At 34.9% G+C, this 72,089-nt stretch overlaps 1 pseudogene; it reads left to right on the top strand.

Annotated features, from left to right (window-relative positions):
* The first annotated feature begins 19,754 nt into the window (after positions 1–19,754).
* LOC149235849 (suppressor of mec-8 and unc-52 protein homolog 2 pseudogene) lies at positions 19,755–71,209 on the top strand (annotated as a pseudogene).
* The last annotated feature ends 880 nt before the right edge of the window (positions 71,210–72,089 follow it).

The following is a 72,089-nucleotide window of genomic DNA, read 5'->3' as shown; positions in this document are numbered from 1 at the left end:
GATACTACTCAGGTTCTTTTTGTTTCTTCAGATTCCAATGAGCTTGGAGGCAACCCTCCTCTTCCATCAAGATAGGAGGAAAATGCTCCCATTCTCATAACTCAAATGGATAATTCTCCCATTCTTACAGTACCCCCTCCAAGCAGTCTAGTCACTTCCTTTGATTGGAATCAATTGACAAGATGTCATCTTCCTTCTCATGTGCCTTTCCAAATCATAGTACAAGTTTATAATATGATTGTATCCGGCGCTATTATAGATGAAGGTGCATCTGTGACTATTCTTTCCTCCACTTCTTGGCAAGCGCTCGGTTCACCGCCACTTGTGCCTATTACCCAGAATCTGTTGGATTTTAATAGAGGAACCAGTCAACCTTTAGGCATCCATTCTCAATTGCATATTACTTTGGGAGGAGAAATTGTTTATCTCAATTTGATGGTATTCCCAGGCCCTTTAGATTACAATTTACTTCTTGAGCATGACTATGTTTATGACATGGGAGCTATTGTTTCAACACTCTTTTCAGTGATGTGTTTCCCGCATGAAGGAAGAATTATCACCGTTGACCAAATTTCATTTCCTGGTCCATATATGGCCTCCATAAAACCATCTTCCCTAAATAGTAATTTTGTCCCAATGGTATCTTCCTTGCCACAGGTTAATTATGTGGCAACCCGTTCCATTCCTCCATCAACTGACGATCAATTCCATGATGTTGTGCATTATGTACTGGGGGCATTGGAACTAGATCTCTCTAATGGATTCCTTACTACATATCCCTTCCAGAGAATTGTTCTTCCATCTGATTGGAATCTCTTGGAAGTCATGACCTCTTATGGGTCATGATCAAGGAATATGAGGATAGTTCCTGACCTTGTGTCAACCTCATTAAAAAATGAAACAAAGGGTATGAGCATAGTTCCTTATCTTGTGTCAAGCTTGTTAAAAAATGAAACAAGGAATATGAGCAAAGTTCATTGTCTTGTTTCAAGCTCATTAAAAAATGAAACAAGGTCCCCTAGAGCAAAGTTCCAACTCAAGTTTTTGACTAGATCTCGTAAAATCCCAGTTGAGTCTTTCACTTGATCTCGTAAGTGAACCTTCATTCCATCCACTTGATAGTCACGGGTAGTCTACTTGGGTGAATGTAATGAAACTTGGGGGGCATTCACCTAGAATCGAGTCATCATGCTGGGGGCATGTAAGCCAATCTCAAGCATAGTTTTTTCTTGTTTCAAGCTTGTGTAAAAATGAAACTGAATCCAAGCATAGTTTTTCATTTCAAGCTTGTGTAAACATGAAACTGAACCCAATCATAGTTCCCAATGGTTCAATCTTGTGCAAAAATGAACCCATCTCCATTTTAACCCTCGTGATTTCCATTCTATCATCCTCTTCCACTAGATGAGCCTTGGTTTTTGTCCTTCCATCATCACTATCTACTTGGCTGATCATACACTTTCACTTGGTTTTTTTACCCTTTTTGAGGAATGGTTGCAATGAATGGTCTTATTAGCCAGCCTCTTCACATAAATCAACATGTTTTAAGAAGTTCCAACATCACCTAAACTAGTTGCTATCCTAGACACCACTCGTTCTTGTAAGTGGAGTCCTCTTCAAGCTCTTTTTAGACTCTTGAAACATGAAAAGAACACCGAGTATTTTCCTTTTTTGACTCGTTAAAAGAAAATAAAAACAGGAGGTCTTCTTTCAAGCTCTTTTCCAACTTTTTAAACACAAAAATATTGTGGGGTGCTTGTCCTTTTCAACTCGTAAATGGATTGGAAACAACATCTACTCAGTATAAGTTTAACCATTTTCTAAACTAGATAGATTACTTATGAAAAAGGAATGCATTGATCAAACATGGTCAATAGGTTCTCTCTTTTATTATTTTGTACTTTTTCAGACTTGAGAGAAAAATTTATGAAAAAGAACTTCTGGAGTTTTCTTTTTGTCCCTTTTCAAACTCTCTAAACATGAAAAAGACTGAGTTCTCATTGTCGTTAAACTTGTTAAAACATCAAATAGATACAAACTTGTCCATCATGACAAGACCAAGTTTCACCTTCACTAGACTCGCTAAAAAATAACGCATGATTACAAGAATGTACCAGTTTCGCATGCAGGAGATTGATAGTGTGGATTGATAGTCTGCTAATGCTTTTGGAGGACCAAAAGCTCCTCAGTGGGTAGGATTGATCCAAGAGGATCTCGAGACACTAAGGGGATGGATAAGGCTCGAAATTCAAAATGGAAGAAAGGAGAATTTGGTGGCATCAGTTGAAAGGGCTTGTCTTCCTGATCGCAATGGTGTGAACGGTTTGTCAATCCGAGCTCATATGCAAAATATAGAGCTCTTCAAAGATTGTATGGTAAGAGAAAAATGGGGCCCACAGTGCGCCACATGGCAACTTGACACTTGGCGTCCCTCCAGTGAACTCCTAAACTTGCATAAGCAACAAATGACATTTTGGTTATAACAATAATTTTTATATAGTTATTAAGCTAACTATATAACAAAACCCAAATTTTAATATACCCCAAAATCCAAATATATATATAATCCAAAACCCCATGGCATGGATATAATGGGTAACGAATATATTTGGTGGAGTATGGTTTAAACAAACTTCAAACAACCCACGTGGAAGGTTGTTAGGATTAACATATGTATATATATATATATATATATATATATATATATATATATATATATATATATATATATTACCAAAATGTATATAACAACCAAAGCACAACTTCAAACCGTCGTATATGCCATAAAGTTAAAGTTATAACCGCGTTACCGTCAACGATGGGTACGTTGGAGGCTTGGGTAGGCGGCCACGTGGTGGTCCCGCCACCCAAAGCCACCCAAAACCATGTACAGCGCCAACCTTCAAGATTTCATGTGGATTTCATTGGGATGGGGAAGGGTGTGGGTCCCGTGAAGTACGGGCCCACCCCCCAACGACAAGATTTTAATATATATTAATACACATAAGGGTTATATATGGTTGCGGTTGGGGTAAATTTATATGGTGTAAAAATAAACCATAACAACCAATGGTAAGTCTGCCATATTATTATTTAAACATCAGATTTTTTTCAGCATGAGGAGGAGAGCAGAGGTACAACAGCCCAGGCATGGAAACCGAGATAGAGGCAGTGGAACCCTGAGCATTCAGAAACCACTGGTGGAACCATGCTTGGCTAAATTTTTGCAGGACGGTGATTTTGGTCCAGTCTCAGAATTGGGCAGGTTTTATATTGATTTTTCACCTCTCGGTGACAGGAATCCAAAGGTGGTGTTAGTTCTGCAACAAAGCTCTCCAATTTTCGGGCATTTTTCAGTATGGAGGTATAATGCTCCATTTTTGTAATTGATGAATGTAACTTCTTTTGATGCCATTTTTAATGAGTGAAGGCCTCCCCATTGATCGAGTAGGGCTCGGAGATGTAGTCCAAGAGGGATGAACTCTGTTATCATGTTCTTGTCTTCTTGTCTTGTCTTCTTCTTCTTTCTCTCACATGTGCACATTTAAAGTTTCTCTTTGGTTAAGCTACAAACTCTATATGTAATTCTTTAAATGCATCTATAAACAAAAGATAACCTGGATCGCTCGACATTATCATTTTCAACTTCATGCTTTAGGGGGCAACTGTTACAGGCCTATTTGGGCACATCACTTCTGACATTCAGATCAGTACAATTAGGGCTCATCAAATGCTAATTCAATTGTTACATGCCCTAGAAAAGTCATCTCATTGAATGCTTCCATCCATGAAAGATTCTTGGCCTGAAGCCTTGCTGAAATTCCTACTTGGGACACCAGTGCAGCCTTGGTTAGGGGTAACTACGCTGCAGAGTGGGCAGGGCCATTCTAGCCTGTAATGCATTGCACTTATGCCATCTTTGACCTGTGTTGGGCGAGATTAAGAAAAATTTGAATAGGGTTCTGGAAATATTCCTTGATTCTAGATCATTCTAGAAGGATATCATCTCTTATCTTCTCCTATGAGCTCGAAATTGGATATGTTAAGTATCCATTAACCTCCTATCCTCTCATCCCTTGCTCCATGGAAACTAACTCCAAGTTTGGAAGGCCATTCAATACCCACATTTATGACAAAACCACCTCCATTTCCTATAAATTGACCAATCATTTAAGAATTAAGTTCATGTCAAGCAATGTTATGCTACCAGATTGGTGTGCTTTTGATGTGGTGAGGGTTGGACTAAAGTGGAAGGAGTGGCACAGGATCAAACTATATTGGATGAAACTCTTCCTTCTACATTAATAAAGAGTTTATTCCTTTTCTCATATTATTGTTCATAACTATGATGATTATGTGTTTCAATGTATTTAATTCCATTGGTTTATAGTAGATAGATAATGTAGGCTTTGATCATTTGTTGTTTCTATTTTTGTTGACACAGGTACCTATTGAGCGGATTTAGTTCAAGTGGGAGTGATGGGAGCGATTCAAAGGGGATCAAGGAAGCGAAAGACTACAAGTAAGTTCCTTCATCTCATCTATCTATTATAGGAAAAGGTTAAACTACTTTCTTTTTGTTGTTCTAGGTGTAGCTACCCACCTAGGGAAAATGTGTTTATCCGTAGATGCAAATTCCATATAACAAGAAGGGTCTACAATCCATCATTCACCAAGGAGGTCTACAAACCTAGAATAAGAGCCTTACATAAAGGCACCTACAAAGAATAGTAGATTGGAGCAAGATACAAGTCATCAAGCAAATCTCATCATGAAGCAAGAAGGTGACTTGGAGAGCATCAAGATCTAGGGAAGACAAGCCACCGAGCCTTCAAGGAGGAAGCAATTCCATTACATATCAAAATATATCAAGTAAGTACATGTCCCCTTCTGAATATAAATGACGTATTTTTGCAAGGAAAGAAATAAATTGGTAGGGACCAGTAACTTTCTTGCATGGAAGAAGAGGACTCATTTACTACTCAAGGAGATTGAACTCCTAAAGCATGTTAAAGGGAATATCACTATACCTACTAAGGAACAGACTCAAGCCTTAGCCAAGTACAATAAGGATGGTACAAGAGCTCAAAGGATTCAGATAGAATGAATGAAAGACTCTCTCATTCCTTATGTTTCCAAGTTTGAGACATCCAAAGAAATTTATGATAAGCTAGTAGATCTATTCTCGGTATCCACAACTAGAGAAGTATTATCTTTGAGGAATGAATTATACAATTTGAAGATAACAAAGGAAGGAATAGCTCCCTACTTCATGAAAATTTCTTAAATGAGAGATCAACTTCAAGAGCTTGGGGAAGTCATGTCTGAGAGAGTGATGACAATTTTAGTACTCAATGCTCTACCTGAGGAGCGGGGAAACTTCACATCTAGCATTTATGCCAAGAAGGAAGTAACCACTCTTAGTGAAATATGGTCTCTATGCAGAACAAAGGAAACCAGACTTAAGGAAAAAGAAGATGTGGGATCAAAGTAGCAAGCATTTACTACCATGGCTAAAAGAAAGGGTAAATTTGGCAAGTTTAGTCCACGAAGAACAAACAAAAAAGACATGTCCAAGATGCAATGTTTTGGATGCCAAGAATACGAACACTATAAAAGGAATTTCCCTAAGCTTAAGAAGGACAACAAAAAAAAAAAGGAAGAGCGAAGAATCTCACTTGACTCAAGAGGTGAAAGAAGAAGGAAAGAAGCAAAAGAAGGAAGATCCTCCAGATCTCTACTATGACTAGGTCAAAACTCTTTACTTCTAGACTTCTTTCTATGTTTTGATTAGAATAGGAACATGTAGGAATAAATTACATTGCATGGCTAGAATCACCCTCTAGAATCTAGCAGCATGATGTACATGGATTTTTAGACAATCATGTAGATGTAGCATTTATGATAAGAAAAAAAATACATAAATAGAAATATCTTCTAGAATATGGGAGCATGGCAGATATAGCTCAAGATATTCATATAGAAGAATCGTACCTAGTATAGGACCTTATTCATGATGAAATAAAAATTGATCATGATAAGAATCATAGAAGACCTACATCATCAAAAGAAAGGAAACATTTGCAAGACAAGGATCTTTAAGATCCTATGATGTCTCATTGGGAATCACATTTATGGGTTTCAAGCAAAGAATGATATGCACGTAAACTAAGATGAAGCAAGGAGGGCCACACCAAAGGATGATCAAAGTAGAATCAAGATGAGGTATGTATGCATCAAAGTTTAAATCACATTTTCAGTTGTATATTATTAAGTCATGGGTATAATTCTATAACATGATCAAGCATGAAAGAATATCTTTCACCAAGAACATGCTCAGAGGAATATACCACAATGCAATGAAGGGCAACAAAAGAGCATGCTCACATAAGGAGCATAAGATTGCTGACAAGAAGCAAGAAGAAATGTTGACAAGTCCAGAAGGCAAGCAATGAAGGAATGCTTCCAAAAGAAGCATTATATGGTTGACCTATCTATCTAAGAAGAAGCAAATGAATAAAGAGATCAAGCATGTGAAGAATACCATGATCACCAAGAATCACTATCTAACAAAATTCCTTGAAAGATATCTTCTGAAAGAAGGCCGGACAACTACAATAAAGGAAGAAAGGACCCTTGACGCCTATGAAGACCTTACAAATATAAAAGGTGTAGATAACTGATTCTACTCTATGAATATGTTGTGATGAAGAAGCCATCCAACAAAAGAAAAATCAATTTTGAAGCAATAAGAGGATGAAGTCATGATGGGCTACTAGTTCAAAGCATATAACTGAGCAAGTATGATAAATCATCCATGAGGAGAGTGATGAGCCTCATAAATGAGTAATTATATGGGCTAATTTTACCTCCTAATCTATTCAAATCAACCATTCTCTTAGCTTATTACATGATTTTCTGATTATATTTATGCTTATAGAGTGAGTTGAGTTAGTTATGATGCCATGAGGTCTAATATGTGTTTAATGCAGCTTATTGATGATTTTTGTGGTCAAATTCAAGGATACATTGGACAAATGGAAACAATAAATTGAAGTGGAAAAAGGAGAGGAATTATACGAGGGAATACCCCTCATTTATTACTCCCCACTTCGAATTCCCCTTCATTCAGCTCATAGTACAAGTAGCCAAGTCATGCATTAGCAGGCAGTCGAGCAAGTGGAGGACAGCTGATGTTTATCTCAAGTTTTGGGAGCCAATCCTCCCTAATTTTGAGGAAGCTATTGGGAGCTTCATTTGTATAAGTAGAGAGGACTAGGGCCTCACTAGGGTTGAACTTTTGTTGAATTTTTTTTGTACTTTTGTTATTGTAAAACTCTGCTCAACTTCGAGCTTAATTTTGGTGATAGTTTCATATAATCTTATTACTATTTTGATAATGAATATGAGATCTTTCTTGAGCTAGCACTGAGTTACCTAAGAGGGATGAAGCTCTTGGGTTAGGGCCCAATCCAAGCAGCCAAGCTCCTCTTGTTTGTATTTATATGCTTTTTTTCAGTTTATGGATTAGTTGTTGTTAGATGAATTTCTTTCTTGGTTAAGAATAGGTTGATTTTGGTGATTTAGAAGCTTGTTTCCATTTATGTTTCACATAGTAGGTTAAACAGTGATATAAAGAATATTCAAAAGGCTAGCAATAGTGCCTTGGCATCTTTTCCTCCCTTTGGGACTATGAATTGAGGCAAAGACCCTCTTGCTACCCCAAAAACACAGATTTTCCTTCTCCATAGGATTTCTAGTGTTTGCAGTTTGTTAGAAGGTTAATTCTTTGCTTTATATCTCTTCCAATATGCTCATTTCTTTATTCGCAATAAGTCTTCTTCCATGCTTTCTTTTCTTGTAGCATTGCTCAACATTCACTTCTATAGATCATAGTTTAGACTAGCTTGATGCAAAATTTTGTTTTTTAGATGTGTTCACTTCCTTGCTTGCTTGATCTTATTGGTTAACTGTTAGTTCTTTTGTAGTAGATCTCTTCTCACAGTAGGTCAGCCTATCAGCCAGCACATTCTCTCCCTAATCTATGCCCTACCGGTTGCTGAAAGTTCACCTCAAATCTGCCTTAGTTTTCTGCATTCTCCCATAGGATTTCTCTCTCTCTCGATCATCGTTCCCTCTCCTAGTGATCCTTGGTGGACCCTAGGCACCCTAACACATCACGCCAACCTTCGTAAACCCTTTCCACCCACTCTCACACCTTAAAAACCTTCAAAACTTCTCTCGGCATCCTCTTATAAACCTCTTGTAGATCCCCTGTGTCCTCCTGTAGATTTTCTTGTAGGATTTCTTTCAAAAGTCGAGTGTGGGAAAATCCTTTAGAAGGCCACCCAAGACCTCGTAGGACCTATCCACACCATCCTACATCTCCTAAAACCCCTAAATCTCCCTTCAACGCCACCTATTCACTTCCACCTTCACACACAATAAAATACATGCATGTCAATTTCACATAAAAAATATATAAAAATCCAAAAAGATTTTTTTTGCTCATTTACTTCTAGAAATAGCTTGAGTAGATGTTGTTTACTTCCATCAGTAGGTAATGTCCTTGATTTCATGGTTTTCATAGTGCTTTCTGCAAAAGTAGGATTAGCTGGTTAAGTAGGGTTTGCTAGGTTTACTTTACAATTCTGTCTTTTTCCTTTCTGCAATTAGAGTAGCCTCTGTACGGTAAGGTTTCCTTTCTTTCATCACATATAGAGCTTCTTATGAATCCATAGAAGTTGGCTTCAGATGCTAGCGATCTTGCGCTAGCTGACCAAGTGATATCTTGCAGTAAGAACTAGTACTTGTGCATACAGCACCATTGCTTCCAAGTTTGTTACGAACTATCAGCTTGATAAGAGTAAAGTAGGTAGCCCAGGATTTGCAGAATTATTGCTGCAATACTGGTGCTCACCAGAGAGCATTCCAAAGCATGGAAAAGATGAAAAATTTGTAGCCAAAGATGACAAGAAGAACCTAATAGTCACTTTCCACAAAGAAATGATATGACAAACCAAGAAGGAAAGTGATTGATGGATGGTGACCTACTAAGAAGAAGCTCGATCGAAGACTTCATGACATCAAGAAAGGAAGAAGATCAAGCAAGCTAAAGGACCCACGAAGAAGAAATTGTTGATGAAGGAAAGAGTCCCCAGTTAAGAGGGAGCTTTGACAGGGTCCTGATCAAGAGGTTGTTTTTGTATCACCGCTAATTACAAAGGAGTGACAATTGTGTATTCCATTTCATGGGTCATGCAATATACCAAGACTAGCAACCGTAAGTCTAGATGAAGGCCATGAATGGAAATGTAGACAGAAGATAGACACAACATTATTGTCTTCACTTAGGAAGAAAGGATGGGAGCATTAGGTAATCATCTGGCATCCGATACTCTTTGGGGATGTGTAGGGAATCCAAGACAAGAGTAGGAAAGAGGACCGATATTCTTTTAGGGCTGGGAAACCAAGGCAAGAATAGTCCTAGAACGTCATACTTGAGAACACCGAGGTGGGTATGTACCTTGAGAGACAATGATGAAGGTTTCTATAAATGATTGGTCTCGCCAACATTATAGCTCATGGTCTCGTAAAGAGATGAATTTGTTAGTCAATGCCTTGCACTATGACAATGCTGATGAATATGATGTTATAACAGATGGATTGCAAATCTGGTTTCTCTTATGTGAATTCTTCATGATTGAAAATTTCCAAACACCTTGTAATGTTGTATGAATACCTCCCTATTTAAGAGGAAGTGTTGAAGGAAATGTAACTAGGCTAGGCCTTCATAAATGTAATTTTTCTATTTGTACTTATTCAAGAAAAGAGCAATTATTTTTGTATTATTTTTCAATGAGTTTCTTTCTCATTGAAAATAGGTCAAGCACATTTTGAAGTGCTTAAAGAGAGTCAAAGTCAAAGTGTAATTATCATAAGATCCTTTGAGGGAATGATACATCATGTACGTCATACAAGGTCATGGGAACACCTCCAAGCATGATCAAATCCTCTCCTAACACCAATGAAGTCTACAAGTAGCAAAATAGTGAATAAAAATGATTTATGAAGCAAATTGTAAGTTGGCCGAAAGGAAATTAGTCAAGTAAGCTTAATATGAAGGAAAATCCTCTATTTATAAAGGTTATCGACTCCAAAATATAACACGCATCAATATTTGAAATTAGTGAAGAAGGGTATCCAAGTAAGGGTGAAAAAAATACAAGTTTGAGGAGCCTCTAGTGCAGAGAAGGAAAAGAGGTTAAAGTCGTAGTCAAAGGGATTGTTTCTAAGGATAAAACTAGTCACACATGTGAGGAACAGATCCATCTCTACGGTCACAATAGCAGTAATATAATAGTCTCAGATATATCATTGTTTGGGTTACAAACTAGGCTTACTAAGCCTCCTATCCAAGTATATAGAGAAGGACCTCAAGCAAAGTTATAAGAAGCCATATACCTACAGCTAGGATGATGCCACATGTGAAGACTAGGGATGCAGTGTTGTCACACTCAACCTACTACCATGCATCAAAATGGAACTCGAATGATCTAGAGAAGGAATGAGTATCCTTCGGTGAAGGATCTCACCAAGTTGAAATATATCTCCTAGAAGATCTACTTACTATAAAAGGAAGAAGAAGCAGAAGTGCTAGAAGACAGAGGTCCATGTGTCAGAATTTATAATGTAGGAAGAGGAATGATTTGAATTATGATTGGAGGATATCCTAGCCAAGGTTATAGGGTTTGGCAGTTGTTCAAATAAGAATCTTCAATAAGAGAAATCTTACAAAGGGTTTTCCTCTCAAGAGTGGAGAGGGTTTGTCCCTGGCAGAGAGCCTAATTCTATGTTCTTTTTATTTTGTTTTGGTAGCAATTTGATGAAACACAAACATATGCATTGATAAGAAGAAGAAGAAGAAGAAGAATTTAACAAGAAAAATAAAAATACTTCACAAATTTTTATCAAGTCTCAGAGAATCATAGCAACACTACTTTTCCCTAGATTCTCTAAGAGTTATGACGTCAGAAGAAATGCCTTAGCACGATTTTCATCATTGTTCTTCCTTTCTTACCAACCTAGACACTGTTGAGATTAACTTTTCTGATCTATTTTCACCTGATATTGTGGATAAAAATTGAATTCTGTATACTAATTTACGAATCTACATCTAAAAATAATTTAGGGAACATATTTACTACTGTTGCAATTGCTATCTTAGTGAAACTAGGAATTATTGAGAATGTTCACATAGGAGCCTCTTGTTTTATTGAAGAAATTCAAACTTACAGGGCCCTATTTGAGGAATTCCAAGATATATTTGCTTAGACATATGAGGAAATGACTGGAATCGACCCAAGTGTTATTGATCATGAAATTAAAACTTATCTGAATTCCAAGCCTATTTGAAAAATATTTTATTTGGTATATTTGTAGAAAGCTACTTCTATCAAGGCTTAAGTTGAAAAAAGTCTAAAACATGGTTTTATATATCCTATTCTATTAACTGGCTGGGTGTCAAATATCGTATTGGTTACAAAGAAACAAGGTACCATTGTTGATTATAGAGATATTAATAGAGCTTGTCCAAAAGAAACCTATCCAACTCCATTCATCAACCAGATCATCGATGATTGTGCTGAGATTGAAATATTTCCGTTTATGGATGGTTTTTATGGATATAATTAAATAAAAATATTCCCTTCTTAGCAAAATAAAACTGCTTTTATCTTCCTGTGGGGAACTTTTTCCTATCAAAAGCTTCATTTTGGTCTTAAAAACACTAGCACAACTTTCCAAATAGAAATGTCCTATGCCTTCCTTTCATGACATCAAACATATTTTTCAACCTTATCTTGATGACTTTCCTACTCACTCTAAGAAATGTAATGGTCATCTTATGCATATGCAAGCCATATTTATACGATGCATGCATTACAATATCTACTTGAACCCACACAAATGTGTTTTTTGTGTGAAATATGGTCGACTCTTAGGCTTGAATGAATCCAAGGAAGGGATCTGCATTGATCTGTACAAGGTTCAGGCCATACTTAATTTACCTGCTCCTTCTAACATACATCAACTCCAAAGTTTGCAAGGGAAGGAAACTTTTTTATATTGCTTTTTTCCTAATTATGTTGAACTTACTAAAGGATTTACCCCAATCGTTGAAAAAAGGGGTTCACTTTCTTTGGGATGATATAGCCCAAAAATATTTCAATGCTTTGAAGGACATGTTGACTCACACACCTTTGTTACACCCCCATGATTATCATTGGAATTATTTTTTATAATTAGTTTCATCTAACAATACTATTGTTATGGTACTAGTTCAAGAGAATGATTCACACAATGAACATGTGATTTACTATTTGAGTAAGAACCTTACCACTTCCAAAATGAAGTACTTGCATGTGAAAACATTAGCCTTAGCAGTCGTTTAATTTGTCCAGAGATTTCATCGCTATATACTGTTATGAATATCCACAATGGTTTTTTATTGTAACCCCATGATTTACATTCTCACATGACAATTGCTTGGGGGGGAGTATTCCAAATGGATCTTTATTCTACAAGAATTTGATTTGGAATTTGTCAAATCCAAATCAAAGAAATTACTTTTGTTTGTTTCACTTATATGTGACCTTCCCAATGCTGAAACAAAATCTATGGTAGAGGATTATATTCCCTATGAACCTCTTTTTCTTATCAATTCGCTAGATCCTTGGTATGGAGATATTATTGTTTATCTCCAAAATCAAACTTTTAGGCATGAATTGTCTCATACTAAACATTGTCATATTTAGTACCAATCCCAACAATACAATATTGTTGGCAATAAAATTTATCTTCATGGTGTTGATTCAATTTTTCATCAATGTTTACCTTATTTGGAAGTCGAAAAATATTTGAATGGATGTCACTCTACAACATGTGGCATACATATGTCGGGGTATGCCATTGCCCAAAAAATATTGTGTATTGGATATTTATGGAATTCTATGTTTAAAAACTATATTCTTATGGTCCATAAATGGCATGCATCTAAAATATACAACAGAAAAATGCATGATACTCCTACTCCTCTTCATCTAGTAGCTTCCATCAGTCCCTTTTCCAAATGGGGATTCAATTTCATTACATGTAACCCTCACTTGACCGGGGGGCATGGGTATATTATCCTTGCGGTGGATTATTTTTCAAAATGGGCCAAGGTGATGCCTACATATAATGAAGATGGTGAAATTGCTACCCTATTTGTATTCAACCATGTTATTACTAGGTTCAACATACCACAAGCCATTGTCACTGACCATGGCACGCACTTTCAAAATTTTATGATGTCCAAGATTGCTGCCAAGTTTGGTCTATGTAACAATAGCTCCAATCCCTATTATCCATAGGCTAATGGCCAAGTAGAAGTCATGAACCAAGTTTTAACCATTATTCTTCAATGGATGATATGAATTAACAAGAAGAGTTGGCATATTGTGATCTTGTCGGCGTTATGGGCATAATGTACCTTAACAAAGGCTACAACTATTTTTACACCCTTTCAACTTGTTTATGGCCTAGAAGCAGTGTTACTTAATGAATGTGAGATCTCGTCACTTAAGCTAGCTATCAAATTTCTCACTGTTACTTCGAAATAGGAAGAGTGTTTTCTTATATTTGGCACATATATATGAGACTCGTCATGATGCCACTTTGGCTAGCGAGGCTCATAAAAAACGTATTAAAGAACAATTTGAAAAAAGCGTTAGTCTTCGTGTGTTTTCAAAAGGTGACTTGGTCCTACTTTATGATCAAGAACATGACAAGCTAGGAACTAGATCAAGCCCATGTGGGCAAGGTCATTATACTATAAAGCATACATTTTCAAAAGGTGCCTATGATCTGATTAACTATGGTTGGCTTCGCATCTATCCAAGCCCATAAATGGGCTTTCTCTGAAAAAGTACTATGCCTAAATTCCTGCATGGGTACTTTTTACATATTGCATTTTTAGTTTGTGGTGTGTTGCGTGTTCTTTTACAAATGATTTTTTATCTCTATTTCTTAACTAGGGTTGCACTTGGTTTGCATATGTCGTCATGTTCTTCACCTTATATCAGCTTTACTAATGGTGCTTATCATAGTACTCAGAATGTATCATCTATTGCTTGGGAAATTTTCACGCCTGATGATGATTTATTAAGTTTACAGGGGATATGTTTGGGTCATTCTAATAGCAACATAACATAATATAGCACGGTAATTGAGCTATTATCTGATGCCATCACTTTTGGTATTTGTAGGTTGGTTGTTAGAATGGACTCTCAAATCATCAACTATGTAGGATTTATCCTATCAGAAGTTCATTGATGTTTTTAAGAGTCTGTCTCTTGGAAAGAAATGTTGATCATATGGAATACCAAAACATTCCAAGGCATTTCAATACATTGACAAGTACATTAGAAAATCATGTTTTAGATAGACATTTGCGACATTTATAAAAACCATAGAAATCATACACTATAAATAGCTCAGATAAAGATAGATAAGTCCATATATATAAGTTTGCAAAATATTTTATACATCAAAATTGTTTTCAAGACACATGAGGATCTCATGCCTTTATTATGTCGATGACATAAAACCATAAAAAATCAGCCTAAAACCTAGGCTCATTGGTGCTCATGATAACAGACTACAACTCTGATAACATGTCCAAATAATCGATGTAATTGTGGAGGCACTCCCATAGTGTTCCTCTAGTAGCGAAGTGGAATATCGTCAATCCCAGAGTGTGCTAGTGTCTTAGTAGCCTCTAAGTTAAGTTCTCTAATATTGACCTCTTGTTGGCCTTGCCTATGAGTAGGGGGCATCTCAACTGGTCTTACAATTTTAATGTCTGCATATAGTCGAATGTTAGTCTTGATACACTTAGAAAAAAATAAAAAATATTCAAAGAACAAAACAAACTTTTCTACCTTACTCATCCCACTACATTCCTGGTGGAAGAATAGCATTTGGATCTCCTCTAAAGGTAGTCCCTACATAGGGATAGTCTTCGATCATAACAATATGTCAACAAATCTACCCAAATAAAGGAGTGAATAACATCAGTTGCGCGCTACCGTGGTGGGCCATTAGGTAAACCCACCTCCTCATGGATAGATCTCTAGGTTGAGGAATATCTACATCTACCTTTTTCTACTGGAATAGTGGTACATATTCTACAAATAAAAAATATAGAGCCATACCCAAATTTCTTCAACCTTTTTGTTTTTCACTTCATTAGATGCTCTTTCATTTTACTTAGTAGTGCCTCACACTAGTTAAATACTTTTGGCTCCATACACTCAATATCATACTGCATCTGAGATTTTGAAGCTACATGAGGAGTTGCACTCCCAACCACTTGAGACATAGTAAACAAGATGGTTTTCAAAGAATGTTATACTACATCTTTGATCTCAACTTTTCCACTACTTGATTTACAAGATCCTTGAATGGAATATCGAGAAATGTAATAATCGGTGGCTTCACTACCTCCATGATGGCTAGTAAGTTGAATCTTAGCCTGTCTCTTGGACAATCTAGTTAAAAGTAGATGTCTTCTACTTCAATTGCAAGGGAATGGGAACCAATGTGAAAGCATTGTTCATTGGCATCCCATGCCCTTACCAAGAACTCTAAGAGCTCTGGTTGAGCTCTCATACCAGGGGTTAAGAAGAATTTGGCCAAACCACACCATTGTAGGGCCAACATTGTATTTGGGTTATTTGCTACTATGAGATCATCGGTTTCATGCTCTCTATCTCTCCATTCAATCGCCATGGTGAATGCAAACCCTGTTAAAATTAAAAGAGGAAAATACTAGATCACAAAGAAATCAAATTTTCAGTTAATTCCATGAGAAAATTTAAATTGTTGATGTGTTTCTCTGTCATTGCTCCTATTTTTTTAATACGGTGATGTCGTTGCGCTTTTCATCTTCGAACACACGGTCATTACAAGTCCAATCAGGAAACCCAGGATGATCCTTCAATGCAACATTGGTTTCTTAACAAGCTAAAAATTAGGATTTTCACCATTAAAGTAAAAAAATTGAACCGTAAAAGTGAAGAGAAAGGATAGATTTATTACTTGAAGTAATGACACAAAAATTTGTTGACTAGATTGGTTGCAATCTACTCTAGAAATTTGGAGGTAAAAATGAATTTTTGAGCTGTGAAATTGGTAAAAATGAAATGGTTAAAACGAAATGAATTTTTTTGTTTTTATAGAAAATCAAATTAATTTTAATTACTATTTTTACCTATTTTTTCCTAAAATTGTAAAAATTGAACCCTTTTATCATTTTTTCGAATAGATTTGATGATTTTTTGGTTTCACTATGTAGTAAAGAGGTCAAAATGTTGAAATATAATGTAATGTCAAGAGTACACTTTCAGCACTTTTTTGGGCTTGTTAAAACTGAATGAAAAAGTGACCTCCTAGAGTCTTTTTTAAGCTCTTTCTAGACTCTCAAAACATAAAAATATTGCCCAGTACACTTGTTTCTTTCATGCTTGTAAGAGTATATGAAGAAACATATATCTAGTATAAGTTTACCCCTTTTATGGACTACGTATTCTAGTTACAAAAAATGTATACTTTGATGAACCATGGTCAAAAGAGTTCTCCCTTATATTATTTTACACCTTTTCGGACTCAACATACTAAATTTACGAAATCCAACCTTATGAAATTTCCTTTTCATTTCTTTTTAAAACTCTCTAAATGTGAAAAAGAAGTCGAGTTACCCCTTTCCTGGACTCGTAAAATGTAAATAGTGTAGGACTCGTCAATCATGATGGGGCCAAAAAACTCCTTCCCAGGGTTCATTAAAAATACTTCGAAGTATGAGCTTATATGACAACTATCATATGTTATCCTTCTAAAGGTTGTGTAAAAATAATGAGGTACTTTCTAGTAAAGGTGGTGGGAAATGGGAAAGGAGCATTTCGATGTGGTATTTTGTAAAGGTAGTATGTCGCTCTTGAACATGACTCTCCATCACTTTTCATGTCAGGGTTGGGAAATCCATTTGTTAAGATATGTTGTCATTAATGAAAAAAAGTGGTCATTAGTGGCATAAGCATCAAGCAAGGTCTTAGGAAGCATACTTAATGAGCAACATGGCATCATAATGGTCCAGAGACTTTAGAGTCAATTTTGGAGAAGCATACCATCTCAAAAGTAGGTGAAACCCACTTAGATGGATATATCTCTAAAATATATTTTCAGTGGTATGCAGAATTTTAAAAATGACCTCCTGGATTGAAAAATAGATGCGGTCAACGTTTTGTGACCTTAATTCCATGATAGCATAGTTAAAATATGTTTACATGAGCCTTTGGAACATAGCCAAAGTTGGCTTGAGTTCCAAACACAACAGAAATGTTGGTGGAGCCTCTATGCGAAGCTATGGGCAAAGTAGTAGCAAGAAGAGTTTTCATTGGCCGCAGGCGAAGCCCATATGACATCATGGCTCAATAGTGATATCCTAGCGGGTTCACCCCGTCACAACCCTTTTGGTGCACAAAATGAATGGACCAAGATATAGGTGCTAGGACACCGAAGCATAACATTGTCCAATGGGAGTTAGCCAGAGGTCCCCACTCTGATAGCTCAGCCCATTGAGGGCGAGCCCAGAAAGGATTGGTCGAAAGTTTGTTTGTAGAGCACATGACTAAGCATCGGGAGGTAAGCACCAGGACATGCACAACATTCTGAAAGCACCACAGACCAAGGTATTAGAGGTTGCGGGAGGTCGTTTCCCATACTGCCAATAGTGTAGATCAACAATGGAGAACCTATCCTAGATCACTCCTACTAATAACCACAAACGACATAGGAGTAGTGTTAAGGGAAAAATTTATTAAACTTGGTGGTTTTCTAATTAATAAAGGAAATTGAAGAACAAAAAAGGTCTCAAGCACCCTTTCTTTCTCCTCCAGCAAGACACACGGAAGCATATTATTGGCTCTTGGAGATGACATGGATGACGACGTCAACATGAAATGGTCCAATTGGAAGTGCACATGTGGCAGTCATATTTGGTAGTTTTGGGCACCCAAAAGGCCCATTTTTGAGTGACACATGTTACCTATCCTAGGTTGACATGTAGGATAGGTGACATCATCATGATGTCATCTTGGTGGATAGAAACCAGAAGACTTAAAGAGGCATGCAGTGAAAGAGTTAGACAGTGGATGCTAGGACATGTCAGTATTGACAATAGAGCAACAACGAATGAGGATGAGGTTAGGTGATCTCCATAATACATGTCAACTCGATGGCATGACCCCAATGGGTGAATAAAGGGGCACACAAACAAAGCACCATAATAGAGAGAGAGAGATATGGGTTAAGCATCCGCACAAGGTCCTATGCAACTCTTATAGAACCAAGTGAGTTGAGGTTGTAAAAGTCGCAGAGGCTCTTAGAGCTGCTAAGAACTAGCTCTTGGTTGTTTCTTGTGGAACTCTGGCCAATGGCATAGAGCCTTTAACAAAGATATTTGGCATGCAAAAGGCTCAAAAGGACTTAGTGCCTAAAAGACTAAGTTGTGGTTGTAGAGAATTGGTATTATGGCAGGAAAATAGGCAACGGACCTAAGAAAAGGTGTTAAAGGCCAAAACTGGTATAACTATCAGCTTGGGAGAAAATTTGGTAGTTAAGTTGAAGCCAATTATAGATAAAAATAGCGAAGCCCTGCTAAAACTTGTCAAAAAGGTGGAATCACTAAAATATGTAGATAAACTCAGTTCAATTTGCAGAAAACGATTGTTGAAGGCTAAGAATTTGGTGAACATAATCAGAAGACTAAAATGAACTTAACAAAGGAAAAAAATAAGAATGCATGCAATAATCAAAAGAAAAAGAAGCCAAAAATTATATATAAGCAGGCTTGAGCAGGTAGGTTAAGGACAAGATTTTTTTTTATACAGAAAAGTGAGTTATATGAGTGAGTTGTGGTGAAGCAGTTGGTGTTCTCAGTGATAAGAGATTGTTGAAGGCATTGGTGATTGAGGAATTTAATTATTTTTTAAAGTAGATAAGTCATTCATTATTTCTAGTATGAAAGATGAACAAGGACTATCAAAATTAGGGGTTGGTGCTCCTTCTAGTGGGTGTTGGAAAATATTAGGGGTTGTAGCTGCATTTAGTTGTAGCTAGTAAATTAGGGAGTTGTAGCTTCCTTTTGGTTGTAACGATATAATTGTAACAAAAAATTGTGGCTTTCCTTACAAATGAATTGAACATAAGTTATGAAAAATTACTTATTATGTGTGTGTCCCAATAAGATAGTTGATTCCTATTATGCTTATGAATTACTAAAGTATTTAATGGTGTTTCAATATTCTTGCACAAAGTAAAAGAAAGTTGTTAATTGTTAAAATTCCTAAAATATTGATTCACCTTCCCTCCTAATATTGTCCTGGTTTCCAATAATTGGTATCAGAGTAGGTTACTTCAGATCAATTTAACAACTCGAAGAAAGATCAAGGACCATGGAAAACTAGGAAGGAAGTTATACCGATTGGTAAACTATGTTCAATGGAACAAACTATTTGTTTTGGAAGGTGAGGATGAAGACCTAAATTCAATCACTTGGAGCTAATTTGTGGGATTTTGTGGAAGAATAATATCAAAATCCTATAGAAGTCATTACCAAGGACTAGAAGATGGAATTCACATGCAATGTTAAGGCAATGAATGCTCTGCTTGATGGCCTACCTGAATCAGAACTTGTCAAGGTAATGGACTGCACATCTGCCAAAGCCATTTGGGATAAGATGAGCAGCTGCTATGAAGGAGATAACAAGGTAAAGAAAGCTAAACTTCAAGGTTTTGGAATGCAGTTTGAGTCTCTAATCATGCATTATGATGAAGATATTGCAAAGTTCTTTTTAACAGTTGGTGAGGTTGTGAATATCAGAAGACGACTTGATAAGAAGCTAGATAAAGTTGTTGTAGTCTAAAAGGTGTTAAGATCTCTTCCTTAAAGGCTTAATCCTAAGGTGTCAACCATTGAAGAAATGACCAATCTGAGCACTCTCACTCTATATCAACTTCTTGGTAGACTAACTTCCTATGAGATGGCAATTTCGTAAGATAAGCATATAACCAAAGAATCAACCTTCAAATAAGAAATGAAGTGCAAGGATGAGCATGATGACTCATGTCGAGAATCATATGAATAAGAGGTCAACTTCATTTGGAAGCACAAGCGAGGATTAGGAAATTATAAAGGTAAGCTATCCTTTTAGTGTTTTACTTGTGGAAAAGTTGGCCATTTTTCTTCTAAGTGTCATGAAAAGAAGAATAAATACTATAATCCTAAAGTAAATTTAAGAAATTTCAGAAGGATAGAAAGAAGGCTAAGAAGAGAGGTTTTCATGTCTAAGAGGAGAGCTCCTCGAAAAGTGAACCTAGCCAATCCTCAGATGAGGATAGAGATGATGAGATCCCTAATGAATTTATGTTGATGGCCATAGAAAATATAAAAGTTGAGGTTATTAATTACAATGATTAAGAGAGAGAAGTTGATCTTGAAGGAGAACTGGTAAGTGCAATTGAGGAAACAGAGAGTCTGAGAAAGAAAAACAAAATGTAGAAGAAATATTTGATAAAAGAAAAGGTTGAGGTTGTTGAGTACTTGCCCTTTCAAATAGAAGGAGGTAAGAAGACTCATGATCCTCTGAAAAAAAGTTGAATGAAAAGAATCAAGCATGTGAGGGACTCGAACGAGAAATCATGTTTTTGAACAAGGAGGTTGAGAAGGCTAAAACATGGCTTAGTTTCAACCAAAAATTTGGAAAAGGGACTGACGATTTTAATGAAATATGAGAATCTCACCTTGCATATAAAGAATGTAGTGGTCTTGTATTTGATGCTGAGTTCAGTGTAGAAGCTGAATTAAAAGGTAAAAAGGTAATTACCTTTGTTCTATAAGGGACTACACAAGAGCGAAAGACAATTACTCAGCCAAAGAAAAATTAGCACCAACAAAAAAAGAACACTCGCCATGAAAATTGAATAGCCCAGAATTTAGTCCAGTATAGAATACAACCTTCCAAGTAGAGTGATATTTTCCCTTAATAATGTTTCACACGCACAAATTATGGTCACATAGCAACAAATTGTAGAGTCAATATTTCCTACAAGAAGTTCATATCTAGAAGAATATTTCAACAGAGAAAAAGTAGACCCAGGTGCAATAATTCTTTTTCTCCTCTGAATTATCTAGTGCAATATTTTAAATGTAAAAATTTTGTGCATGTAGCAGTCAATTGAAGGCTAAAGGAGAAGAAGACAGAGCCAGTAATTGAGCAAATTGAGAAAAAACCCAAGTTCTAAAAAGAAAAGGAGAAATAAAAGCAATGTGATATTTCGTTGTATGCATAGAATGAAGGGAGCCATTGGTATGTGGACAGTGGTTGTTCTAGGCACATGTTAGGAGACAGAAGGAAGTTTCTAACTTTGAAACTAATTGACAAAGGTAATGTGACTTTTGGAAACAATGCTCCAGGAAAAATAATTGCAAAAGGAATGGTCAGTTTAGCAAATGGAAAAGGTAAATCCAAGAATGTTTTATATGTTGATGGGTTAAAGCATAATATTCTTAGTGTATCTCAGATGTCTGATCAAGGCTATGATGTGATCTTTAAATCCAAAAACTATCAAATCAAGTCTACAAGCACAGGTAAGGAATGTGTTGAAGTTGTAAGAACAGATACTAATGTCTATATGCTCAAAGATAAGATAGATAAGTGTTGCTTGAAAGAGATCCTTGAGAGTTGGTTATGGCATAAACTACTTAGACATATGAAGTTTGATAGTCAAGCTTAGCGAAGAAAATTGTTTTCAAGGATTCCCCATGCTTTCAAAACTAGAAAATACAATTTGTAAATCTTTCCAATTGGGAAAGAAAGCTTGAGTTCCATTCAAGGAAAAGGAGAACTCACCATCAAAGCCATTTTAGCTGGTACACATGGATCTATGTGCACCATCCATAACACAATGACCTAGAGGTAAATTATATTTTATGCTAATAATCAATGATTTCAGTAGAATGATGTGGGTTTCCTTCCTTAGAGAGAAATTTTAAGCTTTTGAGAAGTTAAAAGAGTTCAAGGGCATGGATGAGAACAAAACTAGATGAAAAATCAAAAGCATATGGTTAGGAAATGGAGGTGAGTTCACTTCAAAATCATTTGATGAATTTTGTAAGAGAACGGTATCAAAAGACAATTTACAATAGCAGAGACTCATTAGCAAAATGGTGTAGTAGAAAGAGCAAATAGATCGGTGCAACAATTAGCTAGAGCCATGATGAACAAAAGGAATGCTCATCAGAATTTTTGGGTACAATATATTCACATAGTAGTAGTTATCCTAATAAAAACTCATTTTAAACCAAATAGTGACAAAAATACCTATTCTCTATTGCATGGCAGACCTACAACATTCAAACACTTTATAGTTTTTGGTAGCAAATGCTACATCAAGATAAATTTCGAGAAACTTGGAAAATTTGATGCAAGAGCATATGAAGGTATTTTTCTAGGATACTCACATAATAGAAAGGGATACATATTCTACAATAAAATAACCAAGAGGATTATTGACTACATCGATGTAAAGGTTGATGATCAAGAAGAGAAACAAGCTGCAAATACCAACATTGATGAACTAGTGAGCATTAGTGAGGACGATGATGAGGAAGTTGTAGAAGAGAGTGATGAATATACCTCTAGTCCTCAAGCCAAAGATATCCCAAGTTATGGACAAAAACACCACCCAACTGATTAGAATGTTGGTGAATTAAACACTAGAGTGCAAATAAGAGGGAAACTATTGAATCTCCCTACGCAACCACATGTTTCCCTATTTTCCATGAAGGATCCAAAGGATGTTGTTCAAGCCAATCAAGATCAACATTGGTTAAAGGAAATGAATGAATAATTGGACCAAATAGATAAAAATCAGACTTGGGAACTTGTTCCAAGACCTACTAATAAGAATGTCATTGGCACAAAGTGGGTTTTTAGGAATAAATTAAATGATCATGGAGAAGTGGTAAGAAACAAGGCTATATTGGTATGCAAAGGCTATGCTCAAATAGAAGACTTGGATTTTGATGAAACCTTTTCTCCTGTTGTTAGATTAGAAGCAATAAGAATGTTTTTGGCATTTACTTGCTTTAAGAAATTCAAAATCTATCAAATGGATGTCGAATCTCTTTTTCTGAATGGAGAGATACAGGAGGAAGTTTACATAGAGAAACCATAAGGTTTTAAGCCGAAAAAGAAACCAAATTATGTTTGCAGACTCAAGAAGGCCTTGTATGGTTTCAAGCAAGCCCCTAGGGCTTGATATTCAAAGCTAGATAGTTACCTAGTCAAGTGTGGATTTAAAATAGGTGCAACAAATAGAAACTTATATGTCAAAGAAAAGGATGGAAAACTTATTTTGGTGGTCATATATATTGATGATATCATCTTCTCTAATGATTTATATTTGCTAACCAATGAATTTGCAACTGATATGAAGGTTCAATTCGAGATGTCCATGCTTGGAGAGATTTTCTAATTTCTTGGATTGCTGATTGCACAAATCCCAAAAGGAATATTCATCTCTCAAGAAAAGTATATTAAATAAGTGATGAAGAAATTTGGCATGGAAGAATTCACTTTAGCGAGCACTCCAATGGTGCCAGGTTACAATCTTAGCAAGATGGATGAATCTCTAGCAGTGGACCAGACTTTATATAGATCCATCATTGGCATCCTCTTATATTTGAAAACTTCAAGACTAAACATCATGTAGGTCATTGCTATAGTTGGAATATTTCAAGAAGCTCCCAGACAAATCCATTTATTAGTAGCCAAGAGAATTATCATATATCTAAGAGCAACAATCAACTTTGGACTATGGTATCCTAGAAGTAAATAATTTTCATTTATTGTTTATACCGATGTTGATTGGGAAGGTGGCGTAGATGATTTAAAGAGAATTGGTGGTGCTTTATTTCTTGGAGAAGGTCTAGTTTCCTGGTTGAGCAAGAAGCAAGCTTCCATTTCCTTATCTACAGCTGAAGCAAAATATATTACAACAACTTCTTGTTGCACTCAACTACTATGGATGAAGCAAACCTTGCACAATGTACAAGAGTTCTATGATCATCCTATTCCCATTATTTGTGACAACATAAGTGAAATCAACATGTCAAAGAATCTAGTTTTTCACTCCAAAACAAAGCATACCCCCATCAAGTATGATTTCTTGAGAGACCAAGTTGCAGCCCATATTGTGAAGTTGGTGTATGTTCCTATCAAAGAGAAAGTTTCTAATATGTTGACTAAGCCACTTCCTAGAGAGAAATTTAAGTATTTGAGGCAAATATTATGAGTTGTGCCTCTTGCCTCCCTCCACTAGTTATTCCTTAAGGGAAAGAGAGGTAGTTGTTGCATTTTCAACATCTAAAGGTGAAGCTACCAGGTCCACAGGATCAACATGACAATGAAAGATCGATGAAAGATGCAGTATCGTGATAGGAAAATTATAAAGGTGTCTTTGTTTAGTCAATTTAATGTTCTTAAATTGTAAGCATAAATTATCGACCAGGGCAGGTAAATTGATGAAGTGCAAGTGCATTATATGTGCTAGAAGTCCTTTATGTCGTTAAGGTGATTATGTTATTGTTATCTAAGTTAATGTCAAACTATAGAATTAATGTTGAGATGATGTTATTATCTATACTAGGATGTTATTTCTAAGATTTTATTGCTAATTGATTATCCTAAATGTTATCCTAATTGAATTGAGTTTCTAGAATGATTGGATAATGATTTTAACTCTTTTGAATGAATATGTAATGTTAGTCTTCTTTTCAACCTATCAATTGTTTTTGGATTTTTATGCTGCAACTAAACAAAGCTAGTTATGGAAGTATGAAATGACATAAAGAAAATCCTAATTTATCAACTTGGAAATGAAATGTACTTGAATTCAGAAGATGAGAAGGACTACCACTCTTATCTTCTACAACTTTATTTCAATGCAAAAATCAAAACAGAAACAAAATTACTGAGTTTATGCTAGGTATTAAGCAAACAAAATGAATGATATAGAAATCAATCAAGTGAGCATACTCGTGAACTTCATTGAACTTCATCTTAAAAACATAAAAACAGGGCATCCATGAATTAAATCTATGAAACAAAATAAAATATAATTACTACAAATCAAAAACGTGATATGCACGTAGGAGCCCTCCACGGGGTAGCTAGTCACCTTAAATCAATAGCACATAAAATGTATGAAACAAGAATTTTGCATTAAGTGAAAAAGAGTTCTATAGGATGCTCAAATTACATAAGGTGGCACACACATTACACATAACTTCCAGTGTTTTTATAGAATTCTTATTAACAATATGAGAAATTTAAGCCTACGAGACTTCACTATAATCCTTATCAAAACTAAATCATATCGCTTATTTGTCAATTTTCTATTGAAAAAGAAAATCAATAAAACCTCTTAAAACTCAAGCCCTGTTACAACGTGTTGTCTTGCTATTGAATACCATGGTTGACCGTGTTATAGTGAGGATCTCCTAACGAATAAGCTTGAGTAAATAAGAATAAATATATGAGACAATCACTCCCTATCTACCCATATACTCCTTTGTTGAGTTGGCACACTCGAACCCTGTTAACAATGAAACTAGCTACAAATCTGTGGATTAGCTAGAGAATCAGGTCAATTCTATAGCTACATGTAAACTTTAATATAACAATAAGACATATTGACAAAATATGAAAAAGAGACCATATGAATGTTTACCTTTTTAAAACCTTATTTTTACTGCATTTACTTGGATGATAGCAATAGGAAAAACGAGGTAAATATGGACAAAAAGGAAGTCAAGATAAAGAAGTTCTTAGACTCTACATTACCCCACACTGGTGGTTTTGTATGTGACTCCTCATACAACACAAATTTTTTGTTTTTCTGTATGTCTTTAAATACCTTTTCCAACACATTCAGGTTTCACTTTCTTCTACTTCTTGATAGTTACTGCCATCGTTGGTTTCCTTGTAATGATCTTCTACTTTAGATTAATGGTTTCTCTTTTCATGGCCTTGCTTTCTTTCTTCAATTTCTTGTTTTTTTATACCATAGAAATAAGTGAAGAATGAGGTTATCACTTTTGGCAATTTGAATTCCACTTTGTGCCTTCAGCGTTTGATTTTCAGTTTTGAGGTACCTATTTAATGTCCCCAGATCAAATATTTATTGTTTCAAGGCACTAGATGCTAGAGGTTCTTGTGGCTCATTAAACTAGTTACTTCCTTCTTCTGGGATCTAAATTGATCCTTCAGTTGTTACTTCCTTTCTCTCTAATGATTCTATGTAATCATATATTTCTTGTTGTACAAGATCAATACCTAGGATTTGTACTGGACTTCTTGGAGGTGAAATGAAGGGAGTTGGTGATACCCTTGGTGATAATCTCAATGATTCTCTTGGAGAGTCCTCAAGATCTTCAAATTGATCTTTTGACTTAATATCGATATGCTATGCAACTTCTGAGGCTACTTCTTTCGTTGTTTTCAATCTGGTGCTTCTTCTCAAACCTATGGTCGACAACCTTTTAATCTTATTTTCCTTAGCTTTTGGAATTTCTTTTTGAGGAATGGTTTTTACTTGGGATAAAACCTCTATATTCTTGCTGGATTTTTTTCTTCTAAGACTTTCTATGTTCATTTTCTGCAAAATTTCTACAATTGGCAGATCATCCTCTGACAAATCTTGTTGATCCTGTGGTTCCTGTTTTATTATTGTCTCAAATTTTCTCTTTCTTCCCCTTAGGGTTTTTCTACCACTTGGTTGTTCAATCATTTTCTCTTCAAAGTGATTTCTCACTAGAAAATCTTCTGAATTATCACCTATGCTTTGAAGATGAAACTCAATCAAAATTTTTACTAACCCATGATGATACATTGTGTTGTCTATAAGCTGGATTTTCTTATGAAAATTTACTGACATTTTCTTAAGGCTATGCAACAGAAAGTATGGAAGATTCATTTGATGTTCTTTAAGGAAATTCATCAATAGCCTAAAGTGATAGAAAAACATACACCCAAATCAACCTTCACAAGTAACAAATTTCTGAAGGACAAGGGGAAAATTTCTCCATTTACTTTTGAGGGTAGAGCTAGGAATACCTTTTCTGAAGATAGTAGTATCCATGCTTGGTTTTTTAAAGAAAATTTTCCATTCTTCCTCTTCGATTCCTTTGTTTGTGGACCACTTTTCTCCAGCTCTACGTAGTCCAGTGGCTTCTGCAATCAAGGATTCTGTCACTGCGAACTTAACATTGCTATTTCAAATTCTACTCCATCAAAAGATAGTGCAAAGGTTTTTGTCACCTCCCTATGGAAACCATCAAAATTTTCTATGAAATCTAACCACTGAGCTTTCTGTAACAATTACTTGGTCTGGGGGTATCCTTCCAAAAATTTCCTTCCTCTTGGTTCTGTTAGAACAATAACACACATAGTGAGAGATGTTTTGTCTCAAGAACTGTTTTACTTGACAGGGAAAATAGTCTCAGTAGGGTTTCTCTCTAGGATGGAGAGACTATATGAATTGAAAGAATGAGAGAATGGGCAAGTATACTGATAGTTCATGCGGATGAGTTAGCCATTTGAATGCATTTAATTTAATGATTCGGTGATCAAATCAGTGGATCTGAAATGAGTATGGGATAGGATTTAAAATGGTGGTGGATTATGATGGATTTGACAAGGGACTATCATCCACGAATTGCAATGATTTTGGTTTTAAGGGTAATGATATGTCCACGTAATTCATATATGCAATATGTTCACCCCCATAGTAAAATTAAAGTGTTACATACCTTATACTTATTTTCTAACCTTTATTTGTCCTTTGATGCCATTTGCAAGTACTTTTTCACTTTGAAAGAAGTCAATCATTTCTTCAATTTCAGCCACCAAGTGTCCATTTTAGATTGGCTGCAGAAACCTTATCATAGCTACAAAAACTTGCCAGAGATGCAGAAAGTCACTAATTTTGTAGCAATTTTTTTTTCAAGAAAGGGATGTTTAGAAAAATGATTAAGAGAAAATTTGAGGTGCCAACAAGAGTTGGTTTTCAATTTAACTTTTCTGTATAAGCATGCCAATAACTTGTTGGTTTTCATGTTTATATATGTGTTTGTGTGTGTGTGATTTTTTTTTATATGAAACAAGAAAAATAAAATTTCTAAGGTGGAAAATAAGAAGAATTCTTCTTAACCATCTTAATTTTTGAGTTATCTTGGAAATTTTTGAAAAACTCTGCTTTCATCAATGGTTTCTAATAAAGTCTGAGTCGATGTCCATTCACTAAAAGAGGAAATTTTTCTTCATCAATAGTCATGATTCTGACCACACCATTATCAAAGACACTTTCAACTTCATGAGGTCCAAGTGAGTGAGTTTGGAATTTTCCTTGGAAGTTCTTGAACTTTGAATCAAAAAGTAATGCCCAATCTTCCAGATGAAATTTTATTTATTTGATATATTTGTCATGCCATCTAGATCTTTGTTGTTGAACTAGGTTGGTCTTATGGAAGGCATCTTGTCTTATTTCATCAAGCTCATTGAGTTGTCCCATCCTTTGTTTTTGTTCTTCTGATAAGTCAAGATCCAACTGGACTACTGTTTTACAAGTCTAGATCTGGAACTCTAGTGGAAGTAAGACTTGCTTCCCATAAACAAGTTCATAGGGAGTATGCCCTGTAGTGCTTCTCCATGTAGCTCTGTAAGCCCACAAAGCTTCTAGAAGATTTTATGTCGAGTCTTTCCTATGTAAGTGTATAGTCTTGGTGAGAATTGCTTCAATCACCTTGTTTTTAGACTCAACTTGTCAATTGGCTTGTGGATGGCATGATGTAGATTTCCGATGCTTGATTTTGTATTGTTCTACAAGCTTATGCAATAATATGGATGTAAATTGTGTTCCTTGATTTATTACAATTTCTTGCACCAAAATGAGAGAAAATATCCTAAAAAAGAAATGCAACTACAACATTTTTAGTAGAAAAAGAAGTGCTTTAGCTTCTACCCATTTAGTGACATAATCAATACATACCATAATATACCTTTTTTGTTTTGAAGGTGGATTGATTCGACCAAAAAATGCTATCATCCATTTCTCAAAAGGTTTAATGAGTACCTGAGGTTGTAATGGCATTTCATTTGAAAGAGTAGGTTCCCCATCCTTTGAAAACTATCACATCACTTAACATATTCCTTGGTATCCTTGAAAATGGAAGACCAATCATATCCTAAGAGAAGGATCTTATGAGAAATTCTTCTACCAGAGAAATTTCCTCCACATGGTTCATCATGACATGCTTTAAGTATTTATGGTATCTCGTCTTCTCAAACACATCTTATGATGATGAGATCTGGTATTGATTTGTACAATTCTTCATTTATCCATTAGTAAGATGTGTTGTTTTGAATTATCCTCCTCTTTTATCTAGGAGACAAATGAAATGGTAATTTCCCTGTAGCTAAATAATTAGCAATATCTGCATAACAAGGTGATTTATGTCATGCCAAGATATAACTCCTTAAAACAAAACTCTTTTCTATTCATTAAGGCTAGACATTATTATATATAAGAGTGAGTGACTGTTCGGTTCATCTCCCAACTCTATATCTTCTCTATTATTTATTTACATTAATTACAGTTGTTCACCCAATCCTTCTGATTAAGTGTCAACATTCCCCCCCTTAATCTGAAGGGTTGTTGGTGAGTCCAAGAATCGCTCTGAATATTTCAAGCTTTTATCTTCCAAGTGCTTTGGTGGCGATGTATGCAATTTTCTCATTAGTGGAACAATGGTGGAGATGGATTTTTTTGGCCTCAACATGATATCGAATCAGATGATATTTACTGTTGATGTGCTTTGTTCGATCGTGGAACTTTGGGTTCTTGGCCAACTTTATTGCAGATGTATTGTCAATCATGAGTGGAGTTGATTGCACTTCTTTTACCTACAAATTTTCAAAAAATTTCCAGAGCCACACAATTTCTTTTCTTGCCTTAGCTACTTCCACATATTCTACCTCTAATGTAGAATCTAAAGGAACTAATTGTTTGCATGATCTCCAGGAGAAAGCTCCTAATCCAAGACTCATAGCATAACCTAAAGTAGATACCCCTGTTTCTTTATCTCCATCGAAGTCTGAATCAGAGTATCCAATCAAGCTGAAGTCATCCACCTGTGTATACTTTATTCCAAAGTCTTGAGTTCCCTTCAAGTATTTTAGAACTCTTTTTGCAATAGACCAATGTCCCTCACAAGGCTTTTTCATAAATATGGAGAGGATTCCAACAGCAAAAGAAATGTCTGGTCTAGTAGTTATGAGGTAGTTGAGACTTCCTACAAGCTGTCTATACTTTGTTGCATCCTCAAATTCTTTTCCTTCATTTGATGTGAGATTTAAGTTTTGTTCCATAGGAGTAGTCAGAAGATTGCATTCAATCATACCAAATCTGTTCAACAGATCTCCAATGTATTTCTTTTGAGAGAGGAATATGGACTTTGGATGTTGAGTTACTTCAATACCAAGATAGTAATAAACATAGCCCAAATCAGTCATTTCAAAACCTTTCTTCAATTCCTTCTTTATGGATGCAATGTAGTTTCCATTGTTCCCTATTATCAAAAGATAATCTACATATACTACAAGATATACAACTTTTTTTCCAACTTTCTTGACAAATAGAGTTGCATCATCAGGATCATAATTTTTGAAATTGAGTTTCAAAAGATGCTCCGTCAATTTTTCATACCAAGCTCGTGGTGCTTGTTTGAGGCCATACACGGATTTCAAAAGTTTGCATATTTTATCTTCCTGTCCTTTCACAGCAAAACCTTCAAGCTGGGACATAAAAACATTTTCTTTTAGATCTCCATTCAAGAAAGAAGTTTTTACATCCATTTGATGGACTTTCCAACCATTCTGAGCTGCTAGGGCATAGAGTGTTCGGATGGTAGCCCATTTTGATGTGGGGGAAAAATTTCCCTCATAATCAACCCCTTCCTTCTATGCATAACCTTTTACCACAAGTCTGGCTTTGTCCTTGTCAAGTGAGCCATCAGCTTTATACTTGTTCTTGTAGACCCACTTGTAGCCAATTGGTTTGGTTCCTAATGGAGGATCAACTAGCTTCCAAGTGCCATTCTTTATCAGGGCATCATACTCCTTTTGCATTGCTTCTTTCCATTCATTATGAGAAGTAGCTTCTTTGAAGGAAATTGGTTCAAAATTTCTAGACAAATTTAATTCACAATCATCCATATCAACAGGTGAATCAGAGTCATCTACATTACCTCCATTTTTCTAATTTGAATTTCTAGTTCATGTTTTTCCAACCTCATCAGGATGAACACTGTCAAGTGTCTTTGTCAGCCACTTTGGGGGACCTTTCTCAGATGGTCCAAGCTACTCTGTTGACTGAGTTGGGGTTGAATCAAGATTGAGTCTCCCAATTCTGCTAATCACATCACTCAAAGCATCTTCTGTTGTTGGAGATTCATGCAGGGGAGAGAGTGCTTCTGAAGAAGATTCCACGGGTTGATCTAGTATAGGAATCCCCCCTTCAAGTTGTGGAATCTGATTATCAAATTCTTGAAATGATTTTGTATTTGTGAATCTATCCAAGTGATCAAGTTTCCTTTCAACAACATTGTCAGTTTTGGATGATTCAAGAAAGATTACATCTCTAGAGACAACAAAGTTTTTGTTGACTTCATCATAGAGATGGTATGCTTTGGAGGTGTTTGAATAGCCCAGGAAGATACACTTCTGACTTCTTGCACCAAGTTTGTTTCTATGTACTTTTGGTATTAAGGCATAACAGGTGGAACCAAAGACCCTGAGATGCTTTACCGAAGGAATGTGCCCATATCGCATTTCATAAGGAGTCTTGTTTCTAATAGCATTAGATGGACATCTATTCTTTATATATACAGCACATAAAATAGCATCATCCCAAAACATTACTTTTACATTTTTGAAGAAAAGCATGGAGCATACCATATTTAATATTGTCCTATTCATTCTTTCAGCTATTCCTTTTTGTTGGGGATTATAAGGCACAGTTGTTTGATGTTTGATCCCATGTTCGTGAAGATATTTTTCAAATTCATTTGAAGTGTATTCTTTTCCATTATCAGTGTGAATAAAGCCAATATCGGATTGTGCATCATTTTCAATCCATGCATGAAAGTTCTTTAATGTTTGAAAAGCATCAGATTTGTTCTTCAATAAGTATAGCCAACACATTTTGGTGTAGTCATCAATAAATGTCATGATATATTTATTTCCATTTGTAGAAGAAATAGGCATTAGACCACATAAATATAAATGAATGAGTTAAAGTTTTCTATGTGCTCTGGAATGTGAATCATGAAAGGCATGTTTGCTATGCTTTCCTAGAATACAAGCATGACATTGCTTAAGCTTCGTAGGAATTGTAGGCAATCCAGCAACACCATTTTTCCTTAATAAGTGAAGGCTGTCATAGTCCAAATTTCCAAATCTAGCATGCCATAATAGACTTGATGGAAGTGTACCTTCTTCATAATTAGAATTGTATGAGAAATGTTGTGCACGAGTAGAGGTACCTTGCAGCTTGAGAAGCCTTTCTTTTTCAATCCTTGTCATGACAAGTGAGTGGTCAGATGCTTTTCTTACCTCAAGCTTGCCATCAAACATATGAATGGAATGGCCTTACTGTCCGATATGGACCAAGGACAAAAAGTTTCTCCTCAACTGAGGGAGATATAGAACATGATGCAAAAGAAAGTTTGGAAGACCGGGGAATTTAAGCCTCATTGTGTCAACCCCTAATGGCTTGAGTTTTGATTGGTCTACAAAGTAAATTGCTCCATCATCATTGTCAGTGGATTCTTCAAAATATCTTTTCTATGAGTCATGTAGCAAGTTGCTCCTGAGTCAAGCAACCAATCATTTTTCCAAGAAGCAAGTGAAGCATTAAATAAGTCTTCATTTACTCCAATATTACATTGTGCCACAACATAATGAGCTGATTCAGGTGCTTTACCTTTGTCTGTGTCATTAGTTTTACCTTTGAGTTAGTTTCTTTGCTGCTCAATTTTATCCCAAGGTATCTTCCATGTGGAGGCATCATGTTATCCATTTCTTTTACAGTGTACGCAGTGCAAATCTGACTTTTCTCCTAGAGAGTGTCTACCCCCCCTGCCTCTAAAATATCTTCCTCTACCTCTCTGACCACCTCTTCCTCTGGAAGAGTCTAGGGAAAGACTCTTTTCTTTATGAGCAAGGCACACAACCTCTTCAGAAGATTTAGGGGCTATTTTCTTTCCAAAAGCTTTCTCTCTTTCAGCAAATTTCTTTATAAGAGAGTCAAAGGTGATATCTTTGAGATTTCCGTTTTCTTGCAATGACTTAAGATAATTAGAGTAAGTAGGATAAAGTGCCTTGAGAAAAGCAATCAGAGGGATATCCATTTCAACATTAGTGACTTTGACAGCATGCATTATTGATTTTACTTCGAATGCCAGAGCAAGAGGATCATTATTTTGTAATTCAAGGGTGAAGAGTTTAATCATCCGTTGAACAATTTCAAGTGCAGAGTGTGAGTCATAGATTTCCTTCAAGCTTTTATAATGCTTCAAATGTAGTTCAAAATGGTTTGATGTGTAAACTCACCTCTTCACTTACAGATGCAACAATCCATGCATATGCTTTGCTATTTTTATTTTCCAAAATGGTGAGCTCTTTATCAGAGGTAGGCTGAACTGGGTCTTTTTCTCCTTCTCCAACACACACTCCTTTCCATAGCTCATTAAAAATAAGAGTGTGTTGGAGTTTCCTAAAACATTCAGGATAATTTTCTCTTCTGATGAGAGTTATTCCCACAATAGATATGATTGAATGTATATCGAACAACGTAATACTTTCAGCGTTCAACGTTCACCCGAATACCGGAGTCAGAGTCTGACTGTAGCTATCTATGGCAGAAATGAATAGTGGATGATGAGCGGCGAATGAGCGGAGGAGTAATGCGGAGGAGGATCGTTGATGGTAGAATATCAACGGTTATCGGAGGTGAAGAAGTCCAACCATTAACGGTTATTGGAGGGCAGTTTTAAGGTGATGAGCAGAATATCAGATGGACGCAAGGTGGTAAGTGGTTTAGAGAAGGAAGCACCTAATTCCATAGAGTAATGGACATGTAGCTCTGAGGAGAGAGAAGATACCACTTCTATCGGATGGAAAAAGATCGAGCATGTTGGCCACTTGATATTGTTGTGGATCGTTAGATCTAAGGTCAAGAGATTTACGATCGAGGTTGATTGGGAGGAGAGAGAAAAAGGTGTGCATATCAGGCGGGTAACCACTGTGAAACTTATGTGCCCGATATCATCGTCAGCCATTCGATTTGAGGGTGGAGATCAACGGTCGAGAATGAGCTCGTAAAACCTTGGGAACTGTGTCCGAGTGGTGTCTGGTAAGATCATCAAGTGATAGGAAAAATGATGAATTAGTGAATATATAAAATGATGGTGAAATACGGTGAATATGGTAAATATATATAAACAATTACATGTTGTTCTTCAAACGAAATGGTAGCAACAGAGAAAGGTCAAGCTATTACAACACTATTCAACACAGTAGCAACGTATTAGAATTCAAACGATGAGCATTCGCAGAGATCTGACAAAGATGTCAGCTTGTAAGAGATGTAAAACATAGAGTGAAGTGGTTAAAAATGTAAAATGAAGGCCTAAAATGGCACCTGCTCTGATACCATGTCAGGCCAGGATATAACTCCTTAAAACAAAACTCTATTCTATTCATTAAGGCTAAACATTATTATATACAAGAGAGAGTGACTATTCTATTCATCTCCCGACTCTCTATATTCTCTATTAATTATTTACATTAATTATAGCTGTTCACCCAATCCTTCTGATTAGGTGTCAAAAATTTAGTAGATACTGCAAAAAGATATTCATCAAGAAACTTATACTCTATAGGATTATCATTGTTATCATTCTGAATTCTAGATAAAAATTCAGCAATTGTATTATGTTTTCGCAGTCGATCTAGAATGGTGATGTTGAATTCTTGCAATAGTAATCCTTAGTGAATCCATGATTTGTTTACTCATTATGTTTATGGCTGCTCCTAGATCAATTAGTGTGTTTGGTATTTCAATTACTCTTGGGTATTCATTTTTAAAGTTTTTTGTCATAAATTTGTTTCATAATGTCGTGCTTGAAATATATTGAAAACTAAATATTTCTTTGTGGTCATAATCTTTGGTTTTAATTGCATGGTTGAAAAATTGTCAAGATTTTAATGTTTTTCCAAGTCATGATATTTTATCTTTAATGCTATGGTTGAAAACAATTACAATTTCAGGGTTTTTTAGAGTCAAGATATTTTATCTTTAACAACATGGATGCATGGAAATTGTTGGAGTTATCGGAATTTGAGATATGATATTCTATATTTAACATCACGTCCTAGAATTGTTGGAATTTTACAGTTTTTCAAAGTCCGGATATTTTATCTTTAATTCCATTGCTAAAAAATTTCAAAATTGTAACCCGAATTTGTTTTTTGTTATTCTAGAATCAACACTTTTTTTAAGGGTGTTTTTTTCATCCATTTTGCAAAAAAAAAAATGGTTTTTACTTCCATTTAAAAAAAATGTTGAAAATTTACCCTAAAAAAAAGCATCGTTCTGGAATACACAATTTTCATTTTTGGGTTTTTTTTTCATGTTTTTTGTGGGCTTTTGGGCTAGAGTACCCATTTTGAGGTAATAGTTCCCATTTGATCGGTAACTATGTTAGAGCTATGGATTTTTATTTTGGATTTGAACTTGATGTAATTGATTAACTTGAGGAATTTGATTAGATTGAGATAGGAATTGAGGTGGGAAATTAGGATAGGATCATGGTGAATATTGTTGATATTGAGCACAAGCCCCATAAGGATTTTGCCATCCCTAATTCCAAGATTGTGACTGTGGTTGAGCCCAAGGCTGCCAAGATGGATTCCAATTATTTTGTGAAGACAGAGGAAATTTTGTGATTTAAAACCTTGTGGTTGATTTTCTTGAGAGTTCTGTCATGGTCTTTTGGAAATAAAATAAAGAGGGTCTACTTGTTCTAGTATTCCTTCATCATTAAATACAGCCTTAAGACTTGGTAAAGAAGGACATTATTTAGTATTATGGTTATCTACACATATGGCACACGTTTCTATGGTTTTTAAGTCTAAAGGACATTCTCTTAGAGCATGCTTCTTTCTACACCTGGGACAAAAGATGGATAATGCAACATTTTTGAACTTTTTCTTGTTTTGTATTTTAAGGGTGTCAATTTGTTCACTCAAACTCCCTAAAATATATGTCTTAAAAGTATCAAGAAAACTTCCTAATTTTTCCCTACTGACTATCGCAGCTGTAGATTTATTAATTCTTGATAAGAGAGGATCCCTAGGACTTTTTCCAACTCATGCTTTACCTGTTGAGATATGTACACATAGATCACAAATATCTGCAAATGGTAATTGAGAAATATCTCCTTTTCCTATCAATTTAAGGAGATCAATCCACTCATCTCTGATAGATTTTAGTAGGAGGGCTTTCAAAGTTTCCTCATCTAGACTATCCATTTTTTCCCTTTTAAGATTATAAACAAATCTCTTGACTAAGTCTTCAAGATTCTCATCTTCTTTCTATGTCATTTTGAAGACTTCTTCCCTAATGTTGTGAGGCATAGAATAGTCCCTAAATTTCTCTAATAATTCTTCTTTCATGTGCCCGTGTCCTTATAGAATTATTTCCTAGACTCATGAACCATTTAAATGTTGAATCCTTTAAGGTAGCAAGAAACAATTTTAATTTTTGACCATCATGTAGATAATCATATGATCTTCATAATACTTCAAATTCAAAGATAGATGTCTCTGGATCTTCACTTCCTTTTCCATGGAAATTAGGAAGAATAGAAGGTGAAATATTTATCATTGTGAGGGTTGTATCTTCATCGAACATAGGAAATCCAAAAGGGTCTTGATCTCCTCTACCTCTACCTCCTTCTCCAATACTATTTTGTTCACCATTGACATTGTGTACCTCTCCTTCTCCTTCTTCAACCATGATAGATTCTTTAGAACTAATGTAAGGATCTTCTAATTCTTCTGGTTCCTCTATCAATGGATAATCAAGATGAGTTTCTTGTTCCTCTTCTTCACTCGGAATTTCTAACTTTTCTCCTAGAATTTGTTCACCAGTGGAAGATAGAAAAAATACTATTGTATTTAGGGATGTAGGATCTTCTTTGATTATAGCCTCAGTAGATGAAGTAGGTGAAGTTCTGGATTGGCTTTCAGATCTTAAGACTTCAGGAAGTCCTTGTTGGCCTACGAATGGAATTCGAATTTGATTGGGTGGTGTGGAATTTCGAGGTCATGGTTCTTGAGTGAGTGGATTTGTGGGAATTAAGCTTCTTCCTCATCCTACAAATCTACCTCTAGAGTCTCTTTCCCTACGCATATAATGTTTTTATTTGTTTTTTTTTAACTTCTATTTGCACTTCCCTGGCAACAACGCCAAAATGTTTAGTCAATTTAATGTTCTTAAATTGTAAGCATAAATTATCGACCAAGGCAAGTAAATTTATGAAGTGAAAGTGCACTGTATATGCTAGAAGTATTTTATGTCGTTAAGGTGATTATGTTATCGTTATCTAAGTTAATGTCAAACTTTAGAATTAATGTTGAGATGATGTTATTATCTATACTAGGATGTTATTTCTAAGATTTTATTGTTAATTGATTATCCTAAATGTTATCTCTAGAATTAGTTCTAATTGAATTGAGTTTTTAGAATGATTGGATAATGATTTTAGCTGTTTTGAATGAATATGTAGTGTTAAACTTCTTTTCAACCTATCAATTTTTTTGGATTTTTATGATGCAGCTAAACAAATCTAATTATGGAAGTATGAATGACATAAAGAAAATCCCAATTTATTAACTTGGAAATGAAATGTGCTTGAATTTAGAAGCTGAGAAAGACTGCCACTATTATCTACTGCAGCTTTATTTCAGTGCAAAAAGAAAAATAGAAACAATTTCACTGATTTTATGCTAGGTTTTAATCAAACGAGATTACTGAGTTTTTGCTAAGTATTAAGCAAACGAAATGAACGATACAGAAATCAATCAAGTGAACATAGTCACGAACTTCACTGAATTGCATATTAAAAACATAAAAATAAGAGAAGACCTGATCTAGGCACAAGGGCCCTCGATGAGGTGGTCAGTCACCTTAAATCAACAACACATAAAATGTATGAAATAAGATCTTTGCATTAAGCGAAAAAGAGTTCTGCAAGATGCTCAAATTACATACATTGGCGCATGCATTACATAGAGTTGCCCCTGTTTTTATAGAATTCTTATTAACAATATGAGAAATTCAAGCCTATGGGAATTCACTATAATCCTTATCAAAACTAAATCATATCGCTTATTTTTTGATTCTCTAAATATTGAAAAAGTAAATCAATAAAATCTCTTAAAACTCGAACTTTGTTCCAGTGCGTTGTCTTGTTGTTGACTATCATGGTTGACCGTGTTATAGTTTGGATCTCCTAGTGAATTAGCTCGAGTAAATAGGAAGAAATCCATGAGAGGATCATTCCCTATCTACCCATATACTCCTTTTCTGAGCTGGCACACTTGAACGCTATCAACAATGGAAGTAGCCATAGATCTGTGCATTAGCTGCAGAATTAGGTCAATTTTGTAGCTGCATGTAAAATTTAATAGAACAATAAGGAATATTGACAAAATATGAAAAAGAGGACATATGAATGTTTACATTTTCAAAACCTTAATTTTACTGAATTTATTTGGATGATAGAAGTAGGAAAAAGGAGATAAATATGGACAAAAAGGAGTTCAAGATAAGCAGTTCTTGGACTCTACAACCTTTTCCATTGATGTTAAACGGGGAGAGATAAATAATGATCAACTAAAATGAAGGAAACAGGGTGTATGGTCAAATCACAGTAACAATACTAGCAACAGTACCACAACAACATTAAGGACAAGAGAAGTGCATCTCATGGGGAGTGGAACTTAAAGGATTTGTTTGATTATTTTGTTGTCATCAATGGCAAAGGGGGTGATTGTTGAAATATGTTTTGATTGATGGAAATAGGGTGATGGAAACAAAGTGGTCATAGGTGGAATAGGTGTTAAATAATGTCTCAAAAAGCAGGCCTAAGGAGAAGCATGGTAGAAAAATGGTGTAGAGAATTTGGAGCTAGTTTTGGAGCATAAGGTCATCTCAAAAGTAGGTGAAACCCACTCAGATGGATAAATCAATTTCCATTCGTATGCATAAGTTAAAAATGGCCTCCTTTATTGAAAGATAGATTGAGTCAATTTTTTTTACCTTAATTCCACGATAGAAAAGTTAAAAGATATTTGGGGGGGCCTTTGGCATGTAGCCAAAGTTGGCTTGAGTTTCAAACTCAGTAGCAAGGTTGGTGAAGTCTCTAAGTCAAGATCTAGTCAGACATGGCTAACAACATAGTAGTGAGAATATTTTTCATTGGCTGCCGAAAGAGCCCACATGAAAGCCTGGCCCGATAGTGATAGTCAGATGGGTTCACCCCAGTGTAACCTTTTTGGTGAACAAAAGGAATGGAACAAGAGACTGGTGTTGAGACACGGTAGCATAACATGGTCCAATGGGAGTTAAGTGGAGCTCCACACTCTGACAACTCAACTCATTGAGGGTGATCCCGGAAAGGATTTCCCAAATGTTTGTTTGGAGATCACACAACGAAGCGTCAGGAGGTAAGCATCAGGCCACGTGGAATCATTCTAAAAACACCATAGATGAAGGTCTTGGTGGCCATGGGAGGTGGTTTCCATACCCTCAATCATGTATATCAATGGTAGAGAACCAACCTCGGATGAATCCTAATAAAAACCACAAACTACATAAGAGTGGTTTCGAGGGGATAATTTCTTGAACTTGGTGATTTTCTAATTAATAAAGGAAATTGCCAAAAAAAAAGGTTCTTGAGGGCCCCTTCTCTCTCCTCCAGAAGGACACATACAACATCTTATTGGCTCTTGGAGACAACATGGATGATGATGTCAATAGGATGTGGTCCAATTGGTAGTGGACATGTGGCAGCTTCAGGCACCCAAAAGGCTTATTTCTAAGTGACATGTGCCACCTATCCATGGTCCACATGTAGCATAGGTGATGGCATCATGACATCACCTTAGTGGATAGAGCTATGAAGACTTAAGGAGGCATGCATTGAAAGAGTCAGGCAACAGGCATCGAGACACATTGACACTAATGACAAAGTGGTAGTGAATGAAGAAGAGGTCGGGAAGTCCCCATGAGACGTGTCGATCTAGAAGCATAACCCTCGTAGGTGAATAAACAAGCACACAAATAAAGTGTCAGGATAGCGTGAGATATGAGCTAAGCACATGCACAGGGTATTATGCAATTGCTAGAGAACCAAGGGCGTAGAGGTTATAAAGAGTTATGGAGGTTCTTAGAGCATCTAGGTGCCAGCCCTTGGTCATTTTACGTGGAAGAAATACTAATGGTTTACAGTCATTAACAAAGAGATTTTGTCCGTGAAAGGCACAAATAGACTTAGCACCTAAAATCCTAAGCCCTGTTCACAAATACCTAGTTTTATGGTAGGAAAATAGGTAATGGAACTGAGAAAAGGTGCTAAAGGCTAAAAGTGGTAGAACTATTAGTTTGGTAGCATGCTTTTCAATTAAGTTGAAGTTAACTACAAATAAAAATAGCAAAGCCCTACTAAAACCTGTTAAAAAGATAGAATTGCTAAAATATGCAGATAAACTCAGTTCAATCTATAGAAAAAGGTTGTTGAAGTTTGAGAACTTGGTGAAAATAGTAATAGGACTAAAATGAATAGGATAAAGGAAAAAAATAAGAATGCATGTAGCAATCAAAAGAAAAAGAAGCCAAAAATATCAAGCCAAAAATTCTATATAAGCGAGCTGGCACAAGCATGTTAAGGAAAAGATTTTTTATTATTATAGAGAAGTGAGTTCTATGAGTGAGTTGTCTGGAAGTAGCTGGTGATCTCAGTGATCACAAATTTATGAAGGTGTTGGTGATTTTGAAATTTAAATGTTTGTTAATGCAAACAATGCATTCATTGTTTCTAGTATGAAAATGGGGAAAGATGAACCTGTGAGTGTCAAAATTAGGGGTTGGTACTCCTTCTAGTGGGTTCTCGAAAATAATTAGGGTTGTAGCTCCATTTAGTTATATTTGATAAATCAGGGAGTTGTAGCTTCCTGTTGGTTGTAGCCAGATAATTGCAACAACAAGTTCTAGCTTTCCTTATGAATGAATTGAACAACAGTTTTGAAAATTTTACTTATTTTGTGTGTGTTCCATTGAGATAGTTGATTCCTATTATGCTTATGAATTACTGAAGTATTTAGTAGTTTTTCCATATTCTTGCACAAAGTAAAAGAAAGTCATTAATTGTTAAAATTCCTACAATATGGATTCACCACCCCTCCCCACCCCACACCCCCAAGTATTTTCCTAGTTTCCAACACCATTTTCCTCTTAGTTGATCATACCTCATTGAAAGTGTTCATATTAGTCTCTAGCCGTATTTTGAGTCCAATGTTTCCAAGTCAAAATGTTGTGTTTCCAGTATGTTCATGAAAAGTTCAACCACAACCAAAATTACTTTGCAATCGCATCGGCTGTCTCTGATTCAATCTTGAATTACTGCAAAATTTTTCTTCAAAACTTGACATGTGTTTCATGTCATAGGCCCTCCTACAATGGGTCAATTCCTATTGACTTCAACTCATTATATATAAATTTGATCTAGAAACCTCCCTTGTACCTTGGAGCCTACATACGTCAATGGTATGTTTCTTTCTTCCAACAATAGGTTCTCACTGTTTGCCTTCAATCAGATGATTCTATGGGTGTTCAACCTCAAGAAATGTATTCACACCCCACAAATTGTACTTGAGTACTTTGATAACCATTTTCATTATCAGTGGCTTCTCTCGCATCTATTAATGATCTTCATCATCAGTCAATAATCAAATGGTCTCTACCATGTTTGACTCTAAGACATTCATTCACATGGTCATATTCATACTTTGGATAGATTGATAGAGGACAAAGACCTAGATCTTGTATGTATATTCAGGTTGCAATGAGTTTTAAATATTCATGATTGTAAAATGCATCCATATTTGATGGCTACATTCATATTGAGTCTGTTATTGACATGGATATTTGTACATTTCCGTACTTATTCTTTGAGATACTTCTACTTTGAGTATTGGAATTCCTACTTCAGTGATGATAATGATATTGTACTATAATCCCTTTGGTTTTTGATTTGTAAGTCTCTGAATAGTGATTGCTTTATCCTTTCCCTTGCATGTTAAAGCACTTCAACTGTCATACAGGTTGTTAGAAATTTAAAGAGAGCAATGAGAAAGACAATGGCTGCATACAACAAAAATCAACCACACACATTGTCTTATTATTGTTCACAAAAGTTATAATATATAGGACATAATACAATTACTTCGACACATATACATCGTGACTATGACTCATACATAGGAAGCAACACCTTCTAGACGGATGCCTAGAGACTCACAATGACACCTACACATGATATGGAAACATTAGTTCCAACATCCTCCCTTAATGCTTACATGGAAAACATTAAAAGAACATATTACAACAACAATATGGTATATGTCTTACTGGACTTCATCAACACTCACATCCTGTTATGAAACCAGCTCACAAAAAGAGAGAAAAGAGAGATCCATGCCTTAGAATTCAGCCTCTTCGAGGGGGCAACCTCCTTTACATTACATAAATGAACAATTCTTGGATGATACAAATGACAAAACCTCCTTTCTATATATAGGATTCTAAGGAGTCACAATATAATCCAGCCGACCTAACAATAATAATATAAAGCCACAAAAATAACAATAGAGGGATTCTATGGGGCACAAAAATAACAATATGGGGGTAATAGGGGCACAACAATATAAATAAGGGGTATAACTACAATAGTAATGGGGTAATCACTAGTATTATAGGGACCCAACATGCCCCTCTCCTTCAAAAAAAGTGTTATCCTCAACGGTTGAGTAGTTCTGGATATTTCTGCATAAAATTCTCATCCTCCCACGTGGAATCTTCAGCGGATAAGTTCTTCCACTTGATAAGATACTCTAAAATTGATCGATTTCGTAGCTGTCGAGTTCTTGTTTCTGTGACTGCTTCCGGTTCCAATATAATTTTTCCTTCCTCATCAAGTTCTGGCAATATTGTTTGAATTGGGAGCTTGTCACCTATAACCTTCTTTAAACATGAAACATGGAAGACTGGGTGCAATCGAGAAGCTACAGGAAGCTCCAATTTGTATGCCATAGTACCAATCTTTTGCAACACCTTGTATGGACCATAATACTTTGGTGATAATTTATTATCCTTCTTAGCTTGCTTTAGGGACATTTGCTTATATGTTTGTAGCCGTAGGAATACCCAATCACCTACATCAAAACTTCTTTCACTGCGATGTTGATTTGCCGGTTGTTTCATTCTATTTTGTGCCAACACGAGGTTATCCTTTAAGAGTTGGAGGAATTGTTGTTGATGTTCTATGTGATGTTCCACTGCCTGAACCTTAGAATTTTCTCTTAAATATGATGTGATGGATGGTGGTTGATACCCATAAAGTGCCATAAATGGGGTCATTTTTGTTACTATATGGAAGGAAGTGTTATACCACCATTCAGCTAGAGGCAACCATTTGACCCATTGTGTCTATTTATCAGATACAAAGCAACGAAGATATCCTTCCAAACATTTGTTTACTATCTCAGTTTGCCCATCAGATTGAGGATGATAAGATGAGCTATGAGCTAACTGAGTACCAAGACAAGAAAATAATTCTGTCCAAAAATTTCCAGTGAAAATGGGATCTCTGTCACTTACAATAATCTTTGGGTTTCCATGTAGCTTTTGAACTGTTTCCATAAATGCAGTAGAAATTGTACTGGCTTTAAATGGATGTGATAATGCACAAAAGTGTGCATACTTGGTAAGTCTGTCAACTACCACCATGATGACACTCTTTCCCTCAGACTTGGGTAAACCTGTGATAAAATCCATTGAAACCTCCTCCCAACGTTGGCTTGGAATGGATAAAGGTTGTAATAGACCCGGTGTCTTAATTGTTTCAACTTTATTTTGCTGGAAAACCAAACATTCTGCCACAAACTTTTGAATATCTGATTTAAGGCCATCCCAAAAAAATTCCTTCTTAACCCTGTGGTAAGTTTTTAAAAATCCTAAGTGCCCTCCTAAGGGAGAAATGTGCAATTCCATAAGAATCTTTTGTTTTAGCTGGGAATTCTTATAGAGGTATAAGCGATCTTTGTACCATAACGAATCATTTTTCCAGCTAAATGTATCAGAAGTAATGGAATCTTGTTGTAGCTTTCGAATAAGTGCCCACACTTCTTCGTCATTCTTCCATTCCTCCCTTGCTTCATTTATCCAATCTGGTTGGATAATAGAAATGGCAGACAACAATGCTTCCACATCCTCATCCTTTCTTGAGAGTGCATCTGCCACCACATTTTGCTTCCCTTTTTTGTAGATGATTTCAAAGTCATAACCCAACATCTTTGTGACCCACTTTTGTTGCTCTTCAGAGGATAATCTTTGTTCTAAAAAGTATTTAAGGCTATCATGATCTGTTTTTACCTTGAAGTGTCTTCCCATTAGGTAGGGTCGCCATTTCTTAAGTGCATGGAGTATTGCCAACATTTCCTTCTCATAAATAGCTTTGCTTAAAAACTTTCCCTTGATTGGACGACTTTCAAAAGCAATGGGTCTTTCATCTTGCATTAGAACAGCACCAATTCCATTTCCTGAAGCATCACATTCCACAATAAAGTTTTTTGTGAAGTCTGGTGTAGCTAAGACCGGTGCTTGGCACATTGCCTCTTTAAGATGTTCAAAGGCCTTTGTTGCTTCCGGAGTCCATGAAAATGAATCTTTCTTCAATAATGTTGTTAGAGGTGCTGCTATTCTCCCATAATTCTTAAAAAACTTGCGATAATACCTTGTCAACCCAAGAAATCCTCGCAGATGCTTTATGGATGTGGGGATTTTCCATTCCTTAATGGCTTTAATTTTGCTAGGGTCTACCTTAACTCCTTCATGAGATACAATATGACCCAAATATTCCACCTCCTGGACTCCAAAGAAACATTTGGATCTTTTTGCATATAATTGTTTCTCCTCCAATAGTTGTAGCACCCTTTCAACATGTTCAACATGATCCTTCCAAGACTTGCTGTAGATTAGTATATCATCAAAAAATACTAACACAAATTTTCTAAGGAATGGTTTGAAAATTGAATTCATCAAACCTTGAAATGTTGAAGGTGCATTGGTAAGGCCAAAAGGCATGACCAAAAATTCATAATGACCCTCATGAGTTCTAAATGCTGTTTTTGGAATGTCTTCAATCTTCATTCTGATTTGATGATATCCCGAACGAAGATCCAACTTGGTGAAGTAAATTGATCCATGCAATTCATCCAGTAATTCATCAATAACATGAATGGGGAACTTATCTTTAATAGTGAGCTTGTTGAGCTCCCTATAATCTGGACACATGCGCCATGATCCATCCTTCTTGTGCACCAATACTACTGGAGCTGAGAAAGAACTTTGACTCGGTTGAATTATACCAGCCTCTAGCATTTCTGCAACCATACGTTCAATTTCACTTTTTTGGACATAGGGATATCTGTACGGCCTGATGTTTGGAGGAACACTTCCTGGAATCAGATGAATAGCATGATCATGATCACGCATAGGTGGGAGACCCTTGGGAGTCTCAAATACCTTGGAATGATTGTCCAAGACTTTTTGGAGATCTGGAGAAATAGATGATTCCAATGTGGAAACATCTAGCAAGCATAATTGTGCAATTACACCTCTTTGCTCCTTTTTTAGAAGCTTTGTCATACCATGAGAGCTGATTATCTTTCCTGGTTTCCCTGCAATACCCCTTAATTCAACTTCCTTTCCTTTCGAAGAAAATTTGATGAAAAGTTCTTGAAAATTAAAAGCTATTGTACCCAAGGATTGTAGCCATTGGACTCCTAGTACAACATCCGCACCTCCCATTGGAATGGAAAGCATTGGGCTAGTCAATACATATTCTCCCATGGATAGCTTGATATTATGGCACTTTCCAGAGCAATTTATTGTTCCTCCATTTGCAATCATCACTTGACACTCTGGTGCTGGATATAGGAAGCAATTCAATTCTTTTGCTACCCTACAATGAATAAAATTGTGGGTGCTTCCTGAATCAATCAACACTATTACCTTTTTCCTCTTGATTTGTCCTTCTATCTTGATGGTTTGAGGAGTGGTAATTCCCACCAATGCATTACAAGATATGGTCGGATTTATTTGTTCTTCATCTAGGCTTTGTTCCTGGAGTATATCTTCTTCTTTTGACCTTTCTTGCTCCTTTTCTTCTTCCTCTTCACAATCTATGTATAATAATTTCTTCTCAGCACACTTATGACCTTTAGTGTATTTGCTATCACAACTGTAACAAAGCCCTTTTGCTCTTTTTTCTTCCAATTGTTGTGGTGTCAACCTTATAGGTTGTGGAAGACTAGGGGCAACAACACTTCCGTCTTTATAGTTGTGAGTGGTATGCTTCCTGGTTGCCATAATTTTGCTTTCCATTTTTCTTGCTAACATGAATGCCTTCTCTAATGAATCCGGTTCCCAAAGGCAAACATCATGTTGGATATTATCCTTTAAAGACCCTATGAACACATCAATCCTATGCTCCTCTGGAATATCTTTTACCCTTATGTTCAATTTTTGGAACTCCTCAATGTGCTCCATTACTGAACCCTTTTGTTTGAGACTTATCAATTGGCTAAAAAAAGTGTTGCTTTTTGTATCTTCATAATGTGCTATCAATTCTTCCGTAAAAATTGCCCAAGTGATAAATTGTTTACGAGAGAAAAGTCATTGATACCATACAAACTGATTTGGTTCCAAATATACAGTTGCCATACGTACCTTTTGTGCATTTTGCACATTATTGAGATCGAAGAATTGCTCCATCTGTAATATCCATGTAGCGGGACCTTGCCATCAAACTTCCTCATATCGATTTTTGGAATATGGTGATTCTTCGATCCAACATTAGCGTCTATGGTATCATGATTAACATTTCTTTTGTTCTCATCATGAGTTTCCTTTACTACCTTTTCACCATTAGTGACCCTTTCTTGCAACAACTTCTTTAATTCTTCCATATCTGTCTTCAAATCTATCTTCAAATCTGCCATGTCCCTCTTCAAATCTGTCTTCGAATCATCCATCTTAGCTTCCATGCCCTTTATCTTAGATTCCACGCCACTTATCTTAGCTTCTGTTAGCTTTTGTGAGCGTGACATTTGTTGCACTTGTTCTTGTAATTTTGATATATCATGTAGTATTTCTTCTTCTTCTTCATGAGTCATGCTAGAGCTTTCAGGTTTCTTACTAGGTGTTTGCATTTTCTTTCCTCGGGGCATCAGCTACCGATAATAATGCTTTACTATGCCCTTTGAATTCTGTTAAACCAAGCTTACACAAAAATTTAAAAAAAAACTACACACCTTTTTTCACTTTATAGAAGCCTGATATTGAATCTGATATATCTCTGTAATTTCGGATCATCCAATTCTGAAATTGCTACCTATAGTAGCCTTCTGTGTCCTCTTTCCAATGCCACAAGTCTGAGCCAAATTGGATTCTCCAAGGAAGAGTTATGTGAAATCTCCCACAGTGACTTTCTTTTAGACTGGTTCAGTAGAGCGAACTTGTACGACGTGCCACGAGTCATTGTTTCAACCTTTGAATCTGAAACCCACACACAAGAAACTACAGTCCGTCCTATTTCTGTACCTTTTTACAAAATTTCAATCCGATCCTCAGAGAGAGAGTTATGACGATTTTCCCCAGGTCACCTGTTTTGAATGTAATTCAAGAGTCTACAAAAAGGCCAACTTCCTCAGATCATATCTCCGAACATATCACGCGAAAAGCTCTGAAATTCGCACCCAAGGTTCACCGCCAATTCATCTCAAATGGGGTTTTTTTGTGACTTCTGAAACGTCACAGAAAAAACGTTATAGCGAAAATTCCACGATGACCTGTTTGGAGCAGCGAAACCCTAGAATCCAAAGCTCTGATACCAAATGTTATGAAACCAGCTCACAAAAAGAGAGAAAAGAGAGATCCACGCCTTAGAATTCAGCCTCTTCAAGGGGGCAACCTCCTTTACATTACATAAATGAACAATTCTTGGATGATACAAATGACAAAACCTCCTTTCTATATATAGGAGTCTAAGGAGTCACAATATAATCCAGCCGACCTAACAATAATAATATAAAGCCACAAAAATAACAATAGAGGGATTCTATGGGGCATAGAAATAACAATATGGGGGTAATAGGGGCACAAAAATATAAATAAGGGGTATAACTACAATAGTAATGGGGTAATCACTAGTATTATAGGGACCCAACACATCCACTCTGGAATCTTGCAAAAACTACTCTTTCTTCAACACGACATCTTTGAGATGTCACTTGACCACCATTTAGAACATAATCGCTTCACACCATCCTTCAATTTCTTGCAGAATTGACATTTCTCAACCTCTCAGAGCACAATGGGTCACTCTCAATACTAAACAATCCTATGGAAAAACCTCCATCTGTTGAACACATGGTCTTCTGCTGTATTCCCCAATTATCTAGGAAGGTTGTTTGGGTACTGAACGTATTCAGAAATCAATTATACAATATGGCCTCTTAAACACATAATCAAATTAACCTATAACTTGATTTTCTTGGCTCCACATGATGCCACCAACTTATAACAAATTATACATAGTCAAATTAGTGATTTATTCTTATGTCACTGTATGCATAAAAAACCACCAATTTTAAACTATGCTAATTTGTTCTATAATTGGTTCTTCATTTGATTATTTTTACACATAACATAACAACACAAATATACTTTAACTCACACCACAAGCATACAGAAAAACACACAGTAGGTCTAAGTACTTGTGTTAGCCATCAAATTTGTGCCATTTGCACTCATCTCTGTCCTAATATCCAGAATTATGCTTAAATCAACCAGCTACAATAATTATTTTCGATAGAAAGTTTTTCTCCTTTGAAATCATCTTATGAGAGTCCCATAACCTCACTGACTTGAATCTACTCTTTGAATCGTGTTCATGTTCAACTGAGGGACTACAACATTGTAATACATGCCTTGAGCTACATGGTCTATTGATTGGCTCTCTGTCAACAATATTTGTGAACTCTAGATAAAACCCATGAGGTATGTAATTATGACGTAGCATTCTTGGTACCGTGGATTAGAGGTACTAACTCAGGTTCTGCTCTAATAAAATATTGATGATGAGAGTTTCGTTTAACACCTCTAAGACTGTATTTGATAATGGATATGTCATGGGAACCACTAGGTGGAGTCTCATCGTCTCCTTCACTATCCACTGCAGATAATCCAACTCACTGATGTTTTTCTCTTCCAAAGCCTCTGGATTTTTTAGGAGCTCTGACAGGCCCCACTCCATCATTGTCACAATGGTCTCAGTGCTTCCCACGATCATGTCTAGAGTGTGTGTGGGTCATCGACCTGTAGAAACAAAACGTATACGATGTCGTTGTCAATAGATCGAATCTGCCACATAATTCTCGTCTGCTTTTCACCTTGTAAATAGATCAAATCTACACACTGCCAATTTGGATTAAAATCCCATATTGACGCCTCCTCATTGATTTGAATAATGATAACCTCTTTTCCATGTTTGCTTAGGGAATTGCGTCTGATCGGGAATCACTAGGAATGTGTTTTCTTGGAAAGTGTGAACAAGTTGAGAGAGACATGAAAATTTTACTGCAAGTGTCCAGATGTGATTTTCTCCCATGCTACTTCCAAAATTTCTCCAATTACAACTTTTCCCTTGATGATGGCTCCGTTATAAAGAAATATGCCCAATTCATACGACTATCGTGTGAAGCAAATTCCAGTACGTGACCCCAATTATTGTATTCCTTTGACAACAACACGTGTAGAATATTCAGATAGTGATTTCACACTCCAATTGTTTCTCAAAATCCCAACAATAATTCCTAAACTCCAAATCTACACAAGAAATAAATCTACACATAAATAAGGAAATCAAACACTAAACTAATCTACGTACAAAGGATTAGCTTTCATGCTCTCACGACTCCCTCGATTTTCCGTAAGGGAATCAAGTAAAAACAGGCTCTGATACCATGTTAGAAATTTGAAGAGAGTAGTGAGAGAGACAATGGTTTCATACAACACAAAGCAACCACACACACTGTTTTATTATTGTTCATAACAATTACAATATATAGGACATAATACACTTACTTCGACACATCTACATCATGAATATGACTCATAAATAGGAATCAACACCTTCTAGAATGATGCCTAGAAACTCACAATGACACCTACACATGACATGGAAGCATTACTTCCAACAAAAGTTTTTTCGTTTTACTTTGGGAGCGAGGGTGGTTAGACATCAATTTATCACTCTTATGCAAATGATACTAAATGTGGGTCTTACACAATCCAATGAACTATGATCATAAGTCCCCTTGAAATATGCAAGAAATATATTTTAATGGTGTATAAGAATGCTAAATTAAATATCTTTAAAACCATAATTTTGGAGGACATCACACGCACTCAATTTATAAGTTGTGATGTCATCACACTTTTTGCTATGTTAAGGTTGTGATGATCTTCTTACTAAGGTAAAAAATAAAAAGTAAACAAAACTTCCATTTCTAGAAGCCTCATGGTTAGTATCTAATCCAAATCGGTTGAGATTGAGCTCGATCTTCCCATATCCTGGGCCTCCTTCCTCCTATTGTAGATCCATCCCACTCATTGTGGACCTCTCTCATCCCTTCATGGATCTCTCAAATTCCACTCCTTCCTATAAGTACAATTCCTTCAAAGAGAGTTGGGTTCAGACCTCTGAACTTACCTACATCCTGCTCAAATTTCCATGGAGTTCTTTTCATTTCAAAGGCTTGGGTTGAGGATGATTTCAAGGAGACTCCAACATCACAACACTTTTTTAAATATCATTCTCTTTATCATTAATACAAATATTTATTTATTTCCCATATGCATGCGTTATAATGTTTATTGTAAGCCTCCTCAATCTCTTACATGTTTTATGATTGACTATTTGATATATGTTATGCTTTGATCTCTTGTTTGGTTTTGTCTTTGTAGGTATCGTCTTGGAGCCTCATGGTACAAAGGTTGGAATCTACAAAGGACAATAGCAAGTGTCATCAACAAGAATTCTGTGAAAGGGTATGAGCCTTTACATCCTCTTATATATGTGATTCAGTCATAAAGTAAGGAATGCTTGCATTTATTTGTCTGTTCATTTATAGGCTTGGTTTCCAAGCCTAGGGAGATCTTCTTCTATCTGTGAAATAAGATTTGTCTGCCTAACACATAATATTGTGAGTGTGTAATATATAACCTACAATATAGAGAAAGAAATTTATAATCCACATACATACGCTTGTAAACTTTAAATGGTCATGTGATTTCAGCCTTGAAAAATGCCCTTATATGGTGATGATCGTCATAGAGTTAACTTATATAAATATAACATCCTTCACCAAATACAGATCATCTTTTTTCAAAACCCATTGGACATTAATTTTTTTATCAAACCAAGAACAAACAACTTCTCCTGTACTTGTACCTTATTTTCCGTAAGTTTCTTCTTAGTATTCAAAGAAATAACATCTCTCCTAACACTTAATGGATGCTTTTTTTCAATTATAGGTACGTCCATAAAGAATATGAAAATTTTGTTAATATACAAGTGAGATAGTAAGTTATTAATATTACTAAGGCTCCCAATATAGAAACTCATAAATTATAAATTACCTTTCACTGCAATGAGAATTTTCTCAAAGTAGGTGTCAAAGTTTCAACGTCATTGAACATAGGTTCCCAATTTGGATTGAAAATTTGTGCACTTCTCCTCTATTTCATTTCACTTAGGCTAGTATGCTAGTCATCATTTCAATTCTCTAGTTTTCCTCAATTTTACCATTGAAAGCATATAGTATACTCTTCTATAAGGATGTTCTTTTGGGTGGAGTTCCATTTTGTAGTTGTACATTGGATTTTGTAATTCATCGAACGACCTAAATTTATAAAAAGTTTAAGAAATCTACATCCATAACCTTAATTCTTTTCAAATATCTACATTGTTAAGAAATATGGAAGAGATTAGCACCAAAGAAGATAGTTGCACCAAAATAATATTCCAAATTCCTAACAAATATGGATAAATCAATCAACATGCTTATTAAAGTAAACTCATCGCCCTAGATAATAGTTCATATAATATGCACATATTCCATACAACATAATTACGTCTCCTTTTGTATGGGTCTTGATACAGTGTATAATTTTATAAATTTATAATATTGCTCCAATTTAGTAATCAATGGTTGGTGTATACATCCATTCTCTTCACTTTTCTTTTTCCAAAAAATATAAGATAAAACATAAGATATTCTCTCTTCATAGACAATATGGGAGATATTTATAATCATTACCTCTAGTGAAATGGAATAATTAAAATTTTGCATGGAATACATGCTTACTTCATCAATTGAAGTGATCAATCAAATCATTCATATTTCGTCCTTGAATTTATGAAGTCATTTATCTTCTATATGTTTCATGTCATCTGACTCCACTAATATCTACTTAATTCTTGATTCATTCATGTGTGAAGCATACCACCTGTACAACATAGCCAATTTTTTATAGTCAAATATTCTTTGAATGCGTGGGAGTAGGAGCATGTGCCTCAATATTTTGAATTCCCCACATAAGATGTTGAGCATTGGACAAAAAATATTAGGAAATGAAATACAATTAGTCTATTAGAACATTAGCATAGAAGCTTAATAAAAACAAGGAAAGAAAATAAATATGTGTACTACTAACTAGTTTTGAAAAAGAATGTCAAACAAGAAAATAATTTACATTAATTCCATCCAAAATATTAAAATATAATTATTTAATGGTATTATTCGTAGATTCCAAGGGACATATAAATTTAATCCCACTTAAAACCATCCTAGACAATAACAAATCATAATATCTACCTTTTCATAAAAGTATTGTCATTCGACGGTACTTGAATAAATAATTTTCGTACAATGAACAACTACAACTAATTATGAAGCCTACAATGCTTCCACGAGTGTATGAATGACCCCACACACATACATATGTTCTTATTTTCAACATTTACGGAAGCATTGTGATTTATTTTCAACATTTATGGAAGCATTGTGATTCATCAACGTATTTTATTTGGAAATGTTATATTAATATTTAACAATATTTAAGTAATAATACCAACTATAAGAGGACTAGAAAATGACATAAGTGTCATTAACTATTCGAGATGAAGAGATGCACATGAAAGAACAAATAACCCAAGAATTACAACAACTATTTAGAATTTGTAAATATGTAATTAACACAACATAAGAATTTGTAAATATGTAATTAACACAACATAAGAGTTTAGTCCCAATGTTAAGCTTGGAAAGGAAGCCATCGAAGATCCATATAAATCTCAAGTGCAATAGGTTTTCTATTTGTTTTACCTTTAGACAATAACAGAGAAATGTTCACTACCCTCTAACAGTTGAAGCCACCCTAATGTGTACATGGACATTGTTATTCTAAATTGGTATAAAGTTTTGGTCCTCGTATTGTAGATATTTTATGTAGAGTTGAAATTGTGTTTTGGCTTACTAGAATTACTATTTGAATCAATATAAGGAAATGGATTTGTCAATAGTAAATGAAACATATTTGATTTGGATTACAAATTTTAGAAAGAAAAAAAAAAAACATATGGAATGTTTTTGTGTATTTCTATAATGATTATTAGATTTCTAATAGAGGTGGGAAATATCATATTATTAAATTAGGGTAGTTGGTCATTAACATACTGATACATCATAATTTGAGTATGATTTATCTTTAATGCTTCACATTCTAAATAACCATATAACAATGCGATGTCATAAGAGATATCTAGTTGATGGTGAAGTACTACGAGCCTAGGATGGTTACTAGATGGTGATATGTTATAGCTTGTGATATAAAGTGGCTCTCCATTTCCATATAACAATTATCTATAATAAATTATTCTAGATCAGATCTTATGACATTTTTGTATAGCATGGATAAGTGGAATACCATGTGCATCCAAGCTCGATTTGAAATCAAGGTGATACAAAATTCAATGTGAATTTATTAAAATGCATGTGTAAAAGTAAATGATAGTCAATTAAATAATAAAAATATAAAGTTACTGTGAATTCAAATTCGCAAACTTGAACTGATATGGACTAAAGAATTTAAAGAATCAACCATTTAATGTTACATTGTTTTCAATTTTTTCTTTTATATTTGACCCAAAACTACAATCAATATTTATATTCTTTTTGAAGGAATGTGTGAGAATTTTATAACATTCTAACTTAAAATAGATTTTTGAAGGATTCTTTTAATTAAATGGGTGAGCCTATTTCTATAATAGGCATCTCTGGACTTAATTTTATCATGCAAGAGGAAATTATCTATGTTAACACCTCTATGAAGGAAAACATAGGCAAGGTACACTATATGGAGGTTTACAATTATATTTTGGATAAAATATGTTATTTTAGTGCATCTATAGTTTTATGGAGCACTAGTGCACTTAATGTTGAAGGGTGTACCATACACTGATTTTCTTTTTTAATACAAGGTAAGGCATTTTCATCAATTCACCTGGGAAAAAACTAAAACAAGAAAAGGAGTGGTATTTTCATATTTCAAAAATAAGGTTATACTGAACCATATTCTATTGATGTGCCAAAAGTTAAAAGGGAGACTTGTGCAAGAGGTAATTACCAAGTAAAATATTCGATGAGGACATATTTTTTTAAAGAGTGAAAAAATTAATTGACCATTATGGATTGCATTCAAATCGATAGAGGAAATCTTATATAAAGCTTTATTAAATTATTTATCTCAACAATATTTTCCATGATTGATCCAAAAATTCCTTGTAATTTTGATTTATTTTTCGATGATTAATCCACAAATTCCTTGTAATTTTGATTTATTCCTATGCACATTTACAACGAATTTCAACAATAGAAGGGGGTTTAATATTCAACTTCAATGTTACAAACCTCATTGTTTTTTAGTTGTTTATTGCAACAAACTTAATATATTTTGTTGCTTCTTTTAGTTTTGCTTATGCAAATCCTAACCATGACTATTTAGTTGCTTTATATGTTTAAATGATTTTTTTTGGGTTTAAGGTATTTTTAAATTATAATTTCATGATATTAATGGTGTTTTTATATAAATATTTATCAATGACTTGGTGTCTAGTCATTGCCTTGTATTTCGAACCTTGTCTTACCATTTTTTCTGCAAAATTATTTTTTGGATTTCAAAATTCACAAGATAATACATGTACACACAAGCGTGTGTACTACTATGGAGTGCACTACATGACATTGAAACATGTATGTGTGTCTATGTGATGGCTTTATATATTTTTTGTATTGGTCTTCACAATTTTAAACTGACATAGGTAAATGCATCAATACATATTATTGTATCATGTGGTTGTGTGCATATTACAATAGAGATAACAATGCTAAACCCACAAACTCTTTAGGATATTCCTACAATTTTATTTTGAAAACTTTTACTTACTTTGAGAAACTTATTTTCACATTTCATTATGCATGCCTTCAATGGACAGAAGATTATGGAAAAAATATTACATAATGAGCGAGGGAGATGAACATCCTCAAAATATAAGAAGGCACATTACTTGTTTTTTTAATGTGTGTGTGTTGGAGATACACATCCTAAAAATATAGCATGGAATGTTACTTGATGTTTTAATGTGTGTAACGTTGGAGGGAGAGAGAGAGAGAGAGAGAGAAAGAGAGAGAGAGAGAGAGAGAAGTGTGTGTACTACTATAGAGTGCACTACATGGCATAAAAAGCTATATGTGTGTCTATGTGATGGCTTTATATAATTTTTGCATTGGGATTAAAAAATTTAAACCTACATAGATAAACGCATCAATACGTATTATTGTATCATATGGTTATGTGCATATTACAATAGAGAGAATAATGTTAAACACCAAAAAAAATTAAGATATTTGTATTTTTTTATTTAGAAAACTTATACTTACTTTAAGAAACTATTTTCACATTTCATTATGCATTCCTTCTATGGATAGAATATTATGGAAAAAAATTATTGCTATAATGAGCGAAGGAGATGCACATCCTATAAATATAACAAGGCATGTTACTTGATTTTTTAATGTGTGTGTGTTGGAGATGCACATCCTCAAAATATCACAAAGCATGTTACTTGATTTTTTAATGTGTGTGTTGGGGGGGGAGAGAGAGAGAGAGAGAGAGAGAGATTTGTGGGTTTATTATATGTGTTGGTCAAAGTGTGTAATGTAGAGCATACAATTGAAAAATATTTAGAATTTGTATTTTGCAACTTGAGTGGAAAAGAGTGTGAAACTTTCATGAAAATATTGCAATCATGAGAAGATTGAACAAGAGGTGATCAACATATTTTTTTAATAAAAATTTACTTGATATAATAATAGTTAATAGGTTCCAATTACTTCATTCCATATATATTGAATGGTGTGCAAGGAACACCAATGAGGGATATAAGTCCCTCTTAGGAAGAGGAAAAAATATAAAGTATGTAGATGATGGTCAATTGCTACTTAGATCATTTAGAGTGCTATTATAACTTAATGACAGAGGAAAAGCATTTATAATACTATGAATGAATCAATATAGCAGAAAGAGAATATATGCATTATTTTCACTTACAATACAAAACAAAATGTTGTGAATTCTAGAACTAGGTTACGTTCAAACTACAACAAGCATTTTAAAAGAAATGAGAAATGAGATTTGTGAGATTTATAATAAACAATAATCAAATATAAAAAAGGAAATTGTTGACACCTAATCATGGGGATTGGGTGAACAGTTGTAAATAGTGTACATAATAAATAATGGAAAAGGAAGAGTCATCAGGAGATGAAACCCAAGAGTCACTCCCTCATGTATATAATTATGAGCAATCTAAATGAATAAATAGATTTAATTTTAGGAGTTACTTCCTGGCCTAACATGGTATCAAATTCCTGGCCTAACATGGTATCAAATCCAGTGCCATTTTTGGCTTCACTCTCTACTTTGTAACTCCCTTTTACCTATTTTGCCTATTTTCTACATCTCTTGCAGACTAACATCAATGTCAAATCCCTGCGAAATTTCGTGCATTATTGAATGTATTGGTGCATTAAACACTGAGTTTCGTATTCATGCTTACTGTTGAAGAGGTCGTATTGTTGCATTGAGGAAACCTGGTGCGTTGAACATGCACTGTACATTTCCTGTAGGTACACAGTGGAAGCGTGGTGTTGTGGACAGCATTGTGACTGTGACAGCATTGAGGTTTGGTATATGTATATTTTTATATGTGACTATGACCGCGTTGATGTTTTACATACCACTGTAAACCACAGGTTGCGGCAACACTTGCTGAAACTGTCGCTTGATAATATCAACCCACTATAATACCTCCCATAGTCATACATTTCCCACGCATTAATACCATTTCATTGGTATCCATTCACTGATCATCTCATTACATTCCTCCATCTGGTTATACTCCCAAACTATATCTCTATCACTGAGTTTTACGCCCAAAATCCCAACAACGTTGGTTTTATATTACTGTATCCATAACATTGGTCTGCCCTTACGCTTGGTCAAATTATACGTATACGTATACTCTCATAACCCCGCGCAGTTGGCTTGACCTTCCTCGTAGAAGAAGCATGTCTAACAGTCCCTGGCCTGTACCACTATCGAATACCACCCTCCACCTTCCAGTCAATACACTTACATTGAATGGTTTTTAATACCTGATATACCATACTCTGATATAACCAATACACCTCTACTCCCATTTTTATTACATTAGGCTTTGTATTACATTGGATTCTGACCACGATGTCATATCATTCAAATCTCCTCCATACCACTCCACTCCCAATAGAATCCACCATACGTTGGTCAACCAACGGTTCTCCTACTTGGTCATATCTCTGTGCACCATACCACCATATGATATTACGTTAAATGACTATCATTCCATATACACCTCGCCTAACATAATACCTCTATTTTCATATATCAGAATCAGAATTTTTTTTAACCATTAGGAGTAAAATTTTGCAGCAAAAGTATCTTTTCCATAGTATACAGATTTTACAATGCATTCATTAATATCTATTATGGGAGTGGTTCTCACTGGGAAGGGGAAATATCCATAATGGTCATGGAAAATCAAACACACTCTCATTGTTAATGAGTTATGGAAAGGAGTGTGTGTTAAAGAAGAAGACAAAGAACTAGAGAATCATACCTCAGACAAGGAATTTTCCATTTGGGAAAATAAGAACAACAAGGCATATGCCTTGATTGCAGCATCAGTAAATGAAGAGGTGAGTCACCATATTTCACCATTTTCAGATTCTTTCGAAGCCTTACAAAAACTGAAGGAACTCTATGACTCACACTCTACACTTGAAGTTGTTCAACTAATTATTAAATTGTTCATCCTTGAATTACAAAATGATGATCCTCTTGCTCTTGCATCAAAAGTAAAATCTATTATGCATGATATCAAAGTCACTAATGTTGAACTGGACATTCCTCTGATAGCTTTTGTCAAAGCACTTCATCCCACTTACTCAAATTATCTTGAGTCATTGCAAGCAAATGGAAACCTCAAAGAAATTACCTTTGACTCCCTTGTGAATAAATTTGCAGAGAGAGAGAAATCTTTTAGGAAGAAGAAAACTCCTCAGTCTTCTAAAGAGGCTCTCTGTCTTGCACATAGAGAAAATAATCTTGCTCAAGATTCTTCCAGACGAAGAGGTGGTCGAAGAGGAAGAGCAAGAAGAAATTTCAGAGGTAGGGGGGGCAAACACTCTCAAACAGAAAAGTCATATTTGCATTGCATATGTTCCAATAGAGATGGATCACATGATGCATCCACATGCAAGTTGCCTTGGGATAGAATTACGGAGAAAAGAAATCAACCTAAAGGTAAAAATGATGACAAAGAGAAAGGTAAAGCACCTAAATCTTCTCACTATGTTGTGGCACATTGTAATATTGGAATAAATGAAGTCTTATTTAATGCTTCACTTGCTTCTTGGAAAAATGATTGGTTGCTTGATTTGGGAGCAACTTTCCACATGATTTTTAGAAGATATTTTTTTGAAGAATTTACTGAAAATGTTGATGGAGTAGTATACTTTACAGACAAATCAAAACTCAAGCCATCGGGGCTTGGCACAATCAAGCTTAAATTGTTTGGTCTTCCAGACTTTCTTATGCATAATGTTTTATATCTCCCACATTTGAGGAGAAACTTGTTGTCCTTGGTCCACATCTGCTAGAAAGGAAACTCCATTCATATGTTTGACGACAAGGTTGAGGTGAGAAAAGCATCAGATCATTCACTTGTCATGACGGGGATAGAAGAAGAAAGGCTTATCAAGCTGCAAGGTACCTCTACTCGTGCACAAAATTTCTCATACAATTCTCATTATTATGAAGGTACATTTCCATCAAGTTTATTATGGCATGCTAGATTCGGATACTTGAACTATAACAACCTTTGCTTTGTGAAAAAAAATGGTATTACTGGTTTGCCTACAATTCCTAGGAAACTTAAGCAATGTGATGCTTGCATTCTAGGAAAGCATAGCAGACAGTCTTTTCATGATTCAAATTCTAAAGCACATAGAAAAATTGAACTCATTCATTTATATTTATGTGGTCCAATGCCTATTCCTTCTGCAAATGGAAATAAATATATGATGACATTTATTGATGACTACACTAGAATGTGTTGGGTTTATTTATTGAATAACAAAGCTAATGCTTTTCAAACATTCAAGAACTTTCATACATGGATTGAAAATGATGCACAAGCTCATATTGCCTCTATTCACATTGATAATGGAAAAGAATAAACTTCAAATGAATTTTAAAACTATCTTTGTCAACATGGATCAAACATCAAACGATTGTGCCTTACAATCACCAACATAATGAAGTAGCTGAAAGAATGAATAGGACAATCTTAAATATGGTGCACTCCATGATGTTTCTCAAGAATGTAAAATTGATGTTTTGGGCTGATGTAGTTCTATGTGTTCTATATGTAAAGAATAGATGTCCATCTAATGCTATTAGAAACAAGACTCCTTATGAAATGTGGTATAGTCATATTCCTTTAGTCAATCATCGCAGGGTCTTTGGCTCCACCTAATCTGCCTTGATACCAAAGGTACATAGAAACAAACTTGGTGCAAGGAGTCGTAAGTCTATCTTCTTGGGGTATTCAAACACCTCCAAAGCATACCATCTCTATGATGAAGTTAATAAAAAGTTTTTGTATCTAGAGATATAATCTTTCTTGAATCTTCCAAAGCTGACAATGTTGTTGGGCGGCAACTTGATCGCTTGGATAGATTCACAAATGAAAAATCATTCAAGAATTTGATAATCAGATTCTACATCTTGAAGGGGGCATTCCTATACTAGATCAATCTGTGGAATCTTCTTCTGAAACACTCTCTCCCCCACATGAAACTTCAACCACTGATTATACTTTGAGTGATTTGATTCACAGAATTAGGAGACTCAATCTTGATTTAGTCTCAACTCAATCAATTGAGAAGCCTGGAAAATCTCAGAAACGTCCCCCAAACTGGCTGACAAAGACACTTGAAAGTGTTCATCCTAATGAGGTTGGAAAGACAAGAACAAGAAATTCAGCAAGGAAAAATGGAGGTGATGTAGATGATTCCAATTCACCTATTGATATGGATGTTTCTTATTATTGTGAACTGAATTTGTTTACATATTTTGAACCAACTTTCTTCAAAGAATCCGCTTCTCATGATGAATGGAAAGAAGTGGTGCAAAAGGAGTATGATTCCTTGATAAAGAATGGCACTTGGAAGCTGGTTGATCCTCCATTGGGTACCAAACCAATTGGTTGCAAGTGGGTCTATAAGAACAACTATAAAGCTGATGGCTCACTTGACAAGCACAAATCCAGGCTTGTGGAAAAAGGTTTTTCACAAAAGGAAGGGGTCGATATGAGGAGACTTTTTCCCCCATAGGAAAATGGGTTACCATCTAGACACTCTTTTCCCTAGCGACTCAGAACGGTTGTAAAGTCCATCAAATGGATGTAAAAACTTCTTTCTTGAATGGAAATCTAAAAGGGAATGCTTTTTATGTTCCAGCCTAAAGGATTTGTTGTGAAAGGACATGAACATAAAGTATGAAAACTTGTCAAATCCTTGTATGACCTCAAGCAAGAATCGTGAGCCTGGTATGAAAAATTAATTAAGCATCTTTGAAACTAAATTTCAAACATTATGATCTTGATTATGCAACATTGTTTGTCAAGAAAGTTGGAAAAATAGTTATATATCTTGTGGTATATGTAGATGATATTCTGATGACAGGGAACAATGAGAGCTACATTGCATTCATAAAGAAAGAATTGAGGAAAGGTTTTGAAATGACTGATTTAGGCTAGGTTCATTACTATCTTGGTATTGAAGTAACTCAACATCCGAAGTCTATATTCCTTTCTAAAAAGAAGTACATTCGATATTTTTTGAATAGGTTTGGCATGGATAAATGCAATCCTCTAACTACTCCAATGGAACAAAACTTAAAGCTCACATCCATGGAAGGAAAAGAATTTGAGGATGCAACAAAGTATAGACAACTTGTAGGAGGTCTCAACTACCTAACTACTACAAGACTAGACATTTCATTTGTTGCTGGAATCTTCTCCAGGTTTATACAAAATCCTTGTGAGGGACATTGGTCTGCTGCAAAAAGAGTTCTAAAGTACTTGAAGGGAACTCAAGAATTTGGACTCAAGTATACACAGGTGGGTGACTTCAGCTTGATTGGATACTCTGATTCAGACTTTTATGGAGACAAATAAATTGGGTTATCTACTTTTGGTTATGCTATGAGTCTTGGATCAGGAGCAGTCTCGTGGAGATCACACAAACAATCAGTTCCAGCGAATTCCACAAGAGAGGCAGAATATGTGGCAACAGTTGAGGCGACAAAAGAAATTGTGTGGCTCAGGAAAATCTTGGAAGATTTGCAGGTAAAACAATTACATTTGACTCCAGTCATAATTGGAAACACCTTTTCAATAAAGTTAGCCAAGAACCCAAAGTTCCATGATCGAAAGAAGCACATCAACACAAAATACCATGTGATTCCACATCATGTTGAGCCCAAGACAATCCATTTATGCCATTGTTCCATTAATGAGTAGATTGCATACATCTTCACCAAAGCACTTGGAAGAGAAAAGCTTGAAAGATTCAAAATGATGCTTGGACTCACCCACATCCCTCCGGATTAAGTGGGGGAATGTTGACACCTAATCATGGGGATTGGGTGAATAGTTGTAAATAGTGTATATAATAAATAATGGAAAAGGAAGAGTCTTTGGGAGATGAAACCCAAGAGTCACTCCCTCATGTATATAACTATGAGTAATCTAAATGAATAAACAAATTTCATCTGAGGAGTTACCTCCTAGCATGACAGAAACACTTGCATGGTATTACTGCTAAAATTTATTTTCTATAATATGTATATACTCGTCCAAAAAATACCAAATTAATATTTCTAACATAAATAGTTAAATTTTTATTAAATGGGGGCCATTACCATTTCAAACAAATTAATATTACAAAAGAATGAAATTTAATACCATTAATTGCTCTATAATTTTGAGAAAAGAAAACTTAGTTTGAGAACTAGTGTGATCCCCCTTCTCAAACCCTCGTACTAAATTTCTAGCAATAATATTTTCTTACATACTAAAGTAAAATTAACATTACCTGACAAAGCATGGAAAAAAAAAAAGTTACATAAAATTTGATCCTTAATGACTTCTTATTTTTCTCCAATCTAGTTTTTAATAGTATACTTAGTCCGTGACTAGTCCATGTCTACTATCAATCCCTCCATTTCTTCTCCTTTCACTAATTTCTTAGTCATAATGAATAGGAAAAGGTGTGAATATGATTCTAATTTAATTTTGGATGAGCATTATTGCACAAGGAAATATAGAAGGTGTCAATGGTATACTAACCCAGAAATTAGTGACTACTTGAAGTCCATTGATCCACCAACGTCTTATATTTCCTTTGTTCACTATGCATGAATTCAAGGTGGGACTAACACATTGCGCAAAATCATACGAATTAGACATCAATATCCCTTTCCCCATAGTCACTGACCTATGCTTACATGGATAATTTGTAGTTCCATTTCTCCTTCCAACTCAGTCACCATTTGGATGAAATATTGAGGTTACACTAAGTCTTTGATTTCAGAAGCTCATAGCTCATTACACATATTTTTACCACTTTTTGTTCACACGTGATAGGTGTCCAGGCCTACTGCAACTCACCATATTTTCTAAGAATACATAAAAATAAAAATAGAATTCTAGATACATTTATTCCATAAATGTTTGTGAAGAGTTCTCTCTAACTAGACCCCTGAAATGGGGGAATGAGTTGGCCCTTTAGATTTTTTAGAAGTCAAATATTCTAGACTAAGGAGAATTACTAGAAACATAAATTAGTATAACCTCATACAAATAAAAATAACCCATGTTTGAAAATTATCACCATAATTGTGGCCTTACTAGAGCTTGTTGCATGCTCAAATTTCTAACTTATCATGTGTGCTTCTTTAGATTCTTTAATCCCCTCTCCATGATCACATGCTTAGATGGACTATGGGATTTATGATTCATACCCCATTGGATAAGGTCTAAATGTGATGGAAGAGGGTGTAAATACATACTTCATTTATTTTTATTATGCCTTCTCCCATTTCAACTTTGATATTATCTTGGGTATCTACTTTGTGGTTGTGTTTATGTTAAAATTCGAATAATTTTAATGTTTCAAACTCTTTTTATAGAGTTTGTGTTACTAGAATAAGGTGATATAATTGAATATAATTTGGAATCAAATAGGATTATCAATGACGCACTAATATAGTAGAATCCCTTATAATAGTTGCAAATATGATTCCCCTCCCCTTAAATAAGATGTGGAAAACTTGTAGGAGATAAAATATTTGACTCACAAGATAGTTTTTCGTTCTTTTCCTAAAAAGGATTCACTCGTTTCCACTTTTCTCTAAAATGATATGCCCAAATTCTATAGCATAAAATTATTTTGCTTTAAAAATCATCAAATTTTACTAAAAATAATATACAATCCTTAAGAGTTTAAATATTTCTACAAAAATATTCCCAAGCATTTTATGGTTTCCATTTAAAGAACTAGTAAGATACCCCAAGGTTTATATACTTTAAGATAAGTATGGAACCCTAAAATTTTCCTGGGGTAAGACAAGATACTGATAGGTTGACAATGTTTGTGCATTTTTTTAGATGCTTTACTAGTTCCCCTAAGCATAAACAATTTCTTGACTTCCTTCAAGATAAAAAAAAATTATATCCCCTCACAGTTAACTCCCCTTTTTATTTGTTAAATTTAGCTCATATAAATAATAATAAATTTTTATTAATTTTTTTTATTTATGAAGATTCTAAAAATTAATGACATTAAATATGATGGTATCCACAACATGTTATTTCAGGTGAATAGAGAGGTGTAACTAGTAATAGTAAAATAACTAAAGAGTAATCAAATTATAAGAAGAGTTATCCCAAAAACAATATGCATCAAAATCATATAACCATTGACTTTGTTTTATATCTATACTCAATGAATTTAATTGCATTAAATTTAAACACTTTCAAATTTTTTTTCTTCTTGTAGAAAAAAAAAATAGAATGGATTCATCACGTAGGATTGGACAGCAAAGAAGAAAATGATTTATTTAGAAAAATATGAGGAATAATTGATTTTACTTACTTAACATTTGATATTTATTATGATAGTATATTCTAATTAATTAATGAGCAAAAAACCCTCTTGGAAAATCATTAGCATACTTTCCTCTTATTTGTAAATAGTAATCATGGTAGACTATTTATATTGAATATGACACCTAAATCTAAGTGGATTGAGTGACTCAAAATTCATTATTTTTTAGTTGTGAGAGGAACTCGATCTAGCTCTAAACCACTCAAACTAACTATCATGGCTATATTTCACTCAATTTGCAATTTTCTATGAATATCTTCTACAAGTTACTCATGCCATATATTAATGATTCATCTAAAGTTTCAAAATTACACCAGACATAAATTTAATTTGAAAAAATGTTTATTATTTAAGAAACATCCATTTCTACTACCATTTTCCTTAGCATACATACTATAATATAATATAAATATACTTATTACACATTATTTTTACCTAAATTAAAATAACATTATAAATAATATAAGTATAATATTCTTGCAAGTGATCAAAAAATTGAGTGATGTAAGTAGATCAAATGCTAAAAACATATTTACTGATGATAATTAATATAATTTAAAAGTACAAGTTTTATATCTCAAAATGTTGTTTTATATCTCAAAATGTTTGTCTATCGCAATAATAAAATAATTTTTAATGTGAGACGTTATATTGTACCATGTAACATGACAATGGGTTTCTTATTACATTAAACTCTACTTTGTTCAAAAATGTTATGTTAAATATATAAATTATTTATATTTTTATAATAAACATACATGTAATTAATGGATAATGGATATATTTGTTTTAATAATACAATACCTTAATATTATGATGGTATCTAAACACATTAATTAAAATATAAAAATCTATATAAAATATAAAAATATAAAAATCTATATATTATAAAAAGTATTAATATTCTAAATTTTATAAATAAAAGAAAAGAGATAATAAGCTACATGTGCATACCTAAAAAAAATATTAATTAGCACCTAGGAAATTACTGCACTAAACATAGATTGATGTATTTTCAATATTTTCATACCTGAGTAAATTTTAGTCATTGACATGACATTAAAGCATCGAGGTGCACAAGGCTATCATCCATTTATGTTCCTTACATGTTCTTTATTAACTTGGAACTAACCGATGTTCAATACATAAGCATTGGGTTACACAAGAGTTTATCATGCACTTATGTGTCTCACATCTATCTATACATGACACTCCTGGTATATATGATATCACTAATGTGATTTATAGAATATAGGCATTGATGTGGGAAACATGTACTGGTGTGAGATTAGTTAATGAAGCATCAATGTTCATACTTATATTAAGCATGTTGATGTTCATTATTACAATATCAACAAAATGATACAATATTGCTACCATTATTATTTCATTAGTTTATCTTAATTGGTATTTTTTTTTGGGTGTACAAGGATATGCATTACATTGATTATTAACAATATGTAGGATACCAATGCTTTATATTATATAAAACATATTTGATGCATCTTAAAATTACATATCAATGCTCCATTTTGTATGTGAAGCATGAAATACAAAACTTTTGCTAAAACTTTCAATTAAAAAAAAAAATTAATTATGAACTATTTTTACTAAAACCAATGTAAAATTATCTACAAAATATTTTTACTAAAACCAATGCAAAAATATCTACCAAATATTTTTATAATTTTTTAGTGTAAATTTTCTCATTTATATAACACTAAAATCATTAGCTAAAATGTGATAGACCCTGGTTAAATTATTCCCCGTTATTAAATAATTGTAATTACACAAAGTCTGAGAGATGGGACATGGATTTTGGTTTTCTTGAGGTGGATATCGCAAGAGGAAATAAGCAAAAATTAAATGCATCAGTCATTAAAGATAACAACAAAGACATGGACTAACCTAGATGTCCTTAGCCTCTAACAACAAGAAAAAAGGACAAAATTTTATCGAACTGGCATGGTTGCGTTGTCCAAGAGGAGTGGGTTGTGTGGAGCCTGGGAAAACAAGGAATGATTTTGTAAGTTGGGGGACACAAGCAAAGGAAATTTCAACATTTTTTAAGAAAGAAGGTTAGTAGAAGATAATCATTGATTTTTCCTGCTAGTTGGGCATGCTCTAGGGAGAAGGAGGAAGGAAAGTGTTTTGAAGAGCATTGTGGAGAGAAATGAGGAGGGATCAGTTGAAGAACCCTCGAGAAGAGGTTTGCTTGGATGAAAATATGGAAACCAGCTAAAGGACACTCAAGAAGAGGCTTGGTGTGAAGAATAATTTAGAGACCATCTGAAGAATCCTCGAGAAGAGGTTTGTTGGGAAGAATAAAAATACAGAGAGACCAACTAAAGAACCCTCGAGAAGAGGCTTGCTAGGAAGAAATTATAGAGAGCAATGAGTTGACTGAAGTTTGAAGGAATCCACTGGAAGCATGGGGATTGAAGAACCTACTGCATTGCGGAAGAAACACTCTGGTGTTTGTGAGACTAAGGAACCACCAGGATTTTCCTTGGGGTTGAATCTTTAGTGTTTGTGTCACTAATGAACCACATGGAGTAGTGATTCCTTCTCCTTAGCAATAGCTTATCCACTATATAAAATTCTTGTAGCGTGGATTCTCTTCTTGTGATAGCGAGCTATTAATTCTTTGTTATATGGTATCGTAATGTGGATGTAAATTCTAATTTTAAGTCTAGAGGTTTGAGTGGAAATTTGTGTAACTCGTGGATGAGGATGCTGCAACCTTGTGACATCTTTTTCAATTGAAATAAGATTTGGATTTCCTTTCCAAAATAACTCAATTTCAAGCACTTGAATCTGGCTAGGGGGTGATAGTTGCAAGTAAGGATTGGTTGTAGTTGTCTAATATTGGGGGGGGGGGGTGTCATTGTCCTAGACTCAGTTAACCAAAAGTTTCTCAAGATAAGTATCTCTCATGTGTTCTCAACAATAATGAATCTGTATTTACATTTTTGGTCTGAATTGGTGTTATTAATACATGTGACATGATTGTGATATTATTATCAACATGATTGTGATATTATTATCGACATGATTGACTAATATATTGTTTCATTCTTCTACATATGTTGGAATAGTGTGTGATGGTATTGGTTATGTTGCAACAACAATTATCATGGAAATCCTTTCTTATTGCAAAGTCGTGATTATGTTGATTACAATCTCTTACTAATCTAATTTATTATGCTATGTGGTAATATTAAGGATTGCTTCCTCTCTAGTCCTTATGGTCTTGTTTATTTTATATGGTGGCCTTATCCAAGTCTTCAGTAATGTATACCCTAGTTCTAGGTCTCTATTCCCATTTTATCAAGAACTAAGGTCTAAATAAACCTTACATTTTTGTGTTATGGATGGAACTACCTCATAAACTTGAGTAATTTGGATTTATACTTCCTTATTTAAACATAATCTTTTATATTTGTTATGCACTAGATAAGGTTGAATTTCTTGTTGATCACTTCTCCATATGTTTTCTTGGTGTTGGAATGATTATGCAACTTGATTTTTAAGCTCTCACAAATTCCCTATAGTAGGGAGGTTGGTCCCATTAATGTATTGGCCATATTAATGGTTTAATTCTAGATAGGGAACTCGATTATTTTAATACCCATTTGACTATGGGATATTGTAAAAGTAGACATTGTGCTAATAGTAGACATGCCATAAACTACAAGGCAGGGACTAGTTTTGGCCATAGAAGAGCTTGGAACCAAGAAATTGGTTATCATCTATTTTCCTAGAAAATCCCTTCAATGTAACGTTTTTTAAGAAATAATCCAATGATATACATTATCATACTAATGACCTCCATGTTTGGATGTTTTCTCTTAGGGATGTTACTCAAATATAATTGCAAGAGCATAGTATCATTGGGTCTACGATGACATAGGAGTTCATTTCTCTAATCATTGTTAAATGTGGTGGTGTGATATATTCCACACTGTGCCTTATTAAAGCTTTTACATCGTATTATACATATAAATGTTGTGATGTTCTATTATACATGAGGGTGGTATAAATTGGTCATATCATCATAATCGAATATGTGTGTGTGTGTGCACGTGTGTGTAATGGCATGGTAAAATGCATTCAATGAGGGTTAGAGGTCTCAAACATGTTATCTTCACTTAATTTGATAATGTAGTTATCACATTGGGTGCGTTAACCATACATGATGTGTAATATGCAAGAACTTATGTCCATAGCACAAAAAAAAATATATTATAGTCAGGGATCAGGGGTCAAACTCGTCGTCACCAAGTCAATCCACTATGGAGGAAGTCAAGCTAACCATATGAATATGAAAAGAGTCAGAAGGTTAGGGTCAGGCCCAACACGGTGGGAGAAATAGTTGTTACTCGAGGTTCGGTCGACCTCCGACTTGGAGCTTTGTGAACTGCACTTGCCACAAGATTGGTGTTGGGTGACATATATTAATTATGTCAATAGGAATTTTATTGTGAGGTCACTTTTAGTGATAGTGTTAAGATTTTTCGTCATCAACAGGTGTCCCAAACCTCAACAGAACCCACGTACAAGAGCTCACTTTCCATCAAACTCAGTTTCTGTCAAGTTCTTCCAATTGTGTTTGATGGTGGATGGGAATGAGAATGGAAGTGGAAGAGTAGGTCCTGGTTTCGAATTCTCATTCCCAAGAACAAGGATAGGGACAAGAGACACCAAAGCAACAACGTCGGAAACCATGCTTTCAAAAACATTTCTAATGCCGATTTCATTCGAATGGTCATGGAAACCCCTTGTCATGTTGAGGAGAATTCGAAAGAAATCCCTCGAGGATGGACTAAATGGGTGGATGATGAGGATGGAGAGGTTGAAATATCGTCCAATCAAAGAAGCAAACCAAAACCTAAAGAGGAATAAAAAAGGAAGAGCTAGATCTTCTAAGGTGCCAAGATTGTGCCAAGGAAAGGTGAGAAGATCAAAATCCATATTATGATCCCACATATATGGGTTCTCTTTATGTTGTTGCACCACCTCGAACTATTGATTTAAGGATAGATGATGCACATAGGATATCTATTGAGAAAAACAAATAGCTTTCATGAAATGTTGAGCATACACATCTGGTGAAAGGTTTATAATATTCATTGTTGCACAAAGTGAGGGTGAGAATGAAAAAAACCAGAGAATGAAGATATTGCAGATGGGAAGTCAAGAGTACAAAAGGAAGACCAACAAGTACCATTTTGCAATACTACAGAAAAGTTGATTTATTAATGGATGATAAAGCCTCAAAGCATGAAAAATCCTAATGAAATGTTTCTTCCATGCCAAATAACTTTGTCTACAACATTGAGAAGTTTTATCAAGACATTCTAACAAAAATGCATAGAAGTAAAGCTAATTTCCCACCTCCATGGGAATTTTTCACAATTGGAGTGGATGCACCCATGCTTGAGTGTATTGCTAAGATCATGTCTTATCTTCACTTGGGCTCCTCTAGAATGGTTTTGAAGAAGAAAAGGAAGGAAAAATCTAAAGGCAGAGGCAAGGCACTTCAATCGTTGTTCGATGAAGATGGAAATGATTATGAGAAACTATCAAATGCTACATATGGAATTCTAAGAGGAGCTTGAGTAAAGAAATTTTTCCTCCTCCTCCTCCTCCTTGAAAAGTTCACACAGAATCAAAGGAGCGGAAACAACAACTTTCTTTGAATGCCCATAACGCAGAATATGACATAATTGAAGGTGTTGGCACTAATTACATTATTCATGGTAGAAATGAAAGCCAAAGATATGGATAAATCACCCAAGAACATGGAGAGGCAACCAATTTTCAATGATCTTGTGTATGGTCCAACACCACCTACAGATATGATGGGTCAAGATTAGAAGCAACAAGGTGGTTATGATACTATTCAAAGATAAACTTGCCAGGAATGGAAAGAATATCCTCCACCACCACCTAAGCAAGTTGTTAGACAATGAGGTCTAGAACAATTAAATGATACTAATCAGTATATTCATAATCAAATATCGGATTATACTATCAAGGAAGGAATAACTTTACATAAGGATCCTCGATTTATGAATCAGGAAGAGAAGGACCATGGTCTTGGGTCTGTATTCAAACGTGACAATCACAGGCTTCAACAACAGAGGGAGAAGGATGCTTGGGAAAAAGATCCAACTTCATTTCTGAAAGTTACTATGAGTCATATCCAGGTTATCAGGAGTATAATCGTGAGATTGTAGATAGTGATGATGAGGACAGCCTAACAAAAATGGATCTGGATGGCAAGGCCAAGGGTCGTCTCCATCACTGGGACTTTGAGACGGAAGAAGAATGGGAAAAATATAATGAACAAAAGGAAGAAATACCTAAATTTTCCTTTCAATTTGGGGTGAAGATGCAAGATGGTTATAAAATGAGGAATCTAAATAAAGACCAGAAGCTAAATAATGAGTATAATAAAATCAACAAATTTTTGGATAGAAGGCTACTGAAAATGGA

The sequence above is a fragment of the Pinus tabuliformis genome, chromosome 8, assembly GCF_031772625.1.
Source record: "Pinus tabuliformis cultivar Carrire ecotype Pingquan chromosome 8, CPIR1, whole genome shotgun sequence".
NCBI lineage: Eukaryota > Viridiplantae > Streptophyta > Pinopsida > Pinales > Pinaceae > Pinus > Pinus tabuliformis.
The sequence above is the reverse complement of the archived record's forward strand: the minus strand, read 5'-3'. Positions and strand labels throughout refer to the sequence as shown.